The sequence below is a fragment of the Ursus americanus genome, chromosome 2 (genome assembly GCF_024610735.1).
Source record: "Ursus americanus isolate L20-20 chromosome 2, mUrsAme1.1.p, whole genome shotgun sequence".
Classification (NCBI taxonomy): domain Eukaryota; kingdom Metazoa; phylum Chordata; class Mammalia; order Carnivora; family Ursidae; genus Ursus; species Ursus americanus.
Window position 1 is genome coordinate 25,594,049 of NC_142128.1, and position 66,317 is coordinate 25,660,365.

At 42.7% G+C, this 66,317-nt stretch overlaps 1 protein-coding gene across 1 annotated transcript; it reads left to right on the plus strand.

Annotated features, from left to right (window-relative positions):
* Nucleotides 1-24,065: 24,065 nt before the first annotated feature.
* GPR139 (G protein-coupled receptor 139) lies at nucleotides 24,066-60,068 on the plus strand. The gene is made up of 2 exons (XM_045770892.2): nucleotides 24,066-24,189; nucleotides 59,134-60,068. Exons 1-2 carry the CDS (start codon nucleotides 24,066-24,068, stop codon nucleotides 60,066-60,068), a joined length of 1,059 nt encoding a protein of 352 aa, XP_045626848.2.
* Nucleotides 60,069-66,317: the final 6,249 nt, after the last annotated feature.

The window sequence follows — 66,317 nt, forward strand, 5'->3', positions numbered from 1 at the left end:
TGGAGGAAATAAAGTGGGGACTTACGGGAGACCATTAGTTCTCTGTTAAGTGTAGCCTGGGCTCCCTAACATGTCTTATGCCCCCATGATGTTTTTCAAGGTGTTCTCTATATCCACCCATCTATCTACCCATTCTTTGTTATTGATCTATCAATCAATCCATCAACTTTGCATCCTTTCTTTTATCCATCCTTTTACCAATCTACCCTTCCATCACCGTTCCTTCTTCCTTCATTCATCTCTTCCTTTCTTCCTTCAATCCATCCATCCAACAAACATTTATTAACTAGGGGTGCCCAGCTGGCTCAGTCAGAAGAGCATGCAACTCTTGATCTCAGGGTCATCAGTTCAAGCCCCACTTGGAGCATAAATAAATAAATACATAAATAGATAAATAGGTAAACTTAAAAAAAAACATTTATTGACCAACTGCTCTGGTCCCCAACACTGCTCTGGGCTCAGAGTATATAAAGATGAAACATAGGATATGACATAGTATAACAGTTGAGAATTAAGGTCAGCAACAGGGAGAACTAAGTTAATAATCTGGGCTCTGTCACTCATGTACTGAATGCCCTTGGATAAGTCCATGAGCCTCTCTGAGCCTCAGTTTCCTCCTATGTAAAATGGGGGGGGGGGATAAATATAGTACATAACTCACAGAGTTATTTGTGAGAAGACAAGATCAAGCACACAGTGACTGCTCAAACACCCTCAGTTGGCATTGTTAGTATAAAACCAATTCCTGTCTTGGAAGAACTCGCAGTATATTTGAAAGGCATACTTGTAAATAAGTCAAGACATGAGATAAGTAGGGGGAGGTAACTAAAGTCCACCTGAGGCATCAAGGAAAGTCACAGGAAAAAGTAAGATTCCAGCTACTTTTCTCATAAAAAAGGCATCTCTTCTGAAAGAAGACTCATCCTGAATTACTTGATGACTTTGAGGCATTCAAAGGACTTCATGGATGATCACCCCTTTTTCCCATTTGACCAAGGTCTTTGCCAAAGTATTTTCAGCATTCCAGTTCTGTGCTGATGTTCTGTGTGTCTGTTTCTGAATTTAATAGATCTTCATTCTCCCATATATTGCATCTAGGATGTCCTTGGAACTTAATAGGTCTTAGATTCATCATAAAATTATAGCAGTGAAAAGCACCCTTAGGTACCATCTACCCTACATTTCCACATTCACTAGAAGGGAAGTTCCAGAGAGGTTAAGCTACTTGTCTGAGATCACACAACTAACCCGGTGAACCAGCTGGGAGCGGATCCAAGGTCTTGTGATACCCTCTCCAAGGTCATTTCCAGTCTACCACACTGCCTACTCCTCACACCAGGCTCCCACCTCCATAGTCCTTTTTCTGTGTATTTCTTTATGTCTTCCTCACCCATGGTGGGGTGACAAGTTGAGAGCCAAATTATCTTGAGAAAATTACTTTGCTTCACTGAGCCTGTTTTCCCATCTGTAAAATTATGTTATGACCAACTTCACAGATTTGATGTGAAGATTAAAGGAGAGAATTTAAGTGAACGTACTTCAGGAAATGCTATATATTGTCTTTGATTCTCAGAACAGCTTTAAGTGGTAGATTCAGAATTCAGACTTAGCTGGATCTGCCTGCAATGAGTATACACTTTGCACTACATTTCTGGCTCTTTATAGGTGCTTAACAAATAAAAGAAATTAGCTTCCAAAAAGGTCAAGTAGATACTTTCCTTTTCTTCCTGCTAAGTACAGCTAAAATCCCTGGACATTATGTATAAAACAAACATAAGCACAACTTCCACTTCCACCTGAAAATAACAAGGTATCACTACTTTTTTCTCCTGCCAGAGCAGTGTCAGAGACAACCAACCAAACCAGAAGGTGTTAGTAAGAACCAGAGTCTCATAACACAATCTAAAAATGTACACACTTCAGTTGAAAAATCACTTATCATACCAAGAATCAGGAAGACCTCAAACTGAGTAAAAAAATACAATCAATAGATGCCAACACCAAGATGTCAGGTGTTAAAATGATCTGACAAGGAATTTAAAGTAGCCATTGTAAAATGCTTTAATGAGCAACTGTAAACACACTTGAAACAAATGAAGAAATAGAAAACCTCAGTAAATAAATGGAAAGTCTCAGCAAACAAAAAGAAGATATGAAAAAGAACCAAATAAAACTTTAGAACTGAAAAATGCAACAAAAATTTTAAAACTCAATGAATAGGCTCAACAACAGAAAGGATAGGAGAGATGAAATAATCAGTGAACAGGAAGATAGGACAATAGGAATTACTCAGCTGAACGAGAGAAAACAGACTGAAAAGAGAAAAATGAGTAAAGCCCCAGAGACCTGTCAGACTATAAAGGATCTAACATTTATGTCAGTAGAGCCCCAAAAGGAGAAAGAAAAGAGGGTGAGTCTGAAAAACTACTCAACGAAATAATGGCTGAAAGTTTCCTAAATTTGGCAAAAGACATAAACCTACAGATTCAAGAAGCTAAGAAACTCCCAAACCCAAAGAGATCCACATACAGTAATTAAACTTTGGGAAGATAAAGACAAGTAAAAAAAAATCCTCAAAACAGAGAAAAAAAATGACTTCTTACCAGTAGGAAAAAAACAATCCAAATGATATCAGATTTACTATCAGAAACCATGGAGGCTAGAAGAAAATGGGACATATTTTCAGACACTGAAAGAAAAGAACTGTCAATCCAGGATCCTATACACAGTGAAAACATCCTTCAGGAATAAAGAAGAAATCAACATATTCTCAGGTTAAGGAAAACTAAGAGAATTTGTCACCAGCAGCCTAAAGAATGGCTAAAGAAAACTCTCTGAACAGATGGGAAATATTTTTTTAAAAGGAACCTCATCACATTAAGAAGGAAGAGAGAACACAGTAAACAAAAATATGTGTAAATACAATAAGCTTTCCTTTTGCTCTTGAGTTTTCCAAATTATGTTTGATGATTGGTGCAGAATAGATAAATCATCACTACAAGAACAGAAAAATATTTGGGGGTGCCTGGGTGGCTCAGTCGTTAAGCATCTGCCTTCGGCTTAGGGCATGATCCCTGCATTCTGGGATCGAGCCCCACATCAAGCTCCTCTGCTGGGAGCCTGCTTCTTCCTCTCCCACTCCCCCTGCTTGTGTTCCCTCTCTCACTGGCTGTCTCTATCTGTCAAATAAATAAATAAAATATTAAAAAAAAAAAAAGAAAAGAAAAATATTTGGAACTTAATTTTTTATGATCCTTTCTTTATTAAAAAAATCTACTTTCCTTGATACGTACATTATTTAGAATCTCCAGAAACTTTATTACTTCATTATTCATTCTCTCTAAAAAGGTCCAGATCTCAAGATCTATCTGACATACATCACTTCCCCTTTGTCAAATCCCACTCAGGTAAGGCACAATGCACAGAGCACCCAGAAAATTCTACTTTGTCTAAGAACTTCCCTTAAACATGGCTAAATTATATCTTATTCAGTTGGCATATGCATGTGAAATAAAATATTTTTATCTTATTAAAAAAATGGTTAAATTAGAATTCTTTGATTGCAAGTGACTCAATTTGAACCTGCTCCTAAGAAATGACTGGTATCAGGGTCTCCAATGCCGTCAAGTTTTCCCTCCATCTCTGTTTCATGTTGGCTGCCTCTTTCTGCACATAAGTTTCATGATCATTTATCTGTGCTTTCTCTGAGTTTATATTCTAACAGGCCTGGGCCAGAACAGAAGAATTTTCTCCTCTACTTCCCATTTGAAAAAAGAACTCCCAGGGAAGGACTCTGATTGGTCACTCAGGGGTCTTTTCTTCCTCTTTGACCAATCTCCTAAACATATGTCTAGGGGGTGGGATCCATTAGCAAAAGAGAGTCTTGGATGCTGAGCAAACAAAACCTGTGACCTGAAACCAAAACAAGACTTGGCTATTCTCTTTCCACTGACTTCATCTTCCTTAATTAAGAATCCTTAAGTAGGGGCCCCTGGGTAGCGCAGTCGTTAAAGCGTCTGCCTTTGGCTCAGGGTGTGATCCCGGCGTACCGGGATCAAGTCCCACATCGGGCTCCTCCGCTATGAGCCTGCTTCTTCCTCTCCCACTCCCCTGCTGTGTTCCCTCTCTCGCTGGCTGTCTCTATCTCTGTCAAATAAATAAATAAAAAAATAAAATCTAAAAAAAAAAAAAAAAAAGAATCCTTAAGTAATCTGATGATAGCAGAGCAGGGTTTCTCAACCTCAGCTCTACTGGCATCACAGGCCAGATCATTCTTTGTTGTAGGGGCTGTCTTATGCATTGTAGGATGTTGAGGAGTGATTCCAGTTCTCTCTACCTGCTACATGCCAGTAGTAGTGTTCCATCTCCCAGCTGTAACAATCAAAAATATCTCCAGATATTGCCAAGTGTACCCTGGGAAGCAAAACTGCTCCCAATTGAAAGCCACTGAAATAGAGGAAGGTGAAATGGGAAAACAAAGAGCATGCTCCCAACAGTTATTATCAATGTAGACATCTTAGGGGATATAGGAGAGGATAAGAAGAAAGACATGGAATGAGGGAGGGAAGGAAGGAGGGAAGAACTGACACTGTAGTGCTTCCAGCACCTCCTATATCATTTTCCCATTAGCCCCTTGGCACCAATTAATTTATCATATTATCTGGTTGTCACCTTGGAAGAAGAGCTAGGGTCCCAGGGCATATGAAACAGAATGAGGCATACAAATACTTCAGCCTGCAAGTGAGAGGAGGGGAGGAGGGACTAAGGATTCAGACTCCTTAAAGGAGGAAGTAGATGGTGGTAATTCAGCATCAGTGCCTCTAACCTGGGGTTGCTGGATCATGTTTCTTGTGTCTACTACCAATTATTATCCACACTAGCAAGAATGATCTCTTGTAATTTAGAGTTTTCATTTGGTTTTCTCAGACCCAATCTTATTTGATTCTCCCCCATGAACCTTGTGATGTGGGCAAGGAAAGATCTTGTTATGCCCCTTTACAGGTGAGGAAACTGATATCCATAATATAAGAAATTGAGGCACTACCATGTGGGCATTAAAAGTATGGGGCTTTTAATACAGACAAAGCAGGCTTCAATTCTTAGCTACATCACTTACTAGTTATTTAATCTTGTCAAGTTACTTAACCTCTCATCTGTAAAATGGAATCAATGCCTACGTAATATAGGTTTTCATGAAAATTAAATTGGATAATGTAGTTCAAGTATCTACTATGGTACCTAGCACTTAGCAAGCATAAAACAAAGGGTAGAAAGTACTATTATCATAGTTATCACTATCATCACTGAAATTCTAATAAAAATTAAAAATAAGCAATTTAACCAGAGTCTCACCACCCATAAATGACGGTTCAGATCCTTAAATTCAACTTTTGAATATTCAATATCATTTTACTGTTCTGTGAGACTGAGTAAGGAGATGAAGACTGAGTATGCACTAAGGTGTCTGGTACTCTACATAACCTTACTGAATATCCCCGTAATATTGAGAATCAGTCAATGGTCAAATTTCACAGATGAAGTAACTTGCCCACTGTCACTAAGGTTGAGGGTGGGGGTGGATTATCAGTTTTGTATTATGAAGCCCTCCCACTCATTACTTTGCAATTCTAGGGACTGGCTGGAGTATGGGATGGCAACACAAGTGTCCATGAAGACCTGAGAAGTCTCAGGGAGTAGAAGAACTTTTAAGAAAGCTTTTCCTCCCTGAAGAAAAATAAAGATTCACAAGGGGAGAAATGGCCCTTCTTTCATGTGGTATGCACAGAATAGCTGCCACCATCTTGTGAGTATGAAAAAAGCAAACTGGAGAGGAAAACGGAAACATCAAAGATAACAGACCATAAGAAGACAAAAAAAATCTGAGCCCTTGATCACATTACTCAACCAATCACTGATTTCACAGCTCTGAGCACCTCTCTCAGGACTTATTTTCGTATGAGAAAATAAATTTCCTTTTTGTTTCATCCATTTGAATCAGGTTTTCTGTCACTTGAAGCCAAATGCATCCTGATACAATCAACCAGAATTCCTTTACTACTACTAATAGGATTCATTATATATTTACAACATTGCAAATACTGTACTAAGTTTCTTAGATCTGAAATTTTGTTTGATATTTCATACAACAAACCATAAAGTAGATACTATTATTAACTCTATTTTATAGATATGTAATAAGAGTAAAGAAAACTAACATTTGTAGGTTGACAATACATAACCTCGTGGGACACTGGGGAGAGGGCTCAAAGTGCAGACTCTTGAGTCAGACCGTCTTTGTTGAAATCCAATTTTATCACTTACTGGCCATGTGATCTTGGGCAATCATTTACCAAGTATTCTCTTTGAGCTTGTTTCTTCACCTTTAAAATGGACAAGATAATTGCATCTATCTCAAAGCGGCATTAGGATGAAATGAGGTTCATTCAATCAACAAATATTGTGTGCATGATTTAATGTTCTTCATAATTTTGCAAGGTTGGGAAATACTACTCCCATTTATATAAATGAAGAAACTGAAGTTTAAAGAGGTTAAATTAGTTGTCAGGTGCCACAGTGCTAATAAGCTAACTAGGTTTTTTTTTTAGTCATAAAGAATTGGGTGTAGTTACATGACAAAGGCTGTTTGGGGTAGGGGCTGGAACAGAGAGGTGGAAGGATGGATTAAGCACAGGTTATGAAGAGCCCCTTTGTGCTTTGTCAAGGAACATGCTGGGTGACCTTTGTGAGGAGGGAGGCAGTGGGGGGCAGGAAAAGAGGACACTATCAGATGGGTGACCCTCAGTCTACAGAAGTGCAGCCAGTCTCTAGGCACACACTCTCCAAGGATGGCTATGGGATCACCAGCCCAGGTGGCCTTGTTATTTATTAGGTTTGCTTTGTGCACTATGATATTGCAATTTACAATAAGAAATATATGTTTGGTCTTTGCCCCATTCCTAGCACAGAGCTCCTAAAAACCTTGAAATTTGTAAGTACTGAGAGTGATAGAGGTATCTTTTTATGTTAATGAGGTGGCTTTTGGATCAAGCCTAATGATGGGGACTGGTTTGCCAGGGAAAACCAACCATGTGATTCATCGGTTGAAACTTTCATTCTCCCTACCACCACCTCTGGGGAAGAGAGAGGAGTGGGAAATTTGAGTTCAATCAACAATGGCCAATGATTTAATCAATCATACCTATGTAATAAAGCCTCCATAAAAACTCATTTGATCAGAGGATTCAGAGAACTTCTGGGTTAGCGAGCATGTGAAGTGCTGAGCTCAGAGAGGACAGGGAGGCTCCATGCCCTTTCCCCATACTGCGCCCTATGTATCCCTTCCATCTGGCTGTTCCTGAGTCATATCCTTTTATAATAAACCAGTAATCTAGTAAGTGAAATGTTTCTCTGAGTTTTGTGAGCCGCTCTAGCAAATTAATTGAACCTGAGGAAAGGTTTTTGGGAACCTCTGATTTATAGCCAGTCAGTAAGAAGCACACACAACAATATGGGCTTGTGCCTGGCATCTGAAGTGATTGGGGGTGGGGGTGGGAGGGCAGACCTGTAAGACTGAGCCCTTAATCTGGGAATCTGATGCTATCTCCAGGTACATGGCATCAGAAGTAAGTTGAATTATAGGACACCCAGCTGGTATTGGACACTTGCTTGGTGTAGGAAAAAAAAATCCACACATTGAAATTCATATCTGAATATTATGCACTCTTGTCACCAAAAATCTATGTTGCAGTTTAGTCATTTCTCCATCAAATGATATGGGCATAAACTGACCTCAAACATTTGGGCAATCAAGGCTCTGAAGTCCCAAACTCCAAAAAACAACATGAACTAGTAGCTGCAGTAGGAAATTTGGGGTCAGAGCTGGCCTGGAATCCTTAGTACTAGGTGATCTTAGGCACAATCCCTAACTCTTGGGACCTCCGTATAATGGTTCTAGAGTCAGACTACCAGGATTCAAATCTTGGGTCTGTCACCCACTGGCTGCGTTGCAGCAGATAAATTTTTTATAAGCTCTTTGAGGCTGTTTCCTCATCTGTAGAATGGGAAAAATAGTTTTACTCACCTGTTAAAATAGTGGAGATTAAATCATATAGGTCATTGAGAATAGTCATTGAGAACTTTCCATATGCCAATCAGTTCTGGTGGTGACAAGACAGACAAGATCCCTGTTCTCATGAACTTGCATTGAAGAGGGAGGGAAGAGATGATACCAGATAATTAAAATAGCAAAATAACATGAAGCAGTTATCAAACTACAGCTGCTCTGGACACAAAAGGGGAGTTTTGAGCAGAGAGCTCAGTAATAGTTGAGCAGGAGGAATAGCAAGGGCAAAAGTCCCAAGGCAAAACAGAGTTTGGTGTGATTGTAAAAGAAAATAAAAGTCCAGTGTGTCAGGACTTATTAAGCAAACTGCATGAGGTAGTCAAGGGCTGGATCCTTGGATGCCTCTTTACTCTTCTTGGTATTTTGGATTTTACTCCACTTGAGAAGAAAAGACATTGGTGGAGAGTTTTAAACAGAACAGTTCTTACCAGAGTACCATCTATTCTAAAATTCATACCCAGAATTTGTTTTAATCAGGTATGGTAAGACACACGGACATGGAAATGACTATCATAAAGTAAGAAGTTTATACTCGCAGATCCCTAGAAGCAGAAGGTATGTCAGGCAGGGCCACAGAAAAAGTCAGGAGGCAGAGGTGGGAGAGGGCATAGCATGGCCCAGAGCCTGTATGGGAATTCTCACAGGAAGGAATGGGTGAGGCACGTGGGTACAGTGAATAACTTTGGATTGGATAGTTTGCATAATTTCAACAGGCTCTGGGCTATAAGGGTAGTCCCTAGTTGTCTAGTACCTGGCCCTGGGGTGATTTAGCGAGAACACTGGCTTGGCGTGTGAAGAATCTGATAGAGGAGATGTTTAAGGGTATGGGCTCTGGATTAGTTGGTTTGTCTATTAAAAGTGTGCCTGAAGAGACTTGTTTGTCATCTCTAGGAATTAGCTAGCCCTGGGAGGGATAGTCATTCCAGAATCGAGGCCCCAAATGTCAGAACATCAAGAATACACAAAATAAGAAAATACAGCCAATATGCTATCACATAACAAGTTTCCCATAACTGTTATCAGCATTACCACTAAGACGAGGGCAATGAAAATTTCTGATAAATAATTATACAATGTATGCAAAGAACTAAAAATTTAGGAAGTCTTCAAAAGTTTTTAATCTAATAAAAGTGGTGAGCGTGGACATCCTCGTCTTATTCCTGACCTTAGGGGGGAAAGCTCAGGAATAAGACAAGGATGTCCACGCTCACCACTTTTATCCAATATAGTACTGGAAGTCCTAGCCACAGCAATCAGACAACAAAAAGAAATAAAAGGAATCCAAATTGGTAAGAAAAAAGTAAAACTTTCACTATTTGCAGGTAACATGATACTATTAACAGATAACATGAAATACGCCACCAAAAACTGATAGAACTGATAAAAACAGTAAAGTTACAAGATACAAAATCAACATACAGAAATCTGTTGCATTTCTATACACCAGTAACAGAGCAGCAGAAAGAAAAATTAAGGAATCAGTCTCATTTACAATTGCATCCAAAACCATAAGATACCTAAGAATAAACCAACCAAAGAGGTGAAAGACCTGTATTTTGAAAACTATAAAACACTTTTGAAAGAAATTAAAGATGACACAGAGAAATGGAAAGATATTCCATGCTCATGGATTGGAAAAACAAATATGGTTAAAATGTCTGTACTGCCCAAAGCAAACTACAATGCAATCCCTATCAAAATACCAACAGCATTTTTCATGGAACTAGAATAAACAATCCTGAAATTTGTATGGTATCATAAAAGACCCTGAAGAGTCAAAGCAGTCTTGAAAAAGAAAAGCAAGGCTGGAAGCGTCACAATTCTGGACTTCAAGTTACATTACAAAACTGTAGTAATCAAAACAGTATTATACTGGCACAAAATAGACATACAGAATAGAAAATCCAGAAATAAACCCATAATTTTATGATCAGTTAATCTTCAACAAAGCACGAAAGAATATCCAATGGGTAAAAGACAGTCTCTTCAACAAATGCTGTTGGGAAAACTGGACAGCAACATGCAAAAGAATGGAACTGTACCACTTTCTTATACCATTTACAAAAATAAACTCAAAATGGATTAAAGACCTACATGTGAGACCTGAAACCATAAAAATCCTAGAAGAGAACACAGGCTGTAACTTCTTGATATCGGCTGTAGCAATATTTCTTAGATATGTCTCCTGAGGCAAGGGAAACAAAAGCAAAAATAAACTATTGGGATTATATCAAAATAAAAAGCTTCTGCACAATAAAGGAAACAATCAACAAAATTAAAAGGCAACCTACAGAATGGGAGAAGATATTTGCAAATGACATATCCAATAAAGGGCTAGTATCTAATATACATAAAGAACTTATAAAACTTAACACCCAAAAAACAAATAATCCAATTTTAAAATGGGCAAAAGACATGAACAGAGACTTCTCCAAAGAAGGCATACAGATGGCCAACAGACACATGAAGAGATGCTCAACATCACGCATCATCAGGGAAATGCAAATCAAAACCACAATGAGATACCACCTCACACCTGTCAGAATGGCTAAACTCAACAACACAAGAAACAACAGGTGTTGGTATGGTGTGGAGAAAGGGGAACCCTTTCACATTGTTGGTGGTAATGCAAACTGGTGCAGCCACTGAGGAACAGTATGGAAGTTCCTCAAAAGTTAAAAATATAACTAGCTTATGATCCAGCAATTGCACTACTGGGTATTTCCCCAAACAATACAAGAACACTAATTCAAAAAAAAAAAAAACCCACTAATTAAAAGGGATAATGTACTCCTATGTTTATTGTAGCTTTATTTACAATAGCCAAGATACGGAAGCAGCCTAGGTGTCCATCAGTTGATGAATGGATAAAGAAGATGTGGTATATATATATACAATGGAATATTATTCAGCCATGAAAAGGAATGAAATCTTGCCATTTGCAACGATGTGGATGGAGCTATAGTATAATTGTAAGCAAAATAAGTCAGAAAAAGACAAATACGATATTATTTCATTCATATGTGAAATTAAAAAAAAACAAACGAGGGGCGCCTGGGTGGCACAGCGGTTAAGCGTCTGCCTTTGGCTCAGGGCGTGATCCCAGCGTTATGGAATCGAGCCCCACATCAGGCTCCTCCGCTAGGAGCCTGCTTCTTCCTCTCCCACTCCCCCTGCTTGTGTTCCCTCTCTTGCTGACTGTCTCTATCTCTGTCAAATAAATAAATAAAATCTTTAAAAAAAAAAAAAAAGAGCCAAGGAAAAAAATAAGAGGGAGAGAGAAAGAGAGAGACAAATCAAGAAACAGGCTCTTAATTATAGAGAACAAACTGATGGTTATCAGAAGGGAGGTGGGAGGGGGATGGGTGAAATAGGTGATGGGGATTAAGGAGTACACTTTTTGGGTGCATGGGTGGCTCAGTTGGTTGAGCATCTGACTCCCGATTTTGGCTCAGGTCATGATCTCGGGGTGGTGAGATCAAGCCCCACATGGGGCTCCATGTTCTTTGGGGAGTCCGCTTGAGATTCTCCCCCTCTCCCTTTCTTTCTGCCCCTCCCCCATGTGTCCTCTCTCTCTCTCCCTCTCTCAAATAAATAAATCTTAAAAAAAAAAGGGAGTGCACTTGTCATAAGCACAGGGTGATGAATGGAACTGTTGGATCACTACATTGTACACCTGAAACTAATATAACACTGTATGTTAACCAACTGGAATTCAAAAAAAAACTTAAAATTAAAAAAATAATATGGGGCACCTGGGTGACTCAGTCAGTTAAGCATCCAACTCTTGATTTGGGGTCAGGTCATGATCTCAAGGTCCTGGGATCCAGCCCTGAGTCAGACTACATGCTCAGTACAGAATCTGCTTGTCCCTTTTCCTCTGCTCCTCCCCCCATCTCTCTCTCTCTCTCTCTCAAAAAAATAAATAAAATCTAAAAAATTAAATTAAATTATATTTTAAAATAGTAAAATAAGAAAAAGAAATAAAAAGGAATAGAGCAAACTATTTTTAAAAAGTTTTATTTCTTTCCCTTTCCTGCTATGACATATTTTGACCTCTAATGCTACATTTAGACCAGAAAATACCCTACAGCACGTGGGTTCTGACCTGCATTTTAAACTGAGAAAAAACTTCCATTCACCCTCCAAAAACCAAACCAGCCCTGACAACTGATTAAAAAAAAAAAAAAAGTATATTCATCACTGGAAATGTTACCACCATACTTGAACCTCCCAACAGTCACTTAAAATGCAGCAATGACAAAAGACAAAGGAAAAAGAGTAAACGTGTTACAGGTATCCTATGGGCCAAGCACTGTGTAAGGCACATATGTAACTGCAGTGTTTCCACAACTATAGTCACAAGAGATGCCATGTCTGAATGCTGTGCCCCCTCCATACACCAGATTCATATGTTGAAACCTAACCCCCAAAGATGATGGTGTTAAGAAGTGGGACCTCTGGGAGGTGGTGAGGTCATGAGGGTGGAAACTCATGAATGGGATTAAAGCCCTGATGAAAGAGACCCCACACAGCTCCCTAGCCACTCCCACTATGTGAGGACTCAGTGAGAAGACTCTGGCCACGAACCAGGAAGTAACCTCTCACCAGCCACGTACCAAACCTGCTGGCCCCTGATCTTGGACTTTCCAGCCTCCAGAACTATGAGAAATAAATTTATGTGGTTTATAAGCTCTGAGGTATTCTGCTATAGCAGCCTAAACAGACTAAGACAAGAAACCATGGAGAATATAATTTTAAGGGTTCCTAAATCCAGTATTAAATAACATTGAATCACATGGTAAACAGTTCATCCCTTTCCCATCTTTCTAATTACATCAAGGGGAAGTCTCAAGTGGGTGCTAGCATGTCTTTAACGCCTCTCTACCAATTGCTAATCTCTCCTTTCAACAAAGAATGAACAAGCCTTAGACTCAGAGCCTTGGTAGGCTACAATTCTAGCTAGAATTTTAATAACATTCATTTTTTTTACCCCATGATTCTTTAAATGGTTTCCTCTTTTTACAGAACAAGAAAAACTAGTCTGCTTCTACATGATAAAAATTAATTTTGAAATAAATTTTAAATATCTAAAGAGCGATATCATGTTAATAATAGTACAAGTGGCAAAAATCATGCACGTGGTACTCAAATGGCTAAACTGCAGGAAGTATGAAGTTCTTTCTTTTATCCTAATAGCAACCCTATGAGGTAGATGCCATTTTTATCTCTAGTTTACATGTTGGAACCTATGACGCAGACAGGAAAAGTGACCCAGCCAAAGTCACACAGGCCTCTTCAACCCAGTTCTACCTAGCTGCAAAATTTGAAATCTCACCATGTTGACTGATCACGAAGTTTGCTTCCAGAATCGGAAATTTTCAACCTGGGAAAGCATCTCTTAAGAAGGCTCCAGTGACTGGTGGCTTTAGAAATTAGCTTCCACATATATGGTTGACCCTCACCTGCAAAGTTAAGGCAAGCACTAAATTCTCTCTCCAAGCCTCCTGCAGCTTCTCCTCCCACAGCATCAGCTATAGAGAAGCAGAGTGGTACTAGAACTCGATGCTGCATTGTAAATTAGTCTCTTAGATCAGGAATGCGGAGTCCCGGGGATGACAGTGCTGTTCCGGGGAAGACAGCCTTCTTCGGTGCTCAGGTATTCAGGACATTCTGAAACTTTCCTGAGCAGGACAGTTCATTCCTCTGCCCCCACCTAGCCGGCCCAGCCACTCAGATTGCCTACCTGCTGGCCTTTCTAGCTGCTCTGCTTCAGCCTTCATTGCTGCTTGGCAGAACCGGCCTTATCTGTACATTGATGAGTCATGCTTTCTGTACATTTCAATGTTTTATCCCTGCGGGGAAGATTCTGGTAAGTACCTTCACTCTCACTGCTCTTAATACACCATGCCTCCCTCTTAGGACTATTTCTGAGGCTCTTAAAGAAAATTGAACTTTTCAGCAGTTAGAATGCAGTGGTTGGAAAAAAAAAAAGAAAGAAAGAAAAAGAAGAAAGAAAGGCTCCAGGATGAGGGGAATGTTCTCATGATAACCTGGCTAGAAAGAATATTCAAACCTCTCATCTTCTAGTTTGACAACCTGAGTATCTGTTCTAGGTGTTATACAGCGTATGAGAATTCCTGGCCTCTGAAATGACACAAATTAGAGGAAAATGTATTTGGTAACTTTTTACTCACACAACACATAGACATGATGTCAACAAAAAGTTACTTTTAATGTCTTTTCTGGAGCTAATTGTCAATTATGCAGGGAGTGGCATGAGAGTAAGAGTTATCAAGGTTGCCTTTGTGTTCCAGCTGTGATACGGTATGTGACCATGGGTACCTCACTTAACTTCCCTGGACCTCAATTCTCTCATCCGTAAAATGCAGGAATTGGATAGAATCATCTCTGTGGGTATCACAATTCTCAAACACTAGGTAATCGTGTGGGTACTTTGTTCTCTCCAGGCCATGGATTTCCCATGTGTAAAATGAGCTAATTAAGCTCTGACCACTTCACACAGGTAATGCTAAGGATTAAAATAAAATGGTGTACATGGCTATATTTGTTAAAAGTAAAGTTCTATCAATTTTTAAGTGTTACTGTAAAGACAACAAAGATCACTGGCTGAGCAATGCACATCCTTGCTAGCAACAGAATCCTCTCTAACTTAAACTAAGGGAGGTTAGGTTTTCTGGGAGTTTTTTGTTTTTGTTTTTGAGAAGTACTCCTCACCTCTCTATATAGCCTTATCTAGACTATCTTTATGGGGTTTATTTTTAAAAATTATAGTAAGAGCATTTAACTTGAGATCTCCCCTTTTAACAAAAATGTAAGTGTATTATACTGTTAACTATAGGCATGACGTTAAAGGTAAGATTTCAAGAACTTAGTCATCTTGCATTAACTGAAACCTTATGCCCCTTGAACAGCAACTCTCCAATCCCCCTTCGCTAGCCCCTGGCAATCACCATGCTACTCTCTGCTTCCATGAGTTTGGCTATTTTGCAAGGGGAATCAGGTAGTATTTATCTTTCTGTGACTGGCTTATCTCAATCAGTATAATGTCCTCAAGGTTCATCCACGTTTTCACATATGGCAGGATTCCCTTTTTTTCTAAGGCTGAATAATACTGTGCTGCTACACTACATATACTACATTTTCTTTATCCATTCACCCATAAATAGACATTTAGGCTGTGGCCACATCTTGGTGATTACGAATAATGCTGCTACGGTATGGGAGTGAGGACGTACTGGAGGGCTCACTGGGAAACAGGAAGCCATAGATTTGAGAATGGGCAGGAACAAGAACCACAATAATGGCCCCAGGGCAATTGAGTCCTGCCAGACAGTCCTCATGGAGACGAATGAAATCCAAATTCTTCTCCTGCCATTGTTTCACTCATTCAAGATTCTGAGCATCAGAAGACAGACTCTATTGGCCAAGTTTAGGATGCCTGCCCTCCCACTCCTGACAGTCCTGAGTCAGAGGATCTGGCCCCTTCAGCTTCTGTAAATGAGTGGCAGGCGCCTGAATTTGCTCTTTCTGAGACCCCACCAGGCAGAGAGGATCACTCTCCAAAAGGAAATCAAGACCTGCTGGGAAGGGGAATAAGATTCTGCACAGCTCCTGAATATGAAAAAACTACCACCCAGAGATTTACTTAAATGCTCAAATTATCACAACATGTCACCCACCAATTACTTTTTGCCATCGCATATTTCCCTGCCTGATAGAAGACAGGTAGATTGGTGAGAGTAGTTTTATTTCTTTCCTCTATCTCCCCTCTCTCTTCTCTTCTCCACTCCCCCACTCCACCCACTCTTTCTGTCCCTCTACTCCTCTTTTCTCTCTCTTCCCCAACTTACTCCTGTTGGGTAAGGTGACAGGAGTAAAGTGAGGCTGAAAGGATACTCATGAGTCTCCTGGGTCTCTCTGAACCAGAGAGAAAAGACTGTTTTCCTCATGCTCAACCTCCTGGTCAATTACACCTCCCTCAAGCTGTCACGCAGTTGCACCCACACAAGACGTATATACAGACACACATACCCACATATGTGTACACATGTGTACACATGTACACACACTGCCCTCACCTTCGCCTCCCTCTTTCTCTCAGGCATAGTCCCTATTTCCTTCACCTCATCTTCAGTTGTTCTTCACCTCTTGATGAAATTTGCCCATGTGCAACTTGGACCTTTTCTTCCCCCACTGGACTGCAGGGGAGAGAGAGGCATGGAACTGTGGAAATATCCTCTTCCTGCTCTGTGGAAGTCCCTGACCTCTTCGACAGGTCAGTGGCAAGCAACAAAAGACTTTATCCAAATTCTGTGAGAACTGACGTGCCCCTCAAAGAACTGTAGTGAATGGCTATTGCAAGGAGCGCTGGCATGGATGGATTCTCAGCAGCTCAACAAGACATCCTCAACCACGAACCATGTACATGGAGTAAAACAAACACGGCAGAGAAACGCAATGCTACAGTTCTTATTGGAAAGCAAACAACAGCCTGCAGACAAAGACAAACTGGTCAAAGCTCTAGCAAAGCTGGCCAAGGTCAGGGGAGAACCAGGAGCATCAGGGGAAATGTCAGATACTATTTTGACAGCCTAATAGCAGGGAAGGAATTGTCTTCTGCAACAATTTCCAAGGCTGAATTTGTAAAGAACTGCAACACCACCAGATGGTGTTGGTTTTGACAATAGCTTGCAATAACCTACATGCCCAAGACATAGTACACAAGATATTCTACTACGAAAATTTTCAAGGATACACAAAAACTGAAAGAATTTTACAGTGAAAACTCATTTACCCATGACCTAGATTCTACTATTAACATCTCTTTGGGTTAACACATACCTATCCATTCTTCTCTCTAGCCGTCGATCCATTTGATTTTTGGTACACTTCCCAGTTAGTGGCACACAGTCGTACACTTCACCCCAGGGCTTCAGCATGCACACCACTAATCAGACCTCAGTATTTGTTTACAGCGCATATACAGGGTATTTTTGACGTAAAAAATAAAACACAAGGGTTAAGGAGAGGGAGGGATAAATGGGTGAGGCACAGAGGATTTTTTAGGGCAGTGAAAATACTCTTTGTGATGCTGTCATGGCGGATACATGTTCTTACACATTTCTCCACCCACAGAATATACAATACCAAGAGTGAACCCTAATGTAAAGTAGGGATCTGGCTGATAATGATGCATCAGTGTAGGTTCATCCGTTATGACAAATGTACCACTCTGCCTGGGGACACTGATAACAAGAGGGTCTATGCATGTATGGGGGCAGAGGTTATGTTGGAAATCTCTGCACCTTCCACTCAATTTTGCTGTAAACCTAAAAATACTCTAAAAATTAAAGTTTATTTTTTCTCGTTTTATAAATAAAGTCTTTTAATTAAATAGATAACTGAAAATGTAATAAAATATATGACCTATCTCTAACATGATTAGCAAACTGGCATCCCACAGGCTGAACTCAGTGTTGGTTTTGCCTGCCCAGCATCTATTCTCATTCCTCTTGTTACAGAATCCCATGTTTCCTTTGAATAAATGGTAGTCCTTGTGGTTTGGGAAGAACTGACCCCTTCTCTTGGCTCCATCACTAGGCCCATTAGCCTCACCTGGCCAATCAATGAAGTTCTGGTTGGCTACAGTTCTGGCTGGAAACACAATTCAATGATGAGTTTAGTTGAGATGGGCACATAGGTCCAGTTGGTCCATTGAGAGCCTTCCCCAGGACTCACGCTGAAATTCCCTCTCAACTCAGGTTACTAATCCAACAGGATAAATCCAGGGATGCTGGTGTCCATCTTTTTTATGATGTTGTAAGAAGCTGCTTAAGAATGCAGCTAATGCAAAGCAAAGCAAAGCCCATAAGTAGAAAGGGGCAAGTACTTTTTGCTCCTGGATCCAGCCAGGCCTAAAGTCCAGCAAACTTTTGAATTTTTCGGTTATAAGGATTAACACATTCTTTTTAAAAAACTAAATAGTTTGAGCTTTTTTCTTACAATTCCAATTTAAAAAAAAGTCCTGGTTGGGGCGCCTGGGTGGCATAGCGGTTAAGCGTCTGCCTTCGGCTCGGGGCGTGATCCTAGCATTATGGGATCGAGCCCCACATCAGGCTCCTCTGCTATGAGCCTGCTTCTTCCTCTCCCACTCCCCCTGCTTGTGTTCCCTCTCTCGCTGGCTGTCTCTATCTCTGTCGAATAAATAAATAAAATCTTTAAAAAAAAAAAAAAAAGTCCTGGTGATTATAGTTACTATAGATTCATACCCAAGTCTGGGTTCAAGGCCTCAACTGTTAACAGGTACACTACATACACTGCAATTAGGTTCTGAACTGAAGATTCAAAAAGGAGGGAAACTTACTCTGCCCATGAGGTGATCTGAAAGGAGAGGTAGGAGAGGTAACGAATAACCCTTGAGTGGGGACACAATGTGGTAGGTGATGGGAGAAGATAGGTGTCAGTGTCAGGGAAATGCAAGGGACTTGGAAAAGCTTGGAGGATGAGGTGACCCTTAAGAGGAGCCTTGTAAAGTGAGGAGAAACCAGAGAACAAGTTACACTCTTATGGGAGTCAGGAGTACAGAGTGGGTCAGCGGAGTGGTCCTAGGGAGGTCCAACCCCCTTTCACCAAACTTCCCATCCAGAACAATCTGTCATAATCACTGTGTGTGTGTCTCTCCCTATCAATCCGTCTATTCATCCATCCTCTCTGTGCCTCTCTCCACATCTCTGTCTCTGTCTTTTTCTTTTCCTGTCTGTCTCTGTATATGTGCCTTTCTCTGTCTCTGTCTCTCTCTCTCCCTCCCCTTCTTTCTCACCCCTCGCTTCATGCACTCACTCTTCTAGCTTCCAGGATGCAGTCCACTCCATCATCAGTACCGCCCTAGTCCAAGCCACCATCATTTCTCACATGTCCAACCTGACAGCTTCATAACTTGTCTTCCCACCTCCGTTCTTGCTTCCCTTCCATCAATCCTCCACCTCCCTGACAATGCGAATGTTTTAAAATGCAAATCTAATCATGACACTCCCCTGCTTAAAACTAGGGATAAGACCAAACTCCTTGACACAGCCTGCAAGGCCCTTCCCATTCTCCAACCACATCCAGCTCCATGCACCGCATGCCCCCCCACTCACTGCATTCCAGCCTCCCTCACCTTCCAGTTCTTCAAAAAGTCCTTCTCTATCCCACCCCAGGGCCTTTGCATGTGCTCCTTCCGCAGACCGGGGATATTCCCCTCACCTCCAGCCCCACATCCCTTTACCTAATTAACACTTACTCATCCTTCACTTTTCATCTCAGATTCAAATATCACTTCCCTGAGAAGCCTTCCCTGATTGCCATACTACATCAGATCTCACTGATACATGTTCTCTCATTCCTTTGGCTTTTTCTTTTCTTTTTTTAAAGATCTTATTTATTTACTTGACAGAGAGAAAGCACAAGCAGGGGGAGTGGCAGGCAGACGGAGAGGGAGAAGCAGGCTCCCTGCTGAACAGGGAGCCCAACACAGGGCTCGATCCCAGGACCCTAGGATCATGACCTGAGCCAAAGGCAGACACTTAACTGACTGAGCCACTCAGGCACCCCCCTTTGACTTTTTCTTGATAGCATTTATCCAAGTTTAGAATTGTGTGTGTGTGCATGTGTGTGTATCAGATGAATTGATTCATGCCTATGTCTTGTACCTAAGATTCAGGAAATCAGAGACCATGTCAACTTCTTACAACAACTGTATACCCAGAACTCAGTACAGTGTCTAGCACACACTTCCAGTTTATTACAGTCCCCACCACTACCTTTTGCATTTCCAACTCTAAGTTGTGTTAGTTACAATTTATGTTTGTGCTGCCATTTTTCCTAGAGAAAAGAATTATTCCTTTAGACCGCTGCCTCCATCAAACAGTAGAGAAATGGGGGCTACACCAAGAAGGCCAAGTGTTTCCAGGAAAATGGGAGACAGCATACTTCTTTATGGAAGTAAAGAATGTACAATAAATAGATCTATCTCACTCATGTTTATTACCCGTCCAGGCATATAGGCATTTGAATTTTCAACCCCTCCTCCCCAATATTTCTTTTTTTTTTTTTTTAAAGATTTTTATTTACTTATTTGACAGAGATAGAGACAGCCAGCGAGAGAGGGAACACAAGCAGGGGGAGTGGGAGAGGAAGAAGCAGGCTCATAGCGGAGGAGCCTGACGTGGGGCTCGATCCCATAACGCCGGGATCACGCCCTGAGCCAAAGGCAGGCGCTTAACCGCTGTGCCACCCAGGCGCCCCTCTCCCCAATATTTCTATTATATTAATTCATTTATTCATTTAAGATTGATTTCTGTTCATCCACCTCGTACTAGGTATGTCCTTGGCATGGGGGGAATAGAGTGGAAAACACAGATGAAGTCCCTGCCCTTAAGTCACACGGGACCTGCGTTACAGTGTGCATTACAGTGTGACAGTTTCCTGTTGTATGCCTGTCCTTCCACTAAGTGGAAGTGGTTCCAGCACAGGCTCTGGAGCCAGACGACCTTGGACCTAATCCCAGCCAGGTGAACTTGAGCAATTTACTAAACTTCTCTGTGCCTTGGTTTCCTCACCTATAAAATTGGGCTAATAATTGTACTTCCCTCTAGTGTTACTGTGAGGATGTAATGAGTTAAGACACAGCTGTCTCATCATAAACCCCTAGTAAATGTTAACTCTTATTTCCCACCTCTGGATCTTAAGCAGGACCAGCTTCATGGGTATGTGACCTGCACAGGCACACAGGGCCCCATACTTAAAAGGGTTCCAAGCTTGGTTTAATGCTCTGCTGTTGCTGCCCTAAAATTCTTAATTTTTGAACAAGGGACTCTGTCTTTTCATTTATGCATTAGGCCCTAAAATGATGGAGCAAGTCCTGATCAACACACATTAAAAGTCTGTTGAAAGAATGAATAAGTGAATGAATTTCGCTAACCACAGTTGATGCTCATCTTACAGAGCCAGTCAAGTAGCTCAGGCCTTGAGCAAAATTAAACTGACTTTGTTGTTGACTCAACCTGTCCCTTTCCCCAGGACTAAAAGCCTGACATAGGACCTTAAAGTTCTTCCCATCTAACCCATCCATTTCCCAGGAAACTTTGACTTTGACAGGCTGCCAAGGTTCTCCATGGAGCCAGCAGAATACTCCATCCAATTCCCCCATTCTCCAGATCAGAGTCTGCACTGTTTCCATCTATTTCCTCTTGTCCCGTTCAACATCTCTGAAACAAGGCATACCTGGTTTCTTTCATCCCCATTTTACAGATGGGAAAATAGAGGCTCAAAAAAAAAATAAGGTCCATCAAGATTCCCCATGCAGCCCTTTTCCTCTGCCCAGCCAAGTTTCTAGTTTTATAAAGAGTTTCTAACTAGATCCTCAGAATCCAAACCACACAAATTATTTTTAGAGTGGCTAGTCAGACATGATAATTACATGCTAAATCTGAGACTGTGCCCCCCAATTCTCAAAGCATCCCACATCCTGACACTCTGGCCTGCAAAGACAAGCATAGATAAACTCATCTCCCCATGCCCTGCATGCCCTAGGTCACTAGGTGCTGGGGCCTACCATTCTTTCAATGTTTACTAAGAGTCTGCAACATGCAGGCACAGTACAGAAGCTGGTGATGCAACTGTGAACAAAACAGACAAAAGGCCCTGCCTCTCCAAGAGGGGAAACAGATAAGAAACAAACTAATTAAATAGACTGCATATGGTATGATCATGGTGCTGAGCACTATAAAGAAAAATTAAGCAGGGGAGGAGCAGAGGAAGTGAGCATTTTGGAGTGTAGTAGTGGAGATTTCAATTTTAAGTAGGATTGTATGGGAAAGACCTGAAAAAGGTGAAGAGGCAAGTTAGTACAGCTTTCCGGAGAAAGAGCACTCCAGACAGAGGAACTAGCCAGTGCAAAAGCCCTGAGGCATTATCCTTGATTCACAATGTTGAGAGGTCCCTGAATAGATTGGTGAGCTTAGTCAAAGCACATACATTCCCCTTTTAGCCCCAGCTTCTCATCTCAGTTTGGCACCTGCATACAAATCTAATCTACTGGATTGTGAACCATTATTTACTGGACCTCTACAATGATACTGCTTTATTTATCAACACAGTGAAGTTTTTGTTTTGTTTTTGTATAGGGTAGTCACATTTAAACGAGAGACTTCACAACAAAATTTCAATATCCAACTTGGCTTGGGATATCAGACCTGTGCTCATTGGGCCCACATGACTCTTTGTAATAATCTGTCCCTTTCAGGGGTCACAAGAGTCTCTCTTCATCACAGACCCAGCCAGACCCAGCAGATCCCTCTCTTATGCAGACTGCCTGGCCCTGGCTGCACTGGAGTTTGCTACCACCCCAACCTTCAATGCCTACCTTGGGAAACCCCTAACAATGATGGGGAATGCACATGCCCCTTGCTGGGCATAAAAAGCAGGGGTCTCCTCCATCTTAGGAGACCTGAAAGAGGATGGGGAAAGCCCAGCCAGTTCCTTCTCCCCAGGAATGGATGTGCGGGCGGGGGGCAAATGCAGAAGAGAGAGAGGTCTTAGGCTTCTCTGCCTCTCCTCGGTATTTCTACAGAATCTAATTCTCACACATGCCATCTTGAGCCCCAGATTTCTCTCCCTACACAAATCTGCTGTGGCCTCTAGAAGAGCCACACTAGGAATTCTCCACCCTCCTACACTGAGGAAAAAGGGGGGTGCCTCTTCATCCCAACTCTCCAAGACTGCCTAGGTCCCACTTGCTGACCTCTGCTATACTTCACACAACTTTCAAACACTAGACAACCCCTAGATGATGCCCACATGGGTTTCTGTGTGTCTGGTATGTCATGTGAGTGTGGTCTTTGTACACGTTGATAAAGGTGCTCCTGTATTTTCATGTGTCTGGGTGAGGGATGAGAGGGCCTCCGCATGCCTGCGTGAGTGCGCTCACATGACTGGGTATTGTGTGTCTTTGTGTGAGCTTGGGGGATTGTGTGTGAATGGTTGCAACATCCTTATTCCTGACAGAAGGTCTCAGTGTGGCAAGCTTCTCTTAGCCAGCCTGCAACCCCTTCAAAGGCACTCCACTCAGGGACCGTCTACCTCTGGCCTTCCCCAGAATCAGCACACGCACTGAGACGCATGCACACTTCCTTTCAAGCGCAGCTCCTCTGGCCCGGGAGAACGGACAACCCTTGAGCATCCTCGCTCCGACAGCTTCCTCTTGCCCCCATGCCCTAGGTGGAGAATCCTCTATATGGAGATGGACTCGGAGCACTGGCAAGGGGGAAGAGAAGTGGCTAGGAGGAGAGTCGAGAAAGGCAAACTGAGGACACGCTGGAGGAGTACGGAGCCGCTGCAGGAGAAGCAGGTCCCACCCACACCACGCCCCTCCCGCAGAGGGTGGAGAAGGGGTAGTCGGTTCCCACCCGGGTCTTCCTCTGGGGTTCCCAGGTCTCACTCGTCTCCTGAAACTGGAGCTGTGAGAAGCAGCTTGGACCCCCTCCTCCCATGCATCCACCACCCCCCCACCCCCTGCCCCATCATCCGCGTCCAGGCAGTTGCTGATTGGCTGCGGGGAGCAGCGTCCCAGCTTCCCGTCTCCAAGGCGGGAGCCGAGCAGGTCCGAGGTGGGAGGCGCACTAACCGGCTCTGGGAGCCCCTCCCGAGTCCCTGCGCCCAGCGCCCAGCGCCCTGTGCCCTACGCGAGGGCCGTGCCAGGACTCCAGGCAGGCAGGTGCGGAGGGAGCAGAGGGGACCACGGCCAAGGGTAGAAGCAAGTCCTGCGGGAAGAGAGGCGCTGCTGCTCCAGCTGCTGCCTCCGCCGCCGCCACCACCGAGCCAGCGTCCAGAGCGGGCTGGCAGGCCGGGCGCGGAAACTAGAGGAGCGAGGGGCGAGCTCATGGAGCACACGCACGCCCACCTCGTAGCCAACAGCTCGCTGTCCTGGTCCCCCGGCTCGGTCTGCGGCTTGGGCTTCGTGCCCGTGGTCTACTACAGCCTCTTGCTGTGCCTCGGTTTACCAGGTGAGGAGCTTGCGGGAGAGGGAGGAAGCCAGGAGCCCCAAGTGCGGAGCAACCCTGCCCAGAACCCCCAGGCCTCGATATCCTCGCCGTGCGATCCCTGGCGCTCCCTCTGAAAAAAGTTTAAGCCCTAAGGGCAACTGCGGACATTTCCAGAATGGGGGAAAGGAAGTTGTTGTGGCCTGGCGGGGACTCTCATCTGTTCGTGTGTGTGTGTGTGTGTGTGTGTGTGTGTGTGTGTGTGTGTGACGAGCGTGCATAGCAGCTGATGGGCATGGTGGGAGTATGGGTTGGTGTGAGTGTGCCCGTGGATTAGAGTATTTGCATGCGCATCTGAAGGGATCTGTGTCCCTGAGGGTGCCCAGTGGGGGGCCGTGTGTGAGACTTGACCGCACGTCTGGACAGATGGCTTAGTGGGGGCTTCACTTCTCCTGCCACCCCCCACGTCCACCCCAGCCCAAGGAAACCTCTGCCCCTCTGCCCCATCGCGTGTCCCTGCCTGATTCGAGGTGAAGCAGGAGACTCTGACACCCAGCACACTTTCTCTGGGGCCACTGGGAGGGAGCAAGGGAAGAGCCCCTGTGACCCCCTAAGCGAAGAACAGGTCTCCAGGCAGGCTAAGAAGGCTCAGGATGGTTCTGGGACCATGCTTTGGCCAGGGCAAGGATCCAGAGACACACACGGGCTGCCAAGGCCACCAATTCAGGGGGTCACAGTCTCCTTGAGGACATGCCTTGCCCCCTGGCTTTGCTTCCCTGTCTACCCACCCTGGGCAGCCGATGACTGCTGCAGATGTCTAACTGTTCCCACATCTTAACGTCCTCTCCAAAGTGTGGCTGAGACTCATGCAGAATTCCTGAAGAGAGCTGAGCTGCTGGGGGCTGGAGGCTGCTTGCTGTTTGTGAGAGAAGGGGAGGGGTTTCCTGGGGTTTTAGCTTGAGATAAACCCTTCTTCCAGATAGTCCCTGAAACAGTCTGTGTGTAGAAAGATTCCTAAAGATCACTTGCAGAGAGCTGAGAGAGGGACAAAAGGAAGCAGAAAGAAAAAAAAAATCCAGTGTACAGCCTAGAATCACAGCATCATCTACCCTGTCATTCCGCATCCTAGGATCCTGGGAACTTGGGAGCTGGATTTCTGAGAGGCTTGCTGAGATTTCCTTTTCAAAACATTCAACTTGGTGGTCAGGGACCCTGATAAGGTTGTTTAAATAAATCCCCCTCCCAAATTTTGGCAGGCACGAGAAAGCATAAGTTTACAATCATCAAACCCCTCTCCCAGCGAGTGATGAGGTTTTTATTACTAACTAATCGTTCTGGCTGCCCTGGGAGACGCTCAACCTCTGATTCGCCCTGCTGGGGCAGCAGCACGTGTCCTTTAATTACCTTGAGCAGGAACTGATTTCAGTCCAGTCCCCATCTTCCCCTGTCAGCCCTTCTGAGCCTCTCCCAGACCTCTCTTAAGGTGAGTGAGTTTTTGAGAAGGTTGGTTATTGGTGACACTTGAAACAGAGAAGTGACAGGCCCCCTTTTGCCTCCAGCTCTCACATCAGAATTAGACTGACCCCTCCACCTTCACCCCTCCATCTCTTCTGCTGACTAAAGTAGCCACTCTTTCAGGCTTTTCTCCTGAAAACCCTTTAAGGGACAGACATAAAGACAAGGGGAGGCTCCAAGGATCCAGAGCAGGAACATGAGGATGAGCACAACAGGGGAAAGCTCAGACCTTCAAACACCTCAAGGTGGAAGACAAGGTACCTCACATCTCCACAGCATAACTCCTATGCCACCTAGGGCCTTTTGAACCCATAGCATTGGCACCTATTGTGTGCCAGGCAGTGCTAGGCACAGGATTGTCAAGGCTGAGTCCAGGATCTGAAGACTTAAAATAGGGAGGGATTGGGATGAGAACTTGGAAGGCATTCATGTGTACTAAGAGTTGTGACCACCTACTATGTGCCAAGTGCTAAAGAGGTGCCTAAGGGACTTGGGGATCCCTAAGGTACAGTCCCTGAGTTCAAGGACCAAGCATTCTGGAAAAGGATGATTGAGAGGCCAGGCTTGCGGGAAGACCATGGGCTGATAATGGTTTTGTTAATGGCTTGCAAGGTGGTTCAAAGGTAAAATCCTTAAGCCATTCTCAGATCCATAAGGGCAGGCAAGTATGTCCTAGTAACTAAGAATGCAGACTGTAGAATGAAGCAGAGCTGGGTGTTAACATGTGGACCTTCTGTGACTCCGTGCCTCAGTTTCCACATCTGTAAAATAGGCATTAGGACAGCCGCTAACTCCTGGAATGATGTCGAGAAATAAAAATGTTGATGGAGATGATGGTGCAAGTTAAGCACTGAGCTCAGGGCCTGACACACCACACACTGATTGCTGCTGTGGTGCTGCAGTTGTAGTCATCACAAAGCTGATCTGGTTGTAAGGAGGGGGGCTGCTTGGCATGTGAGCCAGAGAAGGCCCTGGGAGCCATAAGTAAAGCACTTAGCTCAGCGCCTTACTCCTCCTGCTGAGCTCACTACAGTATTCCCCTCCCCACCCCCAGCCACCAGCAATTAGCAAACCTTCATTACCCTGCTACTGACCGGGATGCACAGCTATGCTGGGTGTGAAGTAACAGACCACAGGGCTTTGTAATATTGTTGAAAACTGAGATTTTAATTGAATCACTTTTCCTGGCAGTGGACTCACCCCATTTCCAAATTCTCACAGGGGTGGTTGAAAACATGGGTGGGAATCAAGGGGTGGATGGGGAGTGGCTGAGTGTTTGGCAATAGGGGAGCCATTAACTAGGAGAAAGCACAGATGTTTCTTACCACCTTCAGTCTCTAGACTGAAAGGAAGAGCTTGGGAACAGCCATGTGGTCCAATACTCTGCCTCTAGGAATGGCCCCAGACAGTCTAACTTAACTGGTCTGGAGTGGGTCCCAGGGGGTCCTAATGTGAAGTATGGGCAGTTAAGAACTCTTAAGAACTTAAGAACTCTTAAGAATCTGCCACTTAAGAACTCCTAACTTTCTATACCATAATTTTTCCCACCTATAAAATAAGGGTAACAGCAGTACCTACTACCTACACAGATAGTGTATATTAAATAAGATTGTCTATATAAAATGGCTTAGCACAGTGCCTGGATTGAGGAAAGCACTTACTAGTGCCTTCTCCGCAGTGAATCTTTTTCTATGTTAAATGCTTAGATTACTTCACTTAATCCCCACCACATCCTTGTGACTTGTACATGTCTCTGAACCCATTTTACAGATGAGCAAACTGAGATTCAGAGAAGTGGAGTATCTTGTCTATAGTCACACAGTCTAGTCAGCATGCAAACACCTGCTCTTTCAATTGCACCACAATGCCTTCATTATTGCCAGGAAGTTCTTTTAACTAACCTTAGTCCTTCATGCTGTGTGCTCAATGGAAAAAACTGGTGTCCCAGCTGTCCCTAAAACTGTCTCTTTTCTCCTCAAGTAAGCAAGATGTTTCTAACCTTTCAAAATGCATACAATAAGCCAGCCAAACTAACAAGGTAGAGTTGGGGACACTGATGGGGCCAACTGAGACAAGACAGTAAAAAGCAGAAGGCAGTAGAGGAGGAAGAGATGAGCCTGGTGCCTGGGGGAAGAGAGCAGCAGGCAGGACAGGTGAGCCTGGCTGATAAGGAAGGAGCAGCGCAAAATTAAACTGAGATTTGAAAGATATTTTTTAAATTTTACCTTCTAAAAGGCACCAGGGATGTTAAAAGAGACAAGGTAAGGAAGATGATAGCCTGAAACCACACACCACCCAGCAGATAGGAGCATTTACGCAACTCCCAACAGGGCAGCCAGTAAGTAGGAAAAAGCACAGGTAATACCTGTCTGTGAGGGTCGGTGAGAGATGGAGATGAGTCTGTCATCTGGCAGATAGTCAGTGCTATGACACACAGTAGTTAGAGTTGTTATTAAGCAGGGGTGGGAAAATGGTGACCAGTAAGATGGACCGAGCAACTCCAGACATGTTCTCACTCACCTGTAAACATCTTTCGAGAAAAATATGGTAAACAGGTTAAGAATATATGGTCTGGTGATAGACCTCTGGGTTCTGAGTCCTGGCTTTGCTACTTACAAGCTATGTGATCTTAGGCAAGTGACTTTAACTACTCTGTGCCTCACTTTCTCCATCTGTAAAATGGGATGATGGTAATAATGACACATATCTCACAGAGTTGCTATGAGGCTTCAGTGGGTTATTCACTTAACACACTGCCTGCCACACAGTAAGCACTTTATAAGTCATTTTTTCATCATTTAAAAATTAGGAAAATTAAGGAAAAACTCTCAACTTGTTTTTTGACACCAGCTTTACCCTAATACCAAAACCAGACATTACAAGAAAACTACTGACCAATATTCCCCATGAACACAGACATACACAAAAAAAGTCCTCAACAAAATACTACCAAATCTAACTCAGGAATATATAAGAATGATAATAAACCAAGACAAACTTGGGTTTACTTCAGGAATGCAAGGCTGGTTCAACATTTGAAAATCATCAGTGTGATCTACCATATTAAAAAACCTAAAAAAAGGAAATCCATATGATCTTCTCAACCGATGCAAAAAAGTATTTGACAAAATTCAACATCCATTCATGATAAAAATTTATCAAACTGGGAACAGAGAGAGAAAGAACTTCTTTAACCTGGTAAAGGGCATCAATAAGTAACCTATAGCTAACATCACATTTAATGATGAAAAATGGAATGTTTTCCCTCTAAGATCTAGAGCAAGGCAAGGGTATCTGCTCTTGGTACTCTGATTCAACAGCATACTGCAAGTTCTAGCTGGGCAAGAAAAAGAAATAAAAGGTATATGGAAGGAAGAAATTAAACTTTCTATTCACAGATGATATAATTGCCTTCAGAGAAAATCACAAAGATTCTACAAAAAAAAAAAAAAAAAAAAAAAAAAGCTCCTAAGAACTAATCATGAGTTCAGCATGTTTGCAGGACACATTGTTAATTTGCAATAACCTACTGTATTTCTATATATTAGCAATGAACAATTTTAAACTAAATACTGGATTTCCAAGTTCCCTTGAAAAACCAGAAGAACTAATATTAGGCTCATATTCCCAGACAGTTGGCTGTAGCTGAGGAATAGACTGCTTTCCTATACAGCTGCTTTTATGTGGTGTGTGCGTGTGCATGTGTGCACGCACATTATATAGGTAATGACATTCATAAAATTCAAAAACCGAAAAACATAAAAAGGCACACATTACAAAATCTCCCTACCATCCCTTTCCCCTGCTCACCAATTCCCAAATCCAACCCATCATCACCACCACACAGGTAACTAGGTCATCAGTATCTTTGTTTCTTATTTGTTTTTTCAGTCTTTTAGTGTATATATAAGCAAGTATGAATAGAGGATTTCAACTCTTTTTTTTTTTTACTCTCCTCAAAATGAGCACATTGTACACACTGTCCTCTGTCTTGCTCTTTTTCGCTTAATATATTAATCATCCACAATGGTATACTGAAGCCTTTTCATTCTTTTATGAAGCTGCGTAGTATTCCATTGTATATTTGCACCATAATTTATTTAATGGCTGTCCCTTTCAAAAGCACAGGGGCACTCTAATGTCAAAGTCCCTACATGCTGCACTTAACTGTCCTCTGTAACCTGTATGGCCCCTCTTTATGCACATTGGGCCTTAGGATCCTGGTTATAACAGTGGGAGAAAGAGCACTGCATGAGGAGCCCTGGATTCCAGGCTTGGCTCTGGCAATAATTCACTGTGTGAGTCTGTCAAAGACCTGGGGGAGCTGGGCTCTGCTTGTATAGCCCAGTTGGAGACATGGCCCATAGATGGGACACAAGCACCAACCAATGAAGTAGCTATGCTGGAAGCTGGCTGGGCTGACCTTGGGCTAGAGTCCAGACCAATAGCTTTGTTGACCTCGCCCCTGTGTGATATCTGTAGTGAACCCATGTTGTCATTTTTGCTTTTGAGGTTGAGTATAAAATGCATTGCATTAGAACTGAATGGACATGGATTTGGATCCTGTATCTTATCTGTGTCTGCTGTGTGATCTCAGATATGATACTCCACCTCTCTGAGCCTTAGTTTTCATTTGTAAGAAAGCAGTCACCCAAGTTCAGCAGTTAAGCAAAGGGTCTCTAATGTCAAACTGCCTGGGTTTGATTCCTAGCTTCCCTACCTGCTAGTCTGTGACCTTGGGCAAATTTCTCACCCTCTCTCTGTCTCAGCCTCATCAGTGAGATGGGATCATAGGGTAGTTGTGAGGATCAAATGAAATTGTAAAAATGTATAGCACTATTCTTGGCACATGTGCACTCTCAAATAGAGTAAGAGTTCAGTAAATGTTATTAATCTTCTGTGTCTTGCATTGTTGTGGTGGTAATCCCAAATAAAATATGCAAAGACTTCTCATGTTCCCTCAAACATTGTGGGAGCTCAATAAATAGGTGGCATTGTCTGACATGTCAACAAGCCTTGTAAATCCCCTGAAGCCACACATTACTTTATATATAGGTCTTTTCCATAACTGCACAATTCCATTCAAAGTACTCCCACCAGGAATGAAACTCTCTGCCCTGGAAAACTAGGAAAGAATTATCCAATGGATTAAGCAATCAATTCCATCATAAGCCTAAGGAATTTGTACCTCTCAGAGAGTTGACTGTGGTTCAGTGAAACCTCCAGAAATACTGTCAGTCCAGAACATGAAACCTTCTTCAGCTAAAGTTGATAAAGGATCTGACAAGCACCCAGCAAGACTGCCCTGCATGCTGCAGCCAGGATCATGAACAGAAGCGAGGTGGGGAGGTAAACACAGACCCTGACACTGAACTTCCACGTGATCTGAACTATGTGGGCAATGCTGATAGGGGATGCCAGCCCTGCAGAAAGTACCTGAAATGCTAGGGGCAGGGGAAGGCAGGTGTCTTGCCTTCAAATACCTGCTAGGAAGATTCAGATAGTGTAAATGCACACAATGGCCCAGCTTTAAGAAATGCTTCACTTACCCAAAGAATCATGCTCCCCTGCTGTTTTTCTGAAAGCATGTGACTCTTTTGGTCTAATTTTCCCTCAGTGATAGAGACATATGTACCAAAATCACTGCACTTTCCTCTTAACAACTGCTAGTGCGTATGTTGCACTTACTATGTGCTAGGGATTCTTCAAAACATTTTACAGGCACTAACTCATTTAATTCCCCCAATGACCCTTTGAGGCATGTATAGTTATCATGCCCATTTTTCAGATGAGAATGTTGAGATACCCACAGTCACACAGCTACGAAGTGACAGTGATACTCAGTACTGCTGTCCAGCTTTATTGTAAGAAAATGGCAGCCCACACACAATGACAGCTGACAACGGACACTTGGGCTGGGTCACAAGGGATGGGGGTGACAGACAACAGGGAGAAGTGGGGACTGGGGGAGGTTAGAAAGTGTCACCAACACTCAGTTCTCCAGCCAATCCAGTGTTGCCAAATTCTTCCAAAAATCTAGGAATCCAGATTTTTATGTGAAATATCCCGATGTTTCAATGTTGGCAACTAATTCAAAAATTTTTAAAAACACTATGTGAGCCAGCACTGCATGAGCCAAACCACACATATCTGCAGGCTTGATACAGCCCACCAGGCTGCCAATTCACAAACTCCAGAGTGGGTAAAGCTTCAAGAAGCACCAAGAAATGCCAAGGGTGGGGGTCACAGTGGGTGGAGAAGAAAAACAAGATGCTAGGTGGAGGAGCAAGAAATAAAGAAGATGGAGACCCAAATATGTGACTAAATAAAAAAAAAGCAAGCATGCCAACTCAGGAAACCAGGGATTTGGCATGACTGGAAGAAAAGGTTCCAAGTACTACCACAAATTGCATGTTGACAATGTTCTGGAACACAAATCCACCATTTTTTGGTAAACGGAAGAGCCCTTAAAATCTGACAGCATGGTGGATTAGGGTGTGGGCTCACAGTCCCCACTGACCTGGATTCAAATTCTAGCCTCAAGACTTCCTATTGATGGGGCTCTGGCAAGTTGCTTGAACCTCTCTAAGCATCAGTGTTCCTCTCTGCAGAATGGGTTTAACAGTGCCTTTTTCACAGGGTGTATGATATAGACAAAATGAAGCAATGCATGGCTAGCAGGGACCCCAGTGTCTGCCACTCAGTGGCTGCTGTTTTATGAGTGCAAGCACCATCATTTTACAACAGGCGGAAACAGATTTTAGCCAAAGCTGCAGAGCTAGAAGTGGCAGTGCCTAAACCAGAACTTACTTTCCCAACTCTTATTTAGTTCCCTATTTACAAAATCACACCGCTAGTGGTCTCTTGAGGAAGCAAAGTGATAGGAGCAAAGGAGAAATGGGCTATGGAATTTTAGAGCTCAGAGTAATCATCTAAATTTTGGGGATTTTGTTGTTGTTATTATTGTTTTATGTAGGATTATTTTAGTGGCACAAGGCTGCATCATTATTAAATCCCTTTTCAGTTTTCTCAATCCTTCTGATTCTATGAAAGGATGAGTCTCATCTTGGTCGTAGTGTCTTTAACACCTTTTCATTTGCGCTAAATTTCCCTTTTCAACAGACACAGAGCAGGCCCAGGGCTCTGTATCTAGCTAAAATTTAAGGTCAGCCTTGTATTGTCATTGTATTTATTTTTAAGAATATCTTCTGTTTAGAGCAGGGAGGTGGGTTTCTGATTCAGGGTTGCTATATGTCCATTGCTGTCCAATACAGTAACTCCCAGCCTCGTGTGGCTATAGAGCACTTGACATTTGACTAGCACAACCCAGGAACTGATTTTTTTATCTGTTCATTTCAATTAATTTACAATTAAGCCTTGACACTCAATTCAGTTACTGGAAAATAACTGTATACTTGGAACAACTTGGGTATGTGAATCTAGTCTTTTCAACTGTATATTTTATGGCATCTAAACAGAGATCGAAGATTTCCACTGAAAGATTTAGCATCCATAGAGAAATGTGCTCAAAATGTAAAATACGTGCCAGACTCTGGATATTTAGTATGAAAAAAAATTAAATATCTCAATAATTTATACTGATTACATTTTAGATGAACACAGTTAAATAAAACATACTGTTAAAATTAATTTCACCTGTTTCTTATTTTCTTAATGTGGCTGCTAGAAAAACTGAGATTGCATATGTGGCTCACATTGCATTTATATTGGACAGCAGTATTTTTTAAAAATTTTTTGAAGATTTTATTTATTTATTTGTCAATTAGAGAGAGAGCAAGCAAGCAAGCACAAGCAGGGGGAGCAACAGGCAGAGGGAGAAGCAGGTTCCCCACTGAGCAGGGAGCCCGATGCGGGATCTGATCCCAGGACCCTGAGATCATGACCTAAGCTGGAGGCAGACACTTACTGACTGAGCCACCCAGGCATCCCTGGACAGCAGTATTATATAAGGTATAAATTCAGGGGGCGAAAAAAGGCAAATCACTTTAAAACAAAATGTTAAATAAATAATAGTACAGGGAACACAAGAATATGGCAAAAATCATAATGTTGGTGGGCAAATCACTACAATGTGGGGGGAGGCCTGATCTAGTACAATGCTCTTAATGCAGAAACTGAGGCCCTAGAGAGGACAAGGAATTTCCACCAAGGTTACATAGCTAACCAGGTGTGACCCTGACCCCAAATCTTTTTTTTTTTTTTAAGATTTTATTTTATTTATTTGACAGAGAGAAAGAGACAGGAAGCGAGAAAGGGAACACAAGCAGGGGGAGTGGGAGAGGAAGAAGCAGGCTCCCAGTGGAGGTGCCTGATGTATCAGGGGCTCGATCCCAGAACGCTGAGATCACGCCCTGAGCTGAAGGCAGACGCTTAACAACTGAGCCACCCAGGCACCCCTGACCCCAAATCTTTTAGATTCTGACCTATTAGATATCCCTATTGACCACTGCAATAGGGATAACTCTGCTGTCTCTACCCCACCAAGGGAAATGTAAGGAAGGGAAGATCAGGGTGTGGGGAGGATGTGGTTACCTTAGATCCTGGTGGGATTCAAAGTGAGGGAACTTCCCTGTATGGATAAAAGCCAGGATCTTTGCTTTTCTATCAAGTGGAGGCTGAATGACTCGGGCTTCTCCTGAGTAAAGGTTATGACCAGCTGAAACTACATTGAGAGTTGGGACTTTCAACCCAAATATGTTTTCATTTTGCCCATGGCAATAAAGAATGAGACAAGAAACCAGAAAGTGCAATTAGACAACTGCATTTGCATTTATTGATTCACTTACCCACCCACCTACCTACCCACCCACCCACCCATCCATCCATCCATCCATGTGCCTGGCACCACCAAGTACCAGGCACTGTGCTAGGCTCATGGCAAGCCTAAAAAGACCCGCCCTTTATCTGCGTGCTCATATGCATACACATGGGGAAGATCAACATGATCACAAACCTAAATAAATGTAAACAGTCATGTGTGAAAGAACATGAAGGAGAAGCACATGGTGATAGGAGAGCTTTTCATGGGGGAACTCGCCCAATGGGGAAGCCAAGGAAAGCTCCCTCAAGAGGAACAACTGGAAACTGAAGGCTGAGGCAGGGAAGAATGGAAGAAAGAGGCAAGGGGGACAGGCTTTGCAATGACTCGTAGCCAAGAGGGGACTGGTGTCACATATCGGAACAGAAAGAGGGTGAGTGTGGAATGCCAAAAAGGAGTCTGAAGACAGGAAGAGCACAGGGCATGAGATGCAAGCAGAGCAAACAGGAAGCCAGAGCTTTGTAGAAACCACACAAAGTGACCCTGATTTGGGAAAACACATTTTACAGTGTTGACTCCTTTTGACTTCTGGTATTCACCAGTAACTTCTTTTCTTTCCCCCCTCGTTTGCCAGAATGTTTAGCAGTTGAAGACCGGGGAATTGCTTTTCCACCAAAGACATTTCTTATCGTTTTCAGCTAAGTGCAGCAAAAACTATCAGCCACATCACTTCCCAGGAGGGACTCTCCACAGACCCACACACAGCGACATGCACACACACGGACATACAAAGACGTATGCATACACACAGACACAGAGACGTGTGCACACACAGACACACACAGGCACATGCACAGACAGACATACACCCACAGGGAGACACACACAGAGACATCCATGTGCATGCATGCATGCATGCATACACACACACACACACACACACACACACACTCCTCCCACAGTCAAAGGTATAGAATGGCCTGGTGATTCTGTTTTGGCTGCAGCCCTCTGCTTTTAGCATTCCTGGCCTCACCACCATGGTTCAGCTCCACAGAGCTGCTGACAAGATCCATCATCTGCATCTTGAACGAAAAGCAGTGGCTTCCCTGGAAGGTGGCAAAATGGAACAGCGACTGGAGAAAGAACTCAAGAGGGACCAATGCCATGAAGAGGGTAGGGATGGGCATTCCTTAAAGGAATCACAGGCCCACACTCCTGACCTTCACAGAGCCTGGTCTCACATCATGTCCGCCCTCCACACCCATCCAGAACACCACCTGTCCTGGCCAAAAGGCATCAGGAAAGTAATACTGGCTTAGGAATTAGGCATACCTGGGGGTTTGAGTCCCAGCACTGCAACTTTGCTAGCTGTGAGCTCATGAGCAGGTAATTTACCTTTCTTGGAGCCTCAGTTCCCTCATCCGAGAATGGCGGTGATCAGTGATAATACCACTTTATTCACTTAGCACATATATGTGGCACCCCTGTCATATGCCAGGCATCCATGTAGGCACTGGAGGGAAAACAACGAATGCCTGCACAGGTGTACGTTCTACCCAGGAGATAAGAGGTAAACAAGTAAACAGACGCATAAACAATACTATTTGAGACAGTGATAATGCTACCAGGAAAACAGCAGGATAAGGTGATAGGAAACTACATCAGATAGGATGGTCAGGAAGGGGCTCGCCAAAGAGCTGATGTCTGCACTGCTACTGGAACGATGGGAAGTAGTCGGCCACAGGAAGTGCAGGGGAAGGGCATGCCAGGCAGAGGGACCCACAAGGATAAAAGCTCAGAGGTGAAAATGAGCTGGAGTGAAGGGAGACTTGTGTGGCTGGAGTACAATGAGGAAGAGGGAGAGTAGCAGGAGATGAGGGGAAGAGGTAGACATGGGCTGGACTGTGGGGGCCTTCTGGTCCACAGTGAGGAATCTGGATTTCACTCTAAGTGTTGCAAGAAGAGATGGGAGCCTTTTAAGCAGCTGACATGACCTAATCTGCGTTTTTCAAAGGTCTTTCAGGCTGCTGTGGAAAAAAACAACAACAACAACAGTTGGAAGGTGGTTTAGGAGGGAAGCTGCAAGTGTGAACGATCTCTGGGTTCTGGTAGGACAGAGTCAGCAATACTTGTAGAGTGCCCAACACAGTGCCTGGCACACAGTAGGAGTGTGGGTCAAGGGTCATGTTCTCCAGTCCTACTCCTACTCCATCCATCATCACCTCGGTCTCCAAGTAAAACAGCGTCAGACAGGTGAAATGAGCAAACTAACAACGTCCTCAGACATCAAGGACGTCTGTGCCTGGCTCTCCAGGCACAGTGGCAAAGCGCCCGCAGCACAACAGAGAGCTATCATCTTGGTTGTGGCAGTGGGCAAGTCTTGCTAATGATCCAGCTGTCAGTCGCAAGAGTCCTGAACAGAGAGAAAGCAAGTGTGTGGACAAGAAGAAAAGGGTCACCTTCAGCACTGTCATTTGACAAATGAACAGGATTGAGTTCTGGCCAGCACAGTAGAGGGAGACTGTCACTGTGACTGCATTCAATTCTAATGACCCAGGGTACAGCAAGAAGAAGGCAGTGATGCCCCCAAGACTAAGGTGGAGACTCCAACACATCGTGAAAATGGGCAGAGAGACCTTACGGAAGAGGGAAGAAAATGGTGGTTTGCCTCTTGAATGTCCTGAGAGTTAGACCTTCTGCCCAGAAGAGGATGGTTTTGGGAAGTAAGAGGACTTTTTTTTTCCTTAAGCACTGTCAGCACCGAATGCTTTCCTCAAAATGCTAGTCAGATACATGCTGGTTAACATCCTTCTCAACCACCCTCATATAACCACCTGAAGAGGCCTGGACTAGGGGTCATAGCCAGTCAACAGCCGACAACCAACTGGAAACTCAGACCCCACAGAATGTGAAAGAAGTCTGTTGAAGGTTTTCTTAAAAAGCAGCACCTTGCCTATTAACATTCAGAGGCAATCTCATAAAAATTCAGGTTTCTCATGAGTCTTGGAAAATTTTAAAGGCTAGAAAAACTAAGCTCTCCCTGACTGTCATCAAGTGCCTAGAACCAAGTAGTCATAGCCTCCTTTAGATGGCGCTTGGGCCATCCAGCTCACCACAGTCCCCACCTTTCCCTATTATACCCCTAGCACAGATTTCTGTGTATATATACATATACACACATATACATACACCTAGCCTGCTTCTCTCACTTATTTTCCCTGCCTTGCTCCTATAGGATTTTAAATTTACTGTGTTATTTGCCTTCCTCAAATATGACTATCACACACACACACACACACACACACACAACACACACATCCCATATCCATTTATACTATCACACTTTTAGCCTCATCTACTCTTTCCAACCACACTAAATGTGAGCACCGAATGCTCTCCTGCAAGAAGGGAAATTGGTAAAAACCTGGATGTGAGATCCACTGGACTTTCCAGCTGTGTGCTGTTAACTTCTCTGAATGCCAATTTCCATATCTGTAAAATGAGGCTGAGTGTCCCCCCTGTTGAGGAGAATACATGAGACAACATACCTGGCACATGACAGGTGCTTAATAAATAGAAGATTTTTTTTCTTAAGACTGACAAGGATTTCCTTTCAGATTCCCACCTGGGCTCCTTCAGCTGCGTTAAGGATCAGGCTCCATTTCATAAGGCCCTACTTTGTGCCAGGGGTTCTAGGGCATAAGGATGGGGGAAAGAAAACATGAACATGACATGGCCCTGCCCTTAAAGAACTCACACTTCAGTTGGGTAGAAAGGCAAGTCAATAATCATAATACAATGTGACAAGTTCTATAACAGAAGTGAGGTGAGGGAAAGGCATTTAACTTCCTGTGGGGCTTCAAACTTATCTTTGCCTGGGGGCATCAAAAAATGCTGAGTTGGGTCGCCTGGGTGGCTCAGTCAGTTAAGCATCTGACTCTTGATTTCAGCTCAGGTCATGATCTCAGGGTTGTGAGATCGAGCCCCACATCAGGCTCCGTGCTGGGCATGGAGCCTGCCTGAGATTCTCTCTCTCTGCCTCTCCCTCTGCCCCTGCCCACCCCGCCTCTTTCTCTCTCTCTAAATTAAAAAAAAAAAAAAAGTGCTGAGTTAGGCTTTGAGCCCCTGACAATACACATTGGATCTGAGTCATCTCTGTGATGCCAGGACCCTCTGGGGGACCTTTGCAAATACTGAATGGATAGGTGGGTGGGTAGATGGATGGGTGGATGGATGCATCAGATGAATAGGTGATTGCTTTCTTAATCCCATAAATGTAATGTCCACACTCAAGAAGAGACTGAAGAAACATCTTGATCACAGCTATCATCACTACCACCACTACCATTTATTGAGCACTGACTCCGAGCCAAGCACTGAATCAAACCCATTATTCCACACTGCCTCATTTAATCCCCACACCAATGCCCGTGAGGTGGTACTTCTATTATCCCCATTTGGCAGCAGGGGAACTGAGGCTCTGAGAAGTAAAATAACCTGCCCAAGGCATTCAGCTACTGAGTGACACAGCTGAGATAGAACAGGCCTGTGTACCACTGCTTATGCTCCATGCTTGCCGCTGGGCCTGCTGCAGACATTGGTATTCAGGGCATGGGAAAAGACAAAATGCTGTGTCTACAGACCTCTGTCTTGGTTCACCCTCCTCTTTGCAGGCATTTTGAGGGCCTATGTCTTCCTTCCTGATTAAAGACTCTCCCAGTGTCACCACTGCCCTCTCCCCAAGCAGATGGTTTAATTACTTGAAATTATTTTTAAGCAAGGACAGGCAGGTGAATTCTCTCTCCACCCCACACCTAACCTACAAAATGGAAATTGAGTTGCCTTTTTTTTTTAAGTAGCATATTGTGGATGAAACAATTTCCATGAAAACTCTGTGGTCTTCCAAATCCTTCCAAGGTTTCTGTTATCAGCCCTAAGTGGGCTTAATTTCAGTCACTGCTCAGAAGTCCAAATTCAGTTCATGTGGTGAATGTTTATTGACCACCTATTATGTGCCAGGTCTATTCCTCATGCTCAAAAAGAGTCATCAATAATAGCCATTAATGTTAATATAGTGCTGGCCAATATGCAAAGTGAATTAAAATTTACAAAGGGCTTTTTCATCCATTATGAAATTGAAGCTCGGAGGAGTTAAATAGCTTTCTCAAGTTACTACCGGTAGGCCAAGCTGAAAAGCAAAGCTACATCCTTGAACCTCAAATACAGGACTCATCATTCCACTACATAAGCAAAGCTGTCAGAGGTAGGAATGATCCCCAAAATAGAGCCGCCCCTCTGAATCCTGCCAGGACTTCCCATTATTCATTCATTCATTTGTAAATTACATGCTAGCTATTGGTGGCACAAAGACAAATAGGTCTGCGTTCCCGCCCTCAGGGAGGATACAATCTAATGGAGAGTTGAAGAAGTAACTTACCCACATTACCGTGAAGACTGGTAAGAGATAAGCCAGAAGGAAGTCCATGTACCAGGGGACAAAGAGGAAGAAATCAACCCCAGTCTTGGGTTGAGGGGCCAGTGCTGGGAATGCAATAGGGGTTAATCAGGGCAGACTTTTTGCCCCTACTGTCTGGAACTCACTTTCCTCCTATCTGGGAACCAATATGCAATGTGAGTTCTAACCACAAGTCTTGTTTCTTCATCATACACATGAGAACCTTTGCTAAGGACTGGGAATGAGAGAGACAAATGAATTTTGCCCATGCTTTTGAGACATGTACTGTCCAGTGGGCAAAACAAGTAAACTGAAAATTATGAGGTTGTACTATGTGAAATTATCAATATTTGACCAATTTTTACCTTTTAAAATGTTCAACCTACTACCCTATAGTGTAATAATTTGCTATTCAGAAAAAAAGCTCAGGATGATGTGGAAGCCCCAAACCAGTGGTCAAATACTGTACTCATATCTCCACCACCACATGCCCCATGTAGCAGGATCCATGGCTGAAGCTTGGATAGTACAGTTGCTGAAGCCTTGATGCTAGAAACTAAACTAACAGTTGTTTACCATAATTATAACTAACATTAATGGAATGCCTACTGCCTACTGGGCACTGTTTCAAGCACTTCCCATCCTTCCCATCCTTCTAACCCCACGAAATATGTACTATTATTACTCCCAGTCTACAGATGAGGAAACTGAGGCACATGGTAAGCTATTAAGTGCAGTCATGCAGTTAGTGCTATGGCAAAGCCAGGCTTCTGCTCAGCTGAAGCACTAATAGTGCTTTTGGTCAGGACAGTTCTTTGATTCCAGAATCACTCAGGTGGGTGCTTTCATTAAAGCCATATGATCTCAGGGGTTCCTGAGTGGTTCAGTTGGCTAAGCATCCGACTCCTGATTTCAGCTCAGGCTGTCATCTCAGGGTGGTGAGATTGAGCCCCACACCTCAGGCTCTCTGCTAGGCAGGGAGTCTACTTGAGAGTCTCTCTCTCCCCCTGCCCATCCCCCCTCCATAAATAAGTCAATCTAAAAAAAAAAAGGGCAAGCCATGATCTCTTCCACTGAAATGGTGATGGGGGTTGAGGCACCTACCTTTGGGATATAGAATTGTAAAGGCTGTCCATGTTGGAGGTAGAATTATGGTAGGAATCAGGAATCAGGCAGAAAAATCTTCCTTGGGAGGGGTATGAGCATGATAATGGGGGTGGCATCTAATTCTCCCATCAGGCGGACTGGGTGTGAGCCTTATTTTTTACACTGGTAAGAACTAGAGCCAATAGAACAGTTTTGTGAGAGACTTTGGAAGACTTTGGACTGAAGCAGGACTGGTTGGGGATCCAGGAGACAAAGTGCAGCCCAAGGTGGAAAAGGAGGACGTTCCTTTCACCTCTGCTGGGAGGACAGCCTCTGAGAGTATTGGCACTTGGAGTCTCATGAATGGAATCTTCTTCCCATTCCATTTTGTAGTCAACTATTCCTATTACGTTTGAGCTTTGGTTCTCTTGAGGACTCTTGCTGGATCTAATAACATTTCAGCTAATTCTCTTGAGTTCTGTAAGCATACTATTATATTATCAGCAAATAATAATGATGATGATGATGTCTTTTTGAATAGTTACACCCCTTATTTTAGTTTCCTACTTTATCATTTTGGCTAAACTGTAGATCTGGATTCTTCGTTAGCAGCTTTAATATTTAATATCAGCTAAATTAGTTTTACCAATAGTATTTTATGAGAATGAAGAAAATGGATTGAGTTTTGGAGCAAATGCAGACAGATTGCTTAGGGAGCAGAGGGGCAGGGGCCAGAGCAAAGTTCCTGTAGTAACTCAGGTGTAATATGATGCCATGCAGGCTCAGTGCTGCACAAAACAAATAACTGTCAAGCAGCTACCGTGTATCAGGGACTGTACTAAAGACTAAGAATGTGGCCGAAAATGAGACAGACATAGACCTGCCTGCTGAGAGCCCCCAGCATCAGGATGACCAAGGAAAGAGAAAAGACAAAGGTGGTTCTAAGAGCTACTTGGATCAAGAATTAGCCGATGTGGTTTTACAGGTGGGCAACAAAAAATTACTGCAAGTCTCAAAACCTGGCAGTATAATTGATAATGACCAGGAAATTGACTGAATTTTTATTAGCTTCTGAAATCTTTTACTATCTATTCATCTGAAAAAAAGGAGATGAGAGCAATGAAATTAGAATTTTTCATTTATGAATGCTTTTGAGAATGTGGATTCAAGAGAAATTACCAGATATTTTAATTTTCTGCTATCTCATTCCTGATACCAATCAGGCTACCTGTGAAATAATTTGTGATAATTAACATTTGTCTAATGCTTTTCCAGTTTGTGAAGCTGCTTCCCAAGCGTGGTCTCCTTTGGTCCCCACAACAACCTTGGGAGTTTGCAGAGTAATTTCACTGAGGTTATCACACTGGATTTTTGAATTCTCATCCTTCATTTCCCTCTGGTCCACACACCAGCCAAGCCTGTCATTTTACGGTTCTGCAAACAAAGCATGCTTTCACACTTCCTTGATTTTGCACTTGCAGTTCCCTCTGCCAGAAAGCAGCCCATCCCTTCCTTGTTCAACCAAGGAGTGTCCTAGTCATTCTGGGAAACCCTGGGTGGGCAGGGAAAAGCCTTTTCCCCCAGGACAGCAAGGAAGGCCGAGCACCCTGGAGTAGGAAGCACTCAATGATGGTGCCCATGTCAGGGTAGACCAGCATATCAGTAGGCACAAGTTCTGTCCTGCAGCTGACTTAGGAGTCACCAGAAGTAATGGCCCCAAGGCCTTCTGCCTTCTTAAAGAGTGTAGTGGTTAACACTTTGCAGTTGGACAGACCTGAGTTTAAATCCTGGCTGTGTGACTTTTTGGCTATGTAACCTTGGGCAAGTCTCTAAACTAATCCTAAATTCCTTCCTCTATAGAAAGGATCTAATAATACACACCTTTAAAAATGAGGAGAATAACAGTAACTAAGTGCAAACCACTTATCACAGTTTCTAGCATATAAGAGATTGCTAAATGGAAGCTATTATTTCCATTATTAAGACCACTTCCCTTGTGGCAGAAAAAGGTACACATTTCTCATCAGCAGCATCATTACTGCTATTACTGCTATTATTATTTACATTTTCTCTTATTCTAAGGCAAAAAAAAAAAAAAACCACTTGCTTTTCCTACCGACCCTTTCCTTATTCTCTCTTGGAAATGGTATTTCTGCTCAGAGGAGAAAGAGAGGCAATTTGTTTTGTTACAGACAAGGGGTACAGCAAAGCATAAGGGGCACCAATCTGGGGACTGGACAAGCTGGCTCACAGAGAGTCAAGAACAAGAGCCATCCAGACAAAGTGGATGAGGGAAGTGTTATAGAAAGAGGGAACTGCATAGGTGAAGGCTCAAAGGCTGGTGAGAATGTGGCTTATTTGGAGAGCTTCAGATACAGTGGTTCCTCTCAGATGGGACATAGGGTAGGCAGGAGTGGTGAGTGAAATGGGATGGATAGGGGAGCAGAGGGCACAATTCCTGTGGTGTCTACTAGGCAGCCTACACTCTTCTAAGAACTTTCTATTTATTAACTTACTTAGTCCTTACAATCAGCTCCATTTTACAGGTGACCAAATGGAGGCACAGAGAAGTTAAGTAACTTGCTGATGGTCTCACAGCAAGAACATGTCAGATCTAGATCCAGTGCCCATGCTCATTACCAGCATCCCAAGAAGGCACTGCTTCTTTTTCTCTGTGACATTCAAGCATGCGACCCAATGCCAGAAAAGAAACAGACCCCCTCCAAAGTCATGATGAAGCAAGCCATCCTTTACTGCTGAATTCAGCCTGGGCAAAATGAAAGCTACTCTCTCTCTCTCTGCCACCTCCCAGTGTGCAGAGGTAGATTTTTAGAAGTTCCCAAACATAAAACCATTTCCATATAATTATGCCTCCTTGACCTACATGTCATTCAGCTGTGTGCATGGGTTGGAGGCACAAAAACCAATTTCTCCAACCAGAGAAAATTGCTTCCCGAGGCCCCCAGGTAATTAGACATTGTCTTCTGGGCATGGCCTGTTCCTTGTCCGCCCCATCCCTGACATAGGTGCTACCACTTCAACCCTGCATCCGCTGGGAAATGCAGGTCCCATGATGGAACAGAACATCCACCAGGACCGTGGCCTTGGAGAGTGTGCAGCAGGGTGGTGTGCATCAGGGAATTTTCCAATGATCTTGAACATCCAGATCCCGTGGAACCTTCCTCTGCCAGCCCAAGAGGGGAAAGGGGGACACATTACGCAGGAAGATGTTACCTCTGAAGCATTTCTGATGGCTCCTGTCAAATTTTATCTATGAGGAAGCTACAATAAAACCCATGTTTGAAAGTTTCAGTGAGGTTTATAAACGATCCTCTGTTCTTTTCCTCACCTGTACCTCGCCTCCCACTCCCCGGCCCTCCTGGATGTCTGTGGTTTGATACAGAAATAACAAACATCTTACTTAGTAAAATCCCTAATGCTTAAAGCCCTTAGATGACTCTCCATTTCCTCAGGACAAATTCAGCTCAAACCAAGTTGCAAAGCTGTTTGAATCATTCAAATCGGATGCTGCTACTTCTCCACCTCTTAGCCAGCCAGACCTCCCCCACCCCAGCTCTCTCTCCAGGCAGGGGTAGGCAGATGACATAATTGAGTGAGATCTGGTGGGGACTGGTTGAGCTGGAGGACACCCCATTTGGAAATGCCACCCAGCATGGCCTCTCCTTCTGATTTTTAGAAGAAGCTCAAATCTTCTACTAGATGTGAAATACTCCAATTTGTAGATATGACAACTGAATCAGAAATCCTAAAGACACATCTGCAGCCTAGATTCTACCCCATAAGCCTCCAGTCTGTGACCTCCATTCCATGTTGAACTTCTAGCTGCTCCAAGAGCCATTCTCTCTCTCTCTCTCGTCTCTTGGCCTTTGCACATTCTGTTCCCTCTCGTTGGCATACTTTGCTCCCCAATCACTTGACTGGTTCCTGCTCCTACATGTCACTGCACACATGCCACTTCCTCCAAGAAGCCTTCCATGATCCTCTAGGTTAGATTGTTACCCCTTCTTAAATGCTCCCATTGCACACTGTCTCCTGCTGTTGAGGAGCTTCTGTCTGGCTTCTGCCAGGCTAGAAGCTCCAGGAAGGAAGAAACCATTTCTCCTGGTTTATGACATCCACAGCTGTGGCAAGGTGCCTGAACACAGCAGGGAGTCAGTGTCTGTGATAGAGGAAGGGGAGGGAGGCTGGCCTGAGTAGTCTGTGATAATGCAAAAAAAAAAAAAAGAAAGAAAGAAGAGGAGAGAGAGAGAGAGACTCACTCCAGAGTCTCTTGGGTTGGACTGGTAAGCAACAAAAATAACATTTCTTGAGCTCTCACTATGTACCAGGTATTCTTCTAAGCATTTGCTTTAGTTCCCACAAGAGCCCTATGAAACAGGTATTATTATCCCCATTTTACAGATAAGGAAGATTAAGGCACAGAGTATTTAAGAAACTTGGGATAACAAAGCAAAAAGTTGGCAAACTTGGGATTCAAGCCCACAAAGCCTGGTTTCAGAATCAGTGATCTTAACCTCTCCACTTTTCAACAAGGGAAAGGGGCAGTGCTCTACAGAAGAAACTGACTATCACACTCGGTGGATAAACAATATTTTCAGTATCTATTACATGCAAGGCATGGTATAAATTCTTAGTCTTCTTAACAAGCCTTATGGGGAAATGTCCTTGTCCTCATTACACAGATGAGGAAACTGAGTTAAGTATCATACTCGGGCAAGTAAATGGAGAATGTGAACTCAGATCCATCAGCCATCATAGGAGGTAAGAGGAAAAAGTTCTCAAGAAGCTACCTAGAGAGACTGGGTTTGGAGAGAAGAACGCAGAGGGAAGGGATAAGATCAAGTTATGCGTAAAATGGAATACCACAGAAATGACAGCAAGCAGATAAATGTTCCACAGAGAATGCCATGGGGAATCCATCCACCCATCCATCCATCCATCCATCCGTCACTCTTACTCCAAAAACGTTGATGGAGTACATACTCTTTGACTGCCCAGCAAATCTTCAAGCATCAGAGAAAAAAGATAAAGTCCCTGCCTTCCAAGGGCTCTCAGTGAGTGGGTGATAAAGATTTTGAAGGAGATCATTACAAAAATGTGTTAAATACTCTAGCCAATGAGGTGCTTGACTCAGCGCACTGAGATCAGGGAAGGCTTTAAAAATAAAGTCTACTAGCCTAAGAGCTGTAGGCAGGGAAGGCATTCCAAGCAGAAGAAATAGTCCATGCAATGCTATGAAGGAAAGAAAGACTGCTGTGCATTCAGGCAACAGCTCATAAACTGAAGACCAAGGTGCATTTGCATGGGTTGCAGAGGGAGCCGATGGTATGAGAGGTATCTGGTTGGTCATGCAAAGACCCTGGATTTTGGCTATAGACCAAAGGTCTCAAGCCAGCTACCCACAGGCATGAGCGCACGCGCGCGTGTGCATGTGTGTGTGTGTGTGTGTGTGTGTGTTGTTTGTAGACCTGGCCACAGAAGGCTGTCATCCCCTCATGGGAAACCCCCAGGTAGAACTAAACAGTGGCTGCCCTCTTGAAGGGGGCAAGAACTGTCCGGTTCATTAAAGGCCCCTGCATGCCCACCTCACACATTAATATTACCTGCCTGGCCCTGTTGCCATTTGAGTTTTCAAACCCTGGCACAGAGCCATTGGCGGGAGGTCCAGGAAGTTTAAAATGACTCCCCATACTGCCTTGGAATGATTTATTCAGTAAGTTCTGAGCACCTTGAGCCCAAGGAATGGGTCTTATATTCCCAAGAGCCTATTTCAGGCTTGGCACATAGTTGGGCATCACTAAATTTATGTTGAACTGAATTGGATTCATGTGGAAGATTCTGGCACAAAACCCCTTCAGGGGAGAATGATAGTCTCAAAAAGATCTCTCTCACACTGAACTCTAAATCAATTTCCAGTTGCCCTTGATCACATCACTGGACTCATTTTCTGCAGTAAACCCTTTGTAATCTTCCAGTCTATTCAAAACTGTTAACCAGCACTTCTGTATGTCTATGATATTGTGTCAGTCTGTATTTATAGTCATTCATTCTAGAGAAATTTATTGAGCAGCTACTACATGCCAGAAACTGTGTAAGAGGCTAGAAATATATTAGTATTAATAAGCAAACCTGACACACTTCCTGCCCTTCAAGATTTCTAACCTAATGGTAATGATTATAAAATTTATATCACACGCATGGTACCAGGCACTATTCCAGGCATTTTCCCTATATTCATTCATTTAATGCTCACAGAAGCCTGTGATACATGTCATATCATCATCCTTTTCATAGATGAGTAAACTGAGGCACAGAGAGGTTAAGTGAACTGGCCAGGATGGCACAGCTAAAAAATGGCAGAGGCAGGTTTGAATCCTAGTGGTCTGGCTCAGGAATCTGTTCTCTTTGCCGTTGCCTTTCTGGAATGACTTTGGGAGCCCATGAAATGCCCCTCAAATCATCAAAGTGGCAGGTATTATAGTTGTGGTCAGCTCCACTGGTTTTTGTAGCAATGGAACCGTGGGTAGGTAGATTAATCATAGCAACATGCTCCATATACTAGTGAATATTTGAGTTTTTCCTGATACCGTGTTACTGCCTTTCTTTTTTTTTAAGTTGGAGACCCTTGATGCAGACCTAATACTGGAAAGCAGCTGGAGGTACAAAGCAGCCAGCTAATTGCTGCCGTTTATACACAGCCTTAGCTTCAGGGCAACCAGCTGTTCCTAGGAAGTGGCCCCTGAGAAAGGAAGCCTTCAGGCTAGAAAGACAGCATGGATCATTGGCTGAAGAATTATTTGTTTAATTTATCTGTGATATCTATTATGTTCTTAGCTCTTGAGTGTGCTGCCCACAGTCCTGCCTCCTTAGCTCATGCCATTCCTGGATGTTGGAGTGCCCATCTTCCTGGTCTCCTCCTTCATGCCTCTATGCAGCCTTCCCTGGCCCCAGTGGTGGGCCTTGTTGCTGTTCTCTCTCCATGGGCTGGAGAAAATGCCTAGGCCAGGCTCGTTCACATTTGCTGCTTGGTCATGCAACCTCTTTGCCTTTCTGACCCTCTTGCTAGCGAGAAGAAACCTACCTCTCCTCAGCAGCCTCAGCCCTGCAAAAGGCACATAGCACATGCTCAGCACATGCTTTTTTAATGCAAGAAGGCCCAGACAAATGCATGACTTACCCAAGGCCACAGAGCCAGTAGGTAGCAGAACAGAATTCCACTTGTTCGACACAGATTGTAACCTCCGTGTAGACTTCATCCACTTGTGTGTTTCCACATCGCTGCATCACCCATGTCTGGCACAGCACCTAGTTCATGGTGGGTGGCTCAGTGAATGTTTGTTGAATGAATAAGTGAGCACCAACTTCATTTAATTCTTCCTTTGTCCTTGCCTGCATGGAAGAAGACAGGCAACAGAAAATGAAGGCTTTGTGTTGACTGCGTTTTGTATGCACAATTGATAAGCTATTTGCCTGAAGCTAAAAATACCTACCCCTGGCAGCCACTGGGAGGCAGATGGATGGTGCTTAGCACAAGATGTTTAATCAAACAGCGACAACCCGAGCAGAGCCACAATTAGCCTCTGACACCCTAGTGAACTCCAGATGAAGAGTCCGGAAGTCTCTGACTTCCGGTTTGTCCCCTGGCACCCAGTGACCATCACCCTGGGTCCACAAAACAGTACAAACAAATGAGAATCCTGTGTGCAAGGCAGTCACCAGCTGGAAGTCAGGGGATGGGCAGTGTGGGCCGAAACTGAGCACCCAGGACAAATACGAGGGAGAATTAGCCAGTGGGGAGCATCATTCAATATTGGAAGGGGCAATGGAGAGTGCCATCTGATACACACTATTTAAAAAAAAAAAAAAAAAAAAAGGAAAGAAGGAGAAAGAACAAACTGGCCTATTTCTACATAATGGTCAATTCACTAGAGCTAATTACAGAAGCATCTGGACAAGCACGTGTGTCACATGGGCTCTAAAGTCTAATAAATCATTTTCGAATCCTGAGCCCAGCACACACTTGATGTCTGACTGGGCCAGTCTCTTAACCCATTGAGCCTCGGTGTTCTCATCCCCATAATGGGGATATTAATAGTACATATCTCCTAATGTCGTGTGAGGATTCAATTTAATGCAAGTAAAACCTCTAACGAGTGAGCTGCACATGGTAAATGTGCTTGATGAAGGCAACTGTTATTAATAAATGTACTCAGCTCTAATATAACCTATATATTTAATTTTAGACATTATAATATTAAATGATATTTGATGTTATAGATCTGAAATATGCTTCATGGATATGAAAGAAGGTTCAGGACCTGACACACAGTAGGCACTCATGTCTGTCAGTGGCTCTGAGAAAATGACAGTGGGACTTCCTCTCTTGTGCCTCTTTGCCTTTGCACATGCAGTTCCCTCTCCCTGGAGAGCCCTTCCTTGTCTTGCATGCTTGTTAAACTACCACTCATCTTCACTAGATGTGAGCTATGATACTATCCTTATTATTACTGCTTTACTGGTAATGGGCTCATTTTGCAGATCTGGAAACTGAGGCCCTGAGAAGGGAAGTGGCTTTTCCATGGGCACACAGGGGTCTATGTCAGATCCCAACTGAAGCCTGAGGCATCTCCTAATAAAATTGGGATGCCTAGCTCACCATTTTCCCCAGTCTTATTGAGATAGTAATTGACCTACATGGCTGTGTAAGTTTAAGGTGTGGAGCATAATGGTTTGGCTTACATATGTTATGAAATCATAGCCACAATAAGCTTACTTAGCATTCATCATCAAACACATATAATAAGAAGATAAAGCAAAAAGAAGGAGGAGGGGGAGGAGGGGGAGGAGGGGGAGGGAGGAGGAGGAGGAGGAGTGATGAGAACTTTTAGGCTGTAGTCTACATTAACAACTTTCACATGTGTATCAGACAGCAGTGTTGGGGATACTTTCATTGATGGAGTATGAATGAGTCAGAGGTCTTTTCTAGAGCCAGTTCTTCCATCCTCCAGAAACACACTGGGAGAATCCCCCACCTAGACTTGTCAGTGCTTCTTCCTCCACATCGGCCTTTGCCTAGGTCAGTTCATCACCTTCGCAGGACTGGTCATCACACTCACACTTACTAACCACGGCCACTTACTGTGTGCTCTGCCTGTGCCAGGCTCGGTGCTAAGAGCTTTATATATGTGACCTCTTCTGATCCCCAAGTTACCCTCCAAACCAGACACTACTCTCACCCTTACTTTACTGAGGAGGAAGCTGAAGCTCCTGGTGTTACTTGCCCAAGAGTGCCAGCTACAAACGAGCAGGTGCGGGTGCTAACCCAGCTCCTCCATACTCCAAAATACATGCCCTATGATTTTAAGGTGGCTGTCCTTTCTGGTAACTCTTGTGCCCTACGTTTGTTAGAGAGACAGTTTAAGCCCTGCCCCTATCTGTCTCTACCCCTGACAAATAATACATTATACGTTAATTTTTTTAAAGCCAAAAAATAAATTTTAAAAAAAGACCTAGAGCTCAGAAAACATAGCTGCATCCATCACTTGGTATGGAACTTGACCCAGGATAGTACCACTGAGTGCTTTCAAAATACTTCTTCAACTTAAAGCTGTGCCATCTTGAGCAGGCGACTAACCATCTCTTCATCAGTTTCCTCGTTTGAAAAATGGAGACCCCAGCCTACATTCTCCTTGCACTGTTATCCCCCTATAGTTTTCTTTAAATCAACTCATTTTTTAATAAACTGAACTTATTTTATAAGCAGGTTTTTATCACTACCCTAGATAACATTCCTCTAATATCATTTAAACTAAACATAACTTTATGTAAAACTATTTATCAGTGAATCACAAAAAACCACCTCCTCTCTACAGAGCCACCAGGCTTACACTGGTGCTCAATGCATGGCAATCATAAGAAAATGAACTTTTGCACTGAGAAGTATGGTTTGGAAACTTTTGAGTCTATTGGCCAACGTGAGACCTAGCAGTTGTCACAGTTACCCAAAGACAGTGCTCCTGTTCAAAAAGGCAAAAGCAATTTTTTAGTCAAGAGAAGGCCAACTGATTGGCCCAGATGAATGTGATGACCAGCCAGATACTAACTCACTTTTCCCCACTGCCTTGAGTCAGACCGCCCTGACAACCATCTTAGCTCTTGCTGACTATTCATCTGCAATGGGCAGCCTTACTACGCCTCAACTTGTTCTGGTCTACAATGGAAACCACTGCTTTGTTAGGTTCTGGGAAAAGCCAGTAATGCAACACAGTCTCCACGCACTGCCCAGCTGATCTAAACAAGGGCAGTGTCGACTTTTTGCCAGGGAGGCTTAAACGTTGCTTCTAGAAATCTGTCCTTGAGGTACCTCCCAGGAACTGCTAAAATAACACCACTGGAATTGTTTACCATGTTAGGGGTCCTTGCACTTCTGTAGGACATGAGGGCTGACTCTCCTAGCTCAGAAGACAGGCAACTGTAAGGAGGAGAGATGCATTTAAGTTACTGGGAGTGGTGGCTGAAAGGGGTGAAATTCACAAGAACATAGTTTAGGATGCAGAGAAGATTTGCAGAAGGGAACCTCAGGAATTTAATCAGCCCAGATAAGAAATTCTCTATCCTTTTCTGAAGACCCTCATAAACCGATCAACTGTGGTGTCAATGGCCTGTTCCTGTTCACATAACTGCCATTACAAGCAAAAAGCTCTTCTTGGTATGTAACCTAAATTCTTTTGTAACTTCAACTTGAGCTCTTTTCCTTTTTGCAAATTTTCTTAGCTGCCTTTAGGAAGAAGAAGGGGAAGAGGGAGAGAGGGAGGAAGAGGGGAAAAAATGTGTTATCCTTTAAACCAGCATTTCTACTTTGGGAATTTATTCTACAGGAATATAAAAAGATGCTTAATGAAGTTCTGTAGTGGCTAAAAAACAAGATAAAATAAATAATGTCCAGCCATAGGTGAATATTTCATGAATATTATTGACATAGGAGAAAAAAAATCCATGATTTATTTCTAAGTGAAAAAAATCAACTTGCAGAACAGTTTTATTGTATGATCTCACTGTGTAGCAGTAATTGTTAATTATATTTATAATTTATAATAACTGCAGTCATTTTGGGGGTTCCATTGAGCTGGACATCAAACATGGCTCACTCACATGATGTTGGATTAGGCTATGAGATCACCTAGGGCTTTCAACCAGGATCCTGCACATGGCCTTTCCGTGTGACTTGGGCTTCTCATAGCTGGGTTCCAAGATGGAACACCCCAAGAGCATGTATTCATAAGGCCCACTTATGACCTGTCATATAGGGTCACCTGCCATAGTCTATCGGTCAAAAGTAAATCACAGGACCAGCTCCAATTCAAGGGGAGATGACTACCCAAATGCATGAATACTCAGAGGTGTGGTTCATTAAGGGCCATCCATGAGACTGAATACCATAATTTCTTTGGAAAATGGGATTTGGGCACACTTTTACTTTCTGATGTCTAATGTAGTAGTTAAATATATAAGCCAAGGAGGCAAAAAGCCTGCTTTAATGTCCTGGCTCACCACTTGTTCGCTGTGTGACCTCTAACAAGTTACTTAACCTCTCTGAGCCTTGATGTTCTCATATCATAGTTCCAACATCATAGGTGGTTGTGAAGATTAAATGAGGTATTGTGTATAAGATACTTAGAAGTAAATGCTCAATAAAAGTGAGTTAATAATAATATAATTACATGCTGATATAATGTTTAATTTTTTTACAAGTGCTTTACTTTTGTAATTTAAAAAACTAAATTTTTTAAAGATTTTATTTATTTGAGACAGACACACATAGCAAGAGAAAGAGCATGAGCTGGGGAGGCGGAGGACAAAGGGAGAGGAAGAAGCAGGCTCCCCACTAAGCAGGGAGCCAAACAGGAGGCTCGATCCCAGGACCACGGGATCATGACCTGAGCCAAAGGCAGATGCTTAACCGACTGAGCCACCCAGGCACCCCCAAAAAACTATTTTCAAAGACAAAAAAAAAAAAAAAGGAACTAAAGCAAAACTAAGAGAGATAAATTCAGAACTCTCACTCAGTGCTCTGTTCCAGCTACTTCTTCCAAGGAACTTGCAGGGACCTTGTAGTCCTCACAGACATAGAAAATAACTCTGGAAAACCTTGAACCTTTCCCTCTGTACCAGTAGATGGTTTGGTGGTGGGGTCTGACAGCCAAACCTGTGTTGTTCTTTCAGCCACTCCCCAAATCCTCTCAAGTTTGAGCATATAAGCTGCAAATTACAGAAAGTGAATTCCCCCAAGAATATAACCAAGAAGCTTTGCAATCACAGAACATGGGCTTTCTATTACCCAGGAGCTTAAACCTGTCCAGTGACACCACTGACCGAAAGGATTTGCTTTTTAGAAGCACTGACAGTTTGATTGTGAAGTTCACTGGGGCTTGCTTGAGTTTCCACAAAAACAGAGTCTTGGGCCGGTTAGTTTGAGAGAAAAGCTGAGATACAGAATTTCAGGTGATGACGACTTCGGTTTCTTTGTTTTTTCACCCATTATAGATACACTCAGACCCTGTCAACACCACTCCTTTTCTTTGGGAGAAAACGTGCCCAGGTGGAAATGAAGGGATTTTTTGACGTAGGTAATTATAGTAAATGTCAAACCTTAAGAGCTGAAAACTTTACCTTCTCATTTCTTTTTCAGAAAATCAATACACAGGCATCGTTCCATTCCCCTCTAGGTCTGTGTGGCTCACACACATGTTCTCTCATCCCAAGGATCTCCTATGTGTGCCTGATGTTGCCTTGGGGGCAAATCTAGATGTACAAAAGAAATGGGTTAGTTTAGTGTCTGCAGGTTAGTTTCTCAACAGAGGAAATTACTAGAAACTTAAGAAAATGTCAAATATGAATACCTAGCAGTATCGTTTAGAGATGATGACTTGCCCAACTTACAGCATTAATTAGATGGAGCTGAAATATTTTTAAAGAGTTTGGATATGGAGAATTTTTAGCACCACACTTCAAATAGCATTCAACTGGGAAGTAAGAGACAGTGGTGAAGAGTCACTCCCTGCAGAATGTAGCCAGCATTTATCCATTCCTGCCACCTTATAGGCTGGCAGGTGCAGCAGGAACATGAGAGAGAAATGACAGTACTTTTCTAAGTCAGAGGTAACCCAGGAAACAGGAATCACTTTCCTCCAGCTGAGAAGCCTTTCCTATGACCAAAAATAAACAACACAGAACTTGATATGCCATAACATCGGACAGAACTAGAGTCACCTTCTGGCTCCCCAGCTTACTCGGTATGTGGCTTTGGGCAAATTACCTCAAAATCTAATCCTCAGTTTCCTCATCTATAAAATGGGGATCCTAACAGTATTGATAAGAAGCCTTTTTTCTGTTCCATTAATACCATGCTTATTCCCACCTCTGGGCCTTTGCACTTGCCATTCCCACTGCCTAGAATTCTTTTCCCACAGATCTTTTCGTGGCAGTTCCCTTCTCCTCATCCTTAATTGAACTCAAATGTCATTTTACAATCTAAAAAATAATCTCCCATAGATTTGTCTCATCCCTGGGTTTTAGTCTAGATAGTATCACTGTCTGAAATCCTCTTGTACATTTTTATACCTGATTATTGTCTGTCTCCCCCACCACACAATAAGCTCCATGATAAAAGGGAACTTGTACATTTTGTTAATCCTTGCATCTCCAACACATCATACAGTGCCTGGAACACAGCAAGTGTTCTGTTAACATTTGCTGAATGAGTGGACTCTCAGTCAATAGCTAACATTCACTGAGAACTTATCACATGCCAGGCACTGTTCTAACTACTTTATAAAAATTATCTCCCTTGATTCCCAAAACAACCGTCTGAGGCAGATATTCTTACTAATCCATTTTATAAAGAAGGAAACTGAAGTGCAGAGAGATCAAATAAATCTATCCAAAGCCAAAAAGCCAAGAAGTAGCAGACCCAGGACGAAATCCCAGCAGCCCAGCCCCAGGCTCCACACACTTAATCCTGAGTCCTGATGCTTTTGGTTTCGATGTATAAGCATCAGACCTGATTTCACAACTTGTGTTTATAAAGCTCTGACTGTATATGATTAGATCAAAGTATCCAGACTTTTGACCCACACCCTCTTCCAAATCCTTTGCCCTCCATTCTATATCTGTTCACCAGCCCCTCTTGCATCACTATGTATGTTCTCATTTATCTCTTTAATACTTAGCTACTTGTTTGTTTTTCCATACTTTGAGTGGAGATTCTAAATGTGTGTAATACCAATTTGTTTCTACCATGGGCCCAGGCACACAGAAGGCAGATGCTAAATACTTTCTGAAAAGATTTCTAAGTGAATAAAACATTTTGGAATACTTTTCAACAGAACATAGCAAGACTGTTTAATAAAAGAGAGCTGTAAATGCAAAGTACAGACAGAGCAAGTAGAAAATCAAGATAAGCATTCCCTATAAACTCAACTCTTCATGCTTTCCTCACCTCAGGGCCTTTGCATATGCTGTTTCCCTTGCATGAAACACACTTTCTATTCCCATCCTTTTTACCTATTTACTTTCTACCGGTTCTCCAAATTTCACCTTGAACATCATTTCCTCAGCAAAGCTTTTATTGACCACTAACAGCACTTACAGCTCTCAATTATACATTTTCTGCTGTGGCTCTTCAGTTGACATTTTTCTTGACTAAAAGATTCTAAGCTCCATGAAGCAAAACCATCCATGTCTATTTTATTCAACATCCCCTCCCAGGGCATAGCTCATAGTCAATGCACAAAAACATGGCTCAATGCATAGAATAAACTTTTGAAATTTCAGGTTTACAAATACAAAAAATTATGCTTTAATGGAACATCTTTTCTTAAGAGTGACTTAAAGTAGAATTTACTATTTTTCTCTTTTGCATACAGTGTAATATACCTGCATGGTACCCCCACCCCTACTTGAGTTATCAATATTGCAAGTGGTTTAGAGCATTGGGTGTTGGTTCTGGGTTTGCATCCTGGCTAATTAATATAATCAGTACCTTAAATCTTCACCACTTCAAAATGTTATTTCAAAGTACCTTCAACAAGAGAAGAATAGCACAGATGTAAAACAAAAACAAACAAAAAACTGACAGTATCAAATACTGAGAGGATATGGAGTAACAGGAAATCTCATACTCTGCTGTTGGGAGTGTAAATTAGTAAAACCACTTCACAGAGCAATAGAGCTGAATCTAGTAAAGATAAAGATGCACATACTCTACAACATAATAAATATACTTCTGCATACATACTACCCAAGAGAAACTCTCACATATGAACACTTCTCATGGACAGTCCTATCAAGTTGTTAACTACAGCAGTTTTCAATAGCAAAACCTTTGAACCAATTTAAATGTACATTGTTTATATATATACATACGCACACACTCACGTATGTCTACCCAATATGTGTATACATACATAGACATGCATGTGTGTACATGTGTCTATATAATAAGCATGTATTATAGAAATATAAATATGTATGTATGTACAGATATGTCTCTATGTATGTATATATGAATAAATTACAGTACGTTTATACAATGGGATGCTATATAGTCGTTAAAATGAGTGAATGAGAGCTACCTGTATCAACCAAATAGGTCTCAAAAACATAATGTTGAGGGCGCCTGGGTGGTTCAGTTGGTTGGGCAACTGCCTTCAGCTCAGGTCATGATCCTGGAGTACTGGGATTGAGTCCTGCATCAGACTTCCTGCTCAGCAGGAAGTCTGCTTCTCCCTGTGACCCTCTTCCTCTCATTCTCTCTCTCTCTCAAATAAATAAAATCTTTAAAAAAAAATGTTGAGTGGAAAAGGCAGCATTAGAATGGACAGTTCACTATAAAGTAAGGGGATGCAAATGGGGCCCTGAAGACTACAGTACAGTGGTTGCCTCTAGAGAAAGAAGGAGGGAGGAGAAAGAATGGGCCTTGGGCAATTTCAAAGAGGACTTCAGTTATATCTAGTGTGTCAGTTTTCTTTAAAAAAAAAAAAAGAGAGATTAAATGTTCCTCATCACATTTTTTAAATTTTACAACAAAGGACACAATTAAGAGAGTGAAAAGACGGGGCACCTGGATGGCTTGGTTGGTTAAGCAAATGACTCTTGATTTTTGCTCAGGTCATGATCTCAGGGTCATAAGATCAAGTCCGGCATTGGGCTCTGCGCTGGAGCCTGCTTAAGATTCTCTGTCTCCCCCTTCTTCTGCCCTCCCCTCACCCCCACCCCGCCACCCACTCATGCACGCTCTCTCTCAAAAACTTAAATTATATTAAAAAATAAAATAAATGAAGCAAATATGGCAAAATGATAAATTTTGTTTAATCTGAGTGATGAGTGTACCAGGATGTGTATATTACAAGACAATTTTATAAATGAACTATTGTATAATATTTTAAAAGGTGAGACTGAGAAAGGGAGATCCAGATGACAGCTCTGCCACTGGACTTCAGAAAAGGGACATAAATTCTCTGAGAATTTTGCAAAATAGGATTAACAGTGTTGACTGTGAAAATTAATGAGATTAAATATGCAGAATGACTTCTAGATATTACCCATCGGAGTATCATTTTAGAATGAGTCCCTAACAACTTTCCACATGTGTCTTATTCAGAGAGACATTTGTTTTTAAAATTGATCAGAAAGTATATGCACGTATTTTCAGGAATGCCTGGCTGGCTCAGTCTGAAGAGCATGTGACTCTTGAATTCAGAGTCACAAGTTCAAGCCTCACACTGGGTATACAGAGGACTTAAATAAAAGCTTTAAAAAAAAAAAAGAAAAATTATATGCATACATTGTCAAAACAAATTGGACACCAAAAAAATAATAATTGCTACCGTTTGTTCAAAAACTATATACATGCATTATATAGACAGATATAAGGACAAATTATTTATTACTATGATGGTCCTGAGAGAGAGGTACTTGGGTGGTTGGAGAACAAGGGAAATTTACTTCTATTATTTTTAATAATGTACCATATTTGGACTACAGCTCTTCCTCAATTTATGATGGGATTACATCCTGATAAACCCATCATAAGCTGAAAATTCATTTAATACACCTAGCCTACCAAACATCATAATTTAGCCTAGCTTACCTGAAACATGTTCAGAACACTTACATTAGCCTACAGCTAGGAAAAATCATTTAACATAAAACCTGTTTTATAATAAAGTGTTGAGTATCTCATGTAATTTATTGAATCCTGTACTGAAAGTGAGAAACAGAATGGTCGTACAGGTACAGATGGTTCTAAGTGTGTCAGTTTTAAGGGCTCGTGATCACGTGATTGACTGGGCGCTCTGGCTTGCTGCTGTTGCCCAGCATAACAAGAGAGTATCATAACACATATCGCCAGCCTGGGAAAAGATCCAAATTCAAAATCCCAAGTACAGTTTCTACTGAATGCCTATAGCTTTTGCACCATAGTAAAGTCGGAAAATCATAAGTCAAATCATCATAAATTGGGGACCATCTGCACCTACTCTAAAAATAAATAGAATTTATCTTTAAACTAATCTGAAGTTCGTGATCTTCTCCGCACCTTCAATACTAAGTCTATGTAAAAAGGAAAGGTCCTAAAATCCAGGTTGCAAAAAGGTTAAGAGGTCAGTCTCCCACCTGAACACATGAAGCAGGGAAAGCCGTCCCACCCCCTATTTTCCTGCATGCACCTGGACAAAAGAAAAATCATGGGATTTGGGGTTAGGGGATCGAGGTTTGGTTCCTGTCACCAGCACTTACTAAGTGTATGACTCTAAGTGAGCTCCTTAAGCCCTCTGAGCCCCAGTTTCATTTCTGAAGTAAGGACAATGGCAGCACCACCTCCAATGATTGTGTGAGGAATAAATAAACTACAATATGAGTACAGAACTTTGTCAAAATAGTATCCAGATGTCTGTATGAGATATAATTTGTAGTACAGAGATTGTCCATCAAAAGCATTGGTTCAGTCCCTTTGGCTTCCATGGGAGTGCCCACAAAAGTATGCCTATGGCCCCACAGTAGCCAACAAAGTCATCTCACTTCAGAGATAAACCAGATTCTCTTCTCTCCACAGCAAATATCCTGACAGTGATCATCCTCTCTCAGCTGGTAGCTAGAAGGCAGAAGTCCTCCTACAACTATCTCTTGGCACTTGCTGCTGCTGACATTTTGGTCCTCTTTTTCATTGTGTTTGTGGACTTCCTGTTGGAAGATTTCATCTTGAACATGCAGTTGCCTCAGGTGGCCAATAAGATCATAGAAGTGCTAGAATTCTCATCCATCCATACCTCCATTTGGATTACTGTTCCATTAACCATTGACCGGTATATCGCCGTCTGCCACCCGCTCAAGTACCACACGGTCTCCTACCCAGCCCGCACCAGGAAAGTCATCATAAGTGTTTACATCACCTGCTTCCTGACCAGCATCCCCTACTACTGGTGGCCCAACATCTGGACTGAAGACTATATCAGCACCTCCGTGCATCACGTCCTTATCTGGATTCACTGTTTCACTGTGTACTTGGTGCCCTGCTCTATCTTCTTCATCTTGAACTCAATCATTGTGTACAAGCTCAGAAGGAAAAGCAATTTTCGCCTGCGTGGCTACTCCACAGGGAAAACCACTGCTATCTTGTTCACCATTACCTCCATCTTTGCCACACTCTGGGCCCCCCGCATCGTCATGATTCTGTACCACCTTTATGGGGCGCCCATCCAAAACCGCTGGCTGGTGCACATCATGTCCGACATTGCCAACATGCTGGCCCTTCTGAACACAGCCATCAACTTCTTCCTCTACTGCTTTATCAGCAAGAGGTTCCGCACAATGGCAGCTGCCACGCTCAAGGCCTTCTTCAAGTGCCAGAAGCAACCTGTACAGTTTTACACCAACCATAACTTTTCCATAACAAGTAGCCCCTGGATCTCACCGGCCAACTCACACTGTATCAAGATGTTGGTGTACCAATATGACAAAAATGGAAAACCTATAAAAGTATCCCCATGACCCTATAAGCTTGGCACTTAGTGCCTCTGTCTAATCTATTTCCAGATGGAAGGGTAGCTCACTTAAGAGTGCCAACCTGATTTCCTGTCTCCATGGACTAAGCAACTCTCAGACTGGTAGATGAGAAAAGATGGAAGAGAAGAAAGAAAAGCATCAATCTTGTTTTCATTTATGCATTTATTTTCACAATGTCACTTGACAGCAAAAGTTCCTACCAGTTTGAAGATACCTTTGGAGGTTGTGTCATCATCCTGTGGCCAGTGAGGACACACAGTAAAGAAATAGTCTATGACTTTACCTTGGCACCATCCACAGTCATTGGGAACCACTCACTTATGTGACACACCAAGCCACAGTAGCAGGTAGCTGATTCCACACTCTTCTTCCAAGAGCTGAGGTCAACCATCGCTTCCCTGTGCCATCCCCAGCAGCTAACAATGCTGACCAATCTGGGATTTTTCCAAGGTGCCCTTTGTCCTAGAGAAGGCTGTGGTCTTGAAGTGGCCCTGGAACCCTAAACTACAGAATGACACTGTGGGGACAAGGGAGCATTAATCCCATCCAAACTCTGGCCAGAGCTTCTTTGGAAAGGCTCCAAACCAACATAACAATGACCCTCAGACCTGGGTCTAAAATGCAGTCTTTCTATTTGCCATTATGTATAGATTTTATCTATCTCCTCCAAAATAAAGACCCCGCCTGGTGTGTGGGGGGAAAGGAGGATCTCTTGAGCCCAGAAAAACAAAAAAATAAGCCCACTCTTGCCATTGTTTCGATCCATCCCTGTGTCAGCTGTGTATGATCCCTTTACTCAAAATAGCTTCTTACTGCGGTGCCACTCAAGCTTCCCAGAGAAGCCCTTTACGTGTAGAGTTGTCAACCCTGCCTCCTTGCTTGCTGAAGCCCTCACCAAATTGTTTTCTTTGAAGTGACTTCCAAACTGGACTTAATTTTCAAGGGTCAGAAACTGTAGCTCTCCAGGTGTGAAGGGAGGCATTCTCCGCTCTGCCCCACAGTCCAGCTGGCATTGCCATTCAGCCACAAACGCAGATACAATTGACATGGAAAGGTGCCTATGTTGTTTGCTTGTCTGCATATGGCTCAAAAGGGTGGTGCCAGTTTTCAGTGAAGCTATTTAATCCAGATTCTTTGCAAAATAATAAAATATGAATCTATTTATTTGTTCTCCCTTTGCCTGTCCAAGGCAAGAACAGCTCTACAATGTAATTAATAGCGGTTTCCCTGGGATTTACCACTCATGTGTGCACACACATGCAGACACATGCTTGATTATAGTAGGTTTCTATGTATCCTGTGATGTATTTTAAAAGGGAAACACATGCTGGAGTTCCTCTTATTCAGCCTTTTTAAAAATTTCTCTTCCAGATTCCCAGTATTTTCCCCGTTTTGGAAGAAATCTCCCAAAATGATTTTGGAATTGTATGATATTTTTGGTGACCAAACAAAAAGCAGACAGTCCTCCTGTACATTTGGTTTCTTAAGTTGGATTCTTACTACATTTTTAGTCCTAAATTGGAAGGCATGTCTACCCTTTTTAAGGGAATTTGCAATAAATGAGTGTGGTAGAAAAGGCCCCAGTGCAACACAAGCCCTCAACTTTAGTCAATGCCCTCAATACTAATTCAATATAATTTTAGGTTATGGTATCCTGATGATCCTAATTCCTACTCCTTTTAAACAATTGCAGTAGAGTCTCATCTTACCCAAAGATTAGATTCTAAAGTCACTGCAAAAGAAAAAAATCTGGCAGAGCCTAAGTTACCTCTGCAAAGTCATCAGGAAGGAGCCATTTTGGAGACCACATTCTATCCCTTATAAAATCTAACACAGCAAAGCTTTTCTCCAGCCATAGAACAGATTTCCTAGATCAAGGACATGGCAAAGTTAGTGTGCACTTAGAGACCACACTGTATGACTCTAATGTATCTTAATAGAGAACATTAAGATCACACTGGTACAGCAAGATGCTCCATTAGAAGAGGTTCATGGAAATTGTTTGAGGGACAAGGTTAGTATGTCCCACGTCACACTATCCCCAGGGCATATGTGCATCCAGTGGAATGGTGGGCAGACTCCTCCACATCCTTTAAATTGCATTTCTTTCTGTTTCTTTTTTTCCAAGCACGTGTAGTCTAAATATGTCGTGTTCATTAAATGTGTGTATGATGCGATTCCACCACACCCCCTTATGAATGAACATTGACCAAAGGCTACCTACACTGAATAAATATATATATATACATATATATTTTATTTATTTATTTATTATTTATTTATTTATTTTTTAAACACATAGCTCAAAAAATGCTAGTTTGGGCTATATGTGGATGAGTCACAGTGCAATAGCTACAAAGATTAAGCAAGTCCCCTTTAAGAATGTATGCAAGATGGAAAATACGTGCTCTCTGCTCCACATTTTTTATTGTATGTAAAAATTGTTGATGTTTAAAAAGTAAAAAAACTGGGTGTGCATTTGGAATGTTTTCCTCATACACTCATTTATTACTTCTCTTACCAATAGAGGCTGTAACAAATAGTATTGTGATCTTTTTTTCCTTCTGCCTATATTTTATACTTTGATAAGTAATATTTAAAAGAGTTCCGATTCTTGAAGGCATTCCAATGAGTTGTTGTCTTCTGGTTAAAATGCATAAGAGTGCCCACTGGGTTAGGTTGATACATATGTCCTAAACTTTATTTCAGATAATCTATGGACTTTTAATTTATTACTATTTATATTACTAATTGTGGACAATAACGATAAGGTTTAAAAAAAAAAAAAACAACTTTTAAGCCTTTTCTTTCAGGCCAGTTTTGGAAACAGAGCCTTGAATTTTGAAGCCTGTCTTGTAAACAGCTGCTGTTGATGGCATTTAAGCAATTGCCTTATATCAGGTTTTTTGTGAAAGATTGTTAACTAGCATCTCTCTTGTGTGATGTGTGTCCTTGGTTGGACATGCAGTGATGCTACTTACACATGTACATGCTTTTTACTGGACAGCTCAAGCACTGAACTGTCTCATAAGGAAAGAAATGAGGAGCATGACAGACAAACCATAAAAGACAGACTATGAGAAGGTATGAACTTCCACTTTGCAAACATTCTGCAATTGGAAGATTATTTTGCACAGTTGGTGCCTACTAGGTCCAACATGAGGGGCCTATCTGAAGTGAATTAAAGACTATAATGTTGGCTATTCCAGTTCAAAGAATGGAATAGAATGTTACTATAGAAGAATAGTAAATGTTCATATTTTCTTAATTAGATAATATATTGTGTTTGGACCTGTTTGTATTATAATAAACTCTAACATGGTGCACTCTTGGTGTTTGGAATTTGCATATATGTTCAAGCTATGGCAAAACTCTTAAAAATTTGTAAATGAGCATTTTCCTTATACTTTGTCCTGGTGCTAGGATGAGACCTGAGTCCCACCTGTCCCTTGGTTAGGCAGATATATTTCAGAATTTAAGACCACTGAACTCTGCTTCCTATAATCCGAATTAGGTAGTTTATGGGGTGTAAATCCAAATTCTCTTCTGACTTCATCCTCTACATGTCTTCAAGACAGTGATGGCTATAATCATAAGTGGAAATCTAGCATAATGGCTAAGAGCTTGGACTTTTTTTTTTTCCTCATGACTTATTTCTAACTGAAAGTTTGTATTTTTTGACCCCCTTCACCCATTTTTCCCACCCCCATCCCCCACCTCTGGCAACCACCAATCTGTTTCCTGTATCAGAGCTTTGTTTTTTGTTTTGTTTTTTAAATTTCACATATAAATGAGATCACACAGTATGCGTCTTTTCTCTGACTTATTTCACTTAGCGTAAAGCCCTCAAAGGTCCATCTCTGTTGTTGCAAACGGCAAGATTTCATTCTTACGGCTGAATAGCATTCCATTGTGTGTAACACTACATCTTCTTTACCCATTCATCTATTAATGGACACTTAAGTTGTTTTCATATCTTGTAATAGCTTGGATGTTGAAGTCAGACACAATGGTCATGTTCCAGCTCCACCATTTACTAGATGGGTGGCCTTTAACAGTTCCTTTTAAGATCTCTGAAAAACTGTCCTCAGATAGAAAATGGTACAAAATTTAATTTTTTCCAGTTGCCTGCAAGGTAAATAGAGGCTCTCAAAGTCAGGAAATCAAGGTCTGGAGTCAGTTATGGCAGGCTGTAACTTTGCAGGCTATGCCACTTCCTAGCTGTGTGGCCTTGGGCAATGTTCTCAGTCTCTCTGAGTCTCAATTTCTTCTCCATAAAATAAGGGCTAAGATTAATTCCAGTACATACCTCACGGGGTGATTATTAATAGTAGAGCTAAAAGAGCCTCCAGTTGCACATCATTTTACAGGTAAGGATGCTAGGCCAAAAGAGGTTAATGATTTTATTCAGAGTAGTCACTAAACACTTCATGCTTTCCACTTTACCTCACTGCCTTCTCTGCAAGATTCTGACCCATCCCCCCCCAAAGATCACATTATTTTGTGCCCTTCCTAGACTTGAGTATATTGCATAGCTTTCCAACCTTTCAAACACAGGTCACCCAAGCATGAGATATATTATAACAACATCATAATTAAAACACTTGGCTTGACCTTTCCCTGTGAGGCAGAATTTTTTTAAAATTGACTCTCTAGAATCCTAACCATAGCTCTTAAACAAGCTATGCATTTCCCACACAAACCACCATCAGTTCTGACAGCCACCCACAAACTATTGTCACAATCTATCTTCGCGTCAACTTGGAGAATGAAAGTAACTTACAAGTTGAGAAAGAAGTACAGAAAAGCAAGGAATTTGCTGAGATGGCGGCAAGCAGAAGCTGTAAGGCATGGCCACAGCAACCTCATTAATTTTGTTCACCAACTCGGGAAGGCAGGATAAAAGTGAGTTGATGGAGGCTGAACTGTTAAATAATAATCCTTTTATTAGTGCACTCAGCTAAATGTGATGGTTCAGCCTCTACGGAGGGTGTGCAATTAATCCATGTACTTGCCAGACACAACAAGAGGGATAAGTGGCTCGTGTCTACTGGGATAAATAGATACTGTGAATTTCCCAGGTTTATTGGGAGAACGTGTCACTGTCATGCCAGAAAAAGAAAACTTTTCTGATTAAACAGGAGGAAAACAGGGCCACAGTAAAGAGATTCCTTCTCATCAACTCTCCACATGAGGAGTCTACTATGTCCACAGAGCTTTGTTACCTATTGAATGGCAATAACACGGTATTTCTCTCTACTGGAGATGGAACAAAAGCATGTGAGACTTAAACTCAAGTATGAGAGATCCAGATCAAACCCAAAAGGCAAGTCTTCATAGTGATGTCTATCCACTCCACAAATGGAGTTCTTAGCATCTGCTTCTCTCGGTATATTTCCAAATGGACTGTATATCAGAGTCTTGAAGGGAAGCAAATCTCACTCAGATGGTTTTGATGAAAAGCCTTTAACCAAGAGATTTTTTAAAATGGTCTCAGCAAGATTAAGGGAACCAACAAGAGCGATTGAGATACCTAGGAACTAGAAATAATAGGAAGCCTTACCTCTCTAGGCCTGATGGGAGTAACAGGAGAAAATAGTAGTATTGCAGCTCACTGCGGGCAGAACTTTGGAGGAGAGGCCTTCCAGCAAGCAGGTGACAAACCACTGCCAGAGATGTGATGCCAGAGAGGAAGTGGAGGATTCCCAATCTCTCTTTTCCTTCCTTCTGATATCATACTGATTCCCCCACTGGCAGGGCTCAAACAGAAGTCAGCCAGGAAGGGAGTGCAGGTGATGCAGTCCATAGGGACCAGGCCTCAAGGCACAAAACAGTAAAAAATAGATCAAGGGTGAAGTGTGACAGGAAGCAACTGCAGAATAACCAGCAAAGCTTGGATTCTTATTTTACTATCACTGAATGCCAGAGAGGATCTTACAGGTTATTTCACTCAAATGAAGGAAAGAAGGAAGGATGGAGGGATGGATGGATGGATGGAAGGAAGGAAGGAAAGAAGGACGGTAGGAACGGGGAGGGAGGGGGAGGGACGCGGGGGGAGGGGAAGGGAGGGAGGGAAGAAAGGAAGATATAAAGGGAGAGGAAGAGAGGGAAGAAAGGAAATGAACGAGGGAAGGGAAGGGAAGGGAAGGGAAGGGAAGGGAAGGGAAGGGAAGGGAAGGAAAGGAAAGGAAAGGAAAGGAAAGGAAAGGAAAGGAAAGGAAAGGAAAGGAAAGG

What these genes read in the sequence shown, in the direction of transcription:
- GPR139 (XM_045770892.2), top strand. Translation starts at nt 24,066, where the DNA reads ATGGAGCACACGCACGCCCACCTCGTAGCCAACAGCTCGCTGTCCTGG. An exon ending in GCTGTGCCTCGGTTTACCAG is followed by an intron (nt 24,190 to 59,133) that starts GTGAGGAGCTTG and finishes TTCTCTCCACAG; the next exon opens with CAAATATCCTGACAGTGATC.